This window comes from Haemaphysalis longicornis, unplaced genomic scaffold (genome assembly GCF_048455015.1).
Source record: "Haemaphysalis longicornis isolate Haplotype H1 unplaced genomic scaffold, Haemaphysalis longicornis Haplotype H1 scaffold_13, whole genome shotgun sequence".
NCBI classification, from domain to species: domain Eukaryota; kingdom Metazoa; phylum Arthropoda; class Arachnida; order Ixodida; family Ixodidae; genus Haemaphysalis; species Haemaphysalis longicornis.
Window position 1 is genome coordinate 44,815,590 of NW_027526233.1, and position 60,948 is coordinate 44,876,537.

Here is a 60,948-nt window from a genome sequence, read left to right on the forward strand (position 1 = left end):
CAAATTTAGCGCGTTACACCCCTCACTCAATCAATATCGTCTTGACATCTCTCCTACACAAAGACGAACAGAGTGTTGTGTGCCCACCAGATATTGCAGGTGGCGCCTTTCTCACAGCGGGGAACGAATGCAGCCCACGTGCATGACGAGGCCGCGCGGAGGTTGACATGCACAGAAGCAAGGCATGCGCGAGGATCCTGAAGATAAGCAACAGCGCAGTGTTTACAAGGTGAAACACGTGCTGTTTGGAAGACCTATCACGCGTCATGGACCTCAAACAGACTGATCTGAGCCGCTAAGGTGACACGCTTAGATTCACCTGACTACCGAGGCTCAACGTGACTTGGAAGCGCGAGGTGTTCTATAGCTTAAGGCACTGGGAAACGAACTCCCGTGTGTGTATGCTAGTAGCACACGACCGCCTACTAAGTCACACGTCATTCGAAACACGATTGGGCCCTCAAGCTCATACGCATCATCCCTTAAATACAAATCTCAAGTAGGTAATTCAGTAGTGGGTACAATGTGCAACATCAAAACATGGCTTATACCTGAAGCCTAACTTTCTCATCACATGGATCAGTTTTCGTAGCTTGACTGATCGATGCAAGCCTTTGTTGGAGGAAAGGCGAGGCACGGAAACCGTGCATGGAGAATCCAAAGTGGCAAAACTCTGTGTCAGACAATTCAATGTCTCTTTGAGCACTCATTTGCGTCCATGATATTAAGGCTCTTCTCGGGATGAGTAGTCAACCACACTACACTAATCTCGCAAGCCACTCAGCGTTCTGTAATTGCCTCGTGCTTCAACAAAATCGGTGAGATTTGGATGGTGTAGAGTGTCGCTGTCTGGAGGGACGTACAGCCGTGAGCTGAAGTAAACGGACCACGGGAGCGGTGGCCAAAACTAATCGCTGCGCCGTCTGGTTGCGCGGTGCCTGCAGTCGAGACCGCGCACAGCGCAGGCGCGGCCTAGCAGTACAGCACACATGCCACTATCGCCTGCTTCTTCACGGTTGTCTCACGCTCCGATAAGTTGACGCCAGGGGAACCGTGCTGCCATTTTGCTGTCCGCTGGTCAACACACCCGTGGAAACGGCACGCTGGCGCAATCGGCGGCAACGCGGCTCCGCTGGCAGAGTTGGTGCACTGGTGATTATTTGTGCTTGAAGCTTTCTTTGCACCCCCCCCCGCACCCTCGCGTCGTATATTGAAGCAGAACATGAAGCAAAAAAAAATCACTGTGCAGTCGAACAAAAGACATAACACCATCTTTGTCGGTTTTGAGATAGATGCGAAATTATAGCCTCCCGAGAACATCAGCGAACTCGACATAGTATTGATGCTAACCTTACGTGCTAAGGTTTTGACGAATACTGTGTTTAGGTATGTACTGCATTGCTTTATAAAACTTCGTTTGCCATGTGCGGCATATGTGCCATTTCGCAATTGCTCGAGAAAATCGAGCTTCGCAATTTTTCAACTTCGAGACCCCGACAAATACATTTAATGTTCAAAAAACTATGTTGCGATATTAGATACCATTGAACCACGCATTCAACGTTGCGATATTAGATACCATTGAACCACGCATTGAACGCCCAGAGTGTGTCGAAACGCATGCAAACTACATTTATCGATTATACTTATTTACACTTGAAAACATTATTGACAGTTCTTGGGCACTTCTGTGACACGAGTTGAAATTGAAGGATTTGATCCAAAGGGGGGTCGTTCAGTCGATGATTGAAGATAAAAAGAACAATAGCTTACGGTCGACAGTATGCAGCAAACAAACAACGGTATACTTAAAAACAGCCGAGTTTATTTACATGTATTATTTTACAAGGCATTGCACAGGGCGGTCGTTCTCAGATGGGGGTCCGCAGAGAAAAAGAGAAACGTGAAGACAGTTCGGACTCGGTGGGTCCCTCCTTCACACTCCCAAATTCCTTTTCTGTCCAAACCCAACCGCGAAATAAAAAGGTGGAGTTTACCGCATGACATGTTAGAATAAAGCGGGGGACACATGGGCGGAGAGGGACGCGTCTGTGCACGCGATTCCCCGTTCCGGTAGCCGGAACGGCCCCCGCCCGGCACCCAAAACCGGCTCTCCGCATGCGTCAAACGTGTGGGCAATTAACTGGCCGGGAGCGGCAGCCAATAACAGCACGAGGCGCGGAAGCGTCATTCATGACGTTTCGCGCGTGTTTCAAATTGGAGCCTCCGCTCCAGGATTTCGCGAGGTGGCTGTCTCCTGCGCCGTAGCCACGAGCAGCTCAAGGGCGGCCCGCATCGCCGAAAACGATTTGCTGATATCTCTGGTACGAGCAGAACCAAATATATGGGATCAAAAAACAACTGCGTATCGCTTTCGCTTGCATTGTAACTGCAAAAGACCACGCTGCATAAAGTAAAATTAAGAGCAACATCTCTGAGAAGTGTCGGCATTGCAGTGTTTTTTTTTTCTCCGTGTAGTCAGCGAAGGCTTCCTTTATCGTGGTTGATTCGGTGGCTTTATTAAAGTTCAGGTGAAAAGAACAACCATCGAAACCATATTCTTGCGACATTGAATCAGAAAAGCATTTGCAGAAATCCACATAATTGGCAACAATGCGTAGCATTCTTACGCCGCTAGTATTCATTGAGTTTTTTAGAGACAGATTAGGCTATAAGTAGCCTAATACGTTGGGGTATTTTGTTTTGATTTTTTATTTTGTTTCTTTTCGCCAATGATCTAAATTACACCATTATATCGATTAAGCACTTGACCAACAGTGTGTTTTTCCGCAGACGACAGGCGTAGTGCTGGTTTCGTCCGTTTGCGCGATTATTTATTCATGTTGTCGTTCTTTTCCTGGCTTTTCTAGTTGAGTCTTCGTTTTTCAGAGGACATGTTGAGATGCATTTTTTTAAATTTCGTCCTCATTTTTCCGAAATGGTTATATTGTGTATTTGGGGGAGGATATTGTGTTTTACCATTTACCTTCGTTACGCTATTACAACGATTAAATGCGTTACTTCCGCCAGTTATGCATTGTTGTGGAACTGCAAGGCGTTACATGACTGGCTCGTCTCCGCAATTTTTTTTCGTAATTTCAACGTTCTTTTGTCGGCTTTTTTAAAGTTATGTCTTCGTTTTCGTGCAGATGTAAGACATATTTTTAGTAAGTTCACTGTTGTGATTATTTATTTTTTCTATTTTTGTAGTACATTTTATTTTCTCAAAACTCCGCTTGGGCAATTATATCCATTTACGCTATTAATGGATATAATTGGACCCAATTACTGAAAGCAACAATCTCCTACAAGAGGAAATCATAAGCATCGAGGGGCACCCAGGAGAACTCCGTCAAGCGTCAATGCGACCCTGTGGGGGCTGCCAAAGGCTGCATGCGCGCACGACGGAACGGGGCGGAGCTGAGCGGCCCGACGCGCCGACGGCGCCCGCGCACCATGTGTCTCCAATTCCATCAAACGGCGGCGGGGAGCGGTTTCCGGAACGTTTACCGGGGCCGAAAAGCGGCTGCAAAGACGGACATGTGTCTGGCCCTTAACGCCTCCGCACAGCACCAATTTTAAAGCTCGCTTTTTGCGCAACGTTTCAATTATGCAGAGAAGCCACACTCAAAAGGCGGGCATAGAGATATGTGTATGAGCGACTTTTGCTGCAAGGAGTAATTGTGCGACAATAGGGCAAGTCTCACCATATTTCATTGTGGAGTCCCCCGCCACTTTTGCAAGCACAGAACGAGTCTTTGGCACGCTACCGGCCGAGTACCACTGCCATAAAAATTCAGAGTTCAGGTAAATCCCACTTTCTGCTGGCAGCCTTATTTCCTTGACAACGCAATACACTCAGTTTAATTACAGAAGTCCCGCCTCCCAAAGAGAGTGAGGAGAACCTATCAGTTAGCCAATACTAGCCTGCGGAGTGGCCACAAAGACAGTCAATTGTGTACACAAATAGTCATGGAACCAAACTCTGCCACTCTCACGCGGAAACTCGAAGGTGTTTATCAAAAACACGCTACCGAACAAACAAGACAACCGATCTCAACTGAAAAACGTCATCAGCTAACAAAAAAAACCTCGGATGTTCCATATATACCGCCGCCATGCAATGCACGCCTAAAATAAACCTTCGCGCAGAAGATTCCCTTCTTTGATTGCCGGCGGCGGTATTCTAAAAAGACGGGCTTCGCACGCATTAAAAAAGAGCCATCACTCACTCCTTCCTCAACATATCTCTGCGGTAGTGCCTACAGCCGTAGACCCGTGAGGAATCGTAACGCGGCTGCGTAGTTTTAACAACATAATCCCCATGGACACATTTTCGAGTTCACCCCGTTTAAAACTCCTGACCCCTCGACTGACCTCACAGGTCTCCTATCTTTACTGGCAGCTTCTATCTACCACCATCCTTATAACAGCCACAAAATCAGTTACCGTCGCCTCCCTAACACCACACAAAAATGGTGCCGCTCAAGCGACAACCAAAACACTGGTAAAAACTTTATACTCTTCGCCAGCTCACCTCCGCCCGTATACACGACATCCAAACTTCTCTAGAAACTGCGGAAGACAGAAAACGTTCCCACAAGTGTGCTCCGCCCCCCCCCCCCCCCCAAACACAAATCAGCCCAGCCGGCATGAAAGAAAATAAACAAAAACTAAAGCAGCTAAACGACAGAAATAAGTGAGCTACTGGTAGTTTTCATGATATAAGCGAGGCACTCGCATATAACAGGAGGTTCGTTAAACATTGCATTTGTCTCTGAAAAAAATAAAAATGTGGAGTTAATGATTTTTCTTACTGCATGAAGATAGAAAAATACTGCAGGTAACTTCCGCTTTAAACAAAAAGTAATAGACATAGCTTCCTGCTTAGAAGAAATGAAAGATTTGTGACCAGTGTAGTTCCCGTTAACGGCAATTACGTCGTGAATGCGACCTGGAATGGACTCGTAGAGGGAAGCCATTACATCGGTGCGTCCCTGGAGGCGCTCCCGCTCCTCCTTAACGGCACCCCACAAAGCGTCTGCCGTTGCGTTGGCAATGCTGCTGCGGGCTAGGTTGGGTTTCATGAGACCACAAATATTTTCAATGGGATTCAGGTCAGCGCCGTTCGGTGGACATTCCCGCTGAGGCACTTGTCTATCATCCAAAAGCTGGGTGACACAGCGGGCCTTGTGGATCGGGCTGCGGTCGTGCTGCAGCAGGGAGCAGCCATCCTTGAATGGGCTGTCGTACACATACGGTAAGAGTACGTCGTCGATAATGCCGCAGTAGCCGGACGCATTGAAGCGCACGTTTATGCGGACAAGGGGACCCAGACCATTTTTGCTTATGGCTCCCCAGACGCTCACTGTACACCGACCACTGGAGAGCACCTTTTTGGTGTATTCGGGCAAGTATCTGCGCAGAAAATACGCAGCGCATCTAATACGTAAAACAAAGACATTCAATGGTGCGTGTTAATCACAGCCCCAGAGTAATTACCATTTAAATGCGACTTGTAGAGTATTAAAAAAGCGTGTCATTGTGTAACGTGTAGCAATATGTCCTCACATCACACCCCAACCAATGAAATATAGCGCTGGCACACAAGAAGTCACAATAAATCATTCCCATTATTGATTGCAAGAAACAGCTATGATAACAATAAGTTACTCAACCCAATGGTTAGTTAACAAGCGCAATTGTATCTCTATATGGCGAATTGTAAAATGTTTCAAGCAAAGTACAATTTTAGACGGTAGTGTATTGGAGTTAATTACACGTGTGTTCTTACCTCGAATTAGGAGGACGCCAGACGTGCTGCTTCTGCTCCATTGGGGTAGAAAACGTAGATTCGTCAGTGAAAATAACTTCTTCCCACTCCGCCACAGTCCAGTTTTCTACACGTTTGGCAAACTCAAGTCTCTGTGGGCTCTGGGACTCTGTGAGGTGGGGCTTTTGCGCGGCCACGCAGCCTTTTAGTCCAGCCTCTCGCAATCTCCTTCTAACGGTGGTGCTTGAAATATTTAAGTCTAGCTCGGCCCTTAATACCGTCTTCTTCTTCTCCCGTAGCCCTTGGCCGTCCACTACGATGCGCATCTTCCACCCGTCCGCCTTCATCGCGGAAAGCCTGAATAATTCGGCTCACCGCAGTTCTGGATCTCCGGGTGCGGTGGCAGATTTCGCGTTGCGGAACTCCTTCCGTCGCAAGCTTTATAATATAAAGCCTCTCTTCGTGCGGCACTCTTGACGGCATTTTTGCAGACGACAAAGCAAGAGCAGAGCAGTCCCCTTGTATGCATGTTTCTGTCCAATCATACGACAGAAACCATATCACTGGCTTGCAGGGAGCGTTATACTACTTTAGAAATCACCACCATAAAAAGTACAAAAATACATTACGTGGTGCGTCACTAGCTTTGAGATAATGACCAAAAAAGATCGATAAATTTACACGCTGCATGCGCTTGACCATCGATGGTGTGCTGGGGCATGATAAGACGCTTGTCTGCAAAAAAACTGATCAGAACGGGAAGAATGGCTCTAGTCCCTGCAGCGCATCTTTAAAATAAAATACTATGGGCCTTGATTTAACGAAAAAAACTTACTTTGCAGCAAACCTCTTAGTGGTATTTCGTGGTTACCGAGGTATTTCATGTCGTTAGCGTCTGTCAGACATAACATGCATTGCATCGAAGCCACTTTTAAAGGGGCCCGATAACTCGCGTTCTAATGCGGATATTTAATAAAAGAATGCCCTATATTTGACCTCAAAGACCACTGTGAGGAATGTCGCGTACACCTTCTAGTTAGTTCACGCTGGACTTGCAAATGTTTAGAAATGTCTGCGGCTGCCAATACATCGTTCCAGTGAACAGTTATAGCTCGTAAAGTGTATTATTAAAAAACCATTACAAATAAAATTATAGTATGGTTGACTGCTTCAACGACTACTCAATCGTGGAAAGATTTACCTCCGTCGGCCTAATAGATAATTAGCAGTCGCAGTTTGAATATGATAACATGAAGGTACTGCTTCCGAACCCTTTCGAGCGATCTCGCCAGGTTCTCCGAAACTACTGTGAAAATTGACTTACAGCATCCATATTTCTGCCTGCTAGGGTAATTCTAAGTTTCATTGATCACGCATAAGTAGGTTAATGGCCGACTAGAAATGGTTCCGTTTAATTTCTTGAGCTCCTTTCGTTAATACCTTTGTAAAAATTGGAAAAAAGCATAAGCCGTTTTTGTATATATCCTACATCTTATATATCTTATGTATATATCCTACAACTGCAAAACAAAGCAACGTGGAAACATGAGCTTCGCTGGATGCATTCATGTTATCAATGAATCAGTGGGCCACTATTTTTGCCTTTTGGCTTTGATAACTCCGAAGCATTTAATAAATGCTTCGAAGGAATTTATACTGTGTTTCACCCAACCAATCACCCGTGTGGTAATTCTTTTTCAGCCGTTGAATTTCTGGGGAACATACGAACTGCCCCAAGCACGCTAACACACTGACACATTGGTCACAAAAAAGCTGCTATTCTTGATTCGGTGGGTGTTCTGACGAAAACCTAAGTGCTATAACAAGGTGTGATGTGAACAATTGCGGGATTTGGTGACGGGGCGTAAGGGGTTGTGGCCGCTAAATAGGGTAGGATTTATCGTAATGTAATCTGAAGCCTGTTTCAATTGGGGACACGTTTTCCCTGCATCAGGCTCAAATAATCAAAACAAGGAAAATAGGCCGTACACCATCTTGAGCTAAGAAAAAGCACACACGTTGGTTGGCCATTTATTTATGTATTTACTGCAATGCTTTCGGCTGCGACCATGTGATACCGAAGAATAAAAAAAAAAAAAGGCTATGAGCCCAACGCAGTCACAGCCCGCTATGTGTGGCAGCGTAGCAGCATTGCCGCATATCAGGGTAGTCGCATCGTTTTCAATGATAGAGCGGTGCCCGGCAGTGTTCCTTTAACTGCGCGGTGTGATTCCCCTAGGGCTGCTTTATAGAAGCAAGAAGCAGTCGCGAAGAAGCGAGCGATAGCGGCGTGTGTGCTGTACTGCTAGGCCGCGCCTGCGCTGTGCGCAGTCTCGACAGCAGGCGCCGCGCAACCAGACGGCGCAGCGATTAGTTTTGGCCACCGTTCCCGTGGTCCATTTACTTCAGCTCACGGCTGTACATGATAGAACAAGCGCTGTTGTTAGAACGCGAAGTGATGGCACACCGATGTGAGGTGGGGAAGGCCGACGATACGTTTCATTGGCAATAGGGCAATACAGTGGTGGGTGCCTACTTGGACGCTGTCATTTCATTCTGACAGAGGACCTGTGGTCATTGTTGGCAATGCTTTTGTTTATGGATACCTGAGCTACCCTGGGTATTTTAAGGCTACGCGGAAGATATCCGTTGCATTTTGGCGTAGTTGGGGCATCTTTAGAGGCCAGATTTTTAGGCATAAAAAAAATTGTTTTAGGAGCGAAAAATTGGCATACTTTCCAGGAGTTCCAGGCAACCAACGTCGAAAGTGTAGGCACCACAAATGCTTACATAAATCAAATAAATAACTAAGACGTGCGCGACCTGTACCTACAAAAGGAAAACCCGCCATTTTAATATTTATGATGACACAAACGAGCCAACAGCTGAACATAGCAGTTCAATTCTCCAATAAAACTTCTGGAGTAATGGCAGTCCGTTCGCTTAATTCAGAAATCGCACTGCTCCCTTTCATGTTCAATGGCTACTGTCACGGGCTCGAGCATCGCATATAGTGAGGCAGGCATGCAAAAAAGATTTGAGAGCTGGGAATTATGAAATAAAAAAGCGCTACTTGATGTCAGCCTGACATATTTTAGTTACAGCGCAACGAAAACCATCCTCCAATAATAAGCTTAAGAGAGTCGACACCATAAAAGAAATTATCCTGCGCTTACATGAGGACACTTAGAAACAACTGCAGCAATTTTCTTATGTAAAATGGTATTATCCCCATAGGTTAGGCAAGGCGTCCCAGCACTGCTAAATATACTTATGCAGATTTGAAGAGAATCTCTCAAAATTTTTGTTTTGCACCTGAACAGATTGTAGACGAAAAGCGCGTTTCAGACGCCATCGGAAGTGGGAATTTTAGGGCGTAAGGAACTGCAGCTGCGCAGTCATGTTTCGCCGTTGGCTCTTCAATTTAGGAATGATCTGTTAACAAAGGGGTGTTCCACGTTCAACTATTGCGTTGAAAAGAGAGTTGTATTTGCGTATCCTTCTAAGATGCGACTGCACATGTTTCAAGAAATCTTTTTGTAGAGCACGCAGAACGTAGTTTAAGAACAATAGCAAACAACCACTATCTTCCCATTTCTAGATTCAGAGTTGTGTCTCTTGTCACTGCACCCCATTCCAGTGCCACTGGCGGTGGTTTTCCGGACGTTCGTTGAACTAGAGGAATGGGTCGACCACCGTAGAGTTCCGAACAATCGGTGCTGTCCGGTAACGTGAAAAGCGATCCGAACCTGCATTGAAAAGCGAGAATTTGTGTTAAATCGTGCTCGTATACACGTGCGAATTTCGAAAGTAAGAATTTACATACATTTATAGGAATTTAGGCAGGAACGCCAAAGTTGGCATTTATAGGCACTCTGAAAACGCCATAGAAGCACTTCTTCCCGTCTAATTCATGCTCATATATCAAAGTGTGGTGACAGGAACTCAAGGGACTAAAACGGCGTTTACCTAAAGTCGTGTCTCTAGTCATCTTCCGCAGAACGCGCCGAACACCCAATTCCAGGCTTGTATTCGTACAAGGCACGACGGCAGGGAAGGAGGGAAGTACTGAAGTGCTCTACGTGGCAGCATCATGTGCTGTTTGGTTCCCTGACTGGAAATTGAGCAGTTTCGCGTGGCTTCTGGAGAGCCGTGCAGCGCATGCGCGAGGAGCAGTGACGTCACACGGCGCACAGAACGTTGCACGCTTCCCGGCATCTTTCACTCACCCCACGCAACCAGCGTCTTCGGCGACCTCCGTTCCACACGTGGCGGCCCGGTCCACTTGATGATCATGCGAGGGGTAGCCGGTGTGCAATCGATGGCTCGTGCATCGCAGCAACACCAGCGTGCGCCTGTGGAACCAGTTTAGCTCTGGGGCGACTGGTGACGCTGCGCCCGAGCCGCTTGATAAATACACATGTGTCACATAATGCGTATACCATCTCTGTGTCGTTGGAGCAGCAGTGAGGATGATAATGAGGCCAATCCAAGACAACCAGGAAACCTAAGAATAACCAGCTGTGCCCAAGCTCATGCTCCGTATATCCTGGCATAACTGAGCTAAGCCACTTATAATGTTTTTATTGTTTTGCATCTCTTCTAGTAAATTTTGTTTGGTTTAGACTTGAAACATATTGTAATCACTCTGGGTCGGCGACTTCTGCGAGGAGCGATGGAAACCAGGGGTCCCAGTTCCAATTACCGTTCTGTATAGCAACGCGTTCTAATTATCGGGAGTTTTCCCCCCTTGAAATATACGGGGCTCTCCTTGAACGATGGCGTCAGTTCGAATTAACCGATTTCTAATCAACCAGCTTTCACTGTACTTGCACCGCCGTGGATAGAACCTGGACCTGAAGAGAAGCGGAGTAAGCTACGCTATAACGCTTTCTATTGCCTGTTGCGAGATTTTTACACTACATCACACATCATCTCAAATTGTTAAGATCCGTCTACACGTGGCGATGAAGGGGACATGGTGTTCTTTTGGATTCAGCGTCTGATGAGGGGGAGAGCGCTGATGGGGATGCGAAACATGATACAAGAGTGAGGGGAGGCAGCGAGAGACGGGACGCCATAGTCGCGCATGCCACCCTCTTCCTCGCGCTTCCAAAGACGCTGCCCTTCGTTTTGTTTCTGTCGACACACGGCAATGCTAGAGCGGCGGCGTCCGCCGTTCTCGCCCAGCCGTGGCCGACGTGGCGGCGTTCGGGACACCGACAAGGCGAATTCCAGGTAACGGCTTGCAGAGTCACTGGTTTCGCTTTTTCAGTTTTTCAGTTGAAGTTTCACTTTATTATTTCTTTTTATTTCGCAACCCGCTTCGAACAATTATCAGTTATAACGAAGGGATTTCCTTGGCACTTGGATATTGTTATAAGTGGACTAGACTGTAAATCAGTGCGTGTGAACACCGACCGAAGAGGGGGAAAAGAAATTGAAACAGTAAGGTAGCGTTCAGGAATATGAAGACAGTCGAGTGTCTGAACAAGCACTGAGCACATTGTCGTACGGAGTGAGTGAGTTAGAAAAACGTCTATTTGACCCAAAAAACTAAACAAGAACGGTTGGCCGTGTATATCCTGACTTTGCTGCAACTGCCTTCGAAAGAGGATGGTCGTCTTCTGCCCCTGTTGCGTAACTGCCCATCTTCTCTCCCCGCGTACCTCTCACGCTCTTCCCTTCATCTAGTTCCTACAATGATAAACACGGTGAAGGATTGTTCTAGTCAATTAATCTCCCCAGCATTCCACTTCTCGCGCCTCCTCCACTGAAAGCTTTTGTTACTTTTGAACTTCTTAAAAGCAGCCACGAGGTGTAAAGTTGGGCTCTTGCAGTTATTGTATTTTGGGGTCGAATCATTGTATTGTATTTTGGGGTCGAATATTGTTTTCAGCGCGTGCATCTTTATTTGCTGTCGCAGACGTCGAGAAGCAAGGTTTTTAACTAAAATAGCACTGCAAATGCTTGCTTGATTGATTATGAGGTTTAACGCACCCACGCTACAGAGGCGATGAGGCGCGCGGTAGTGGAGGCCTCTGGATTACTTTTTATCACCTGGGGATCTTTAACGTGCCCAGGAATCTTGAACACACGGGCGTTTTCGCCTTCCGCATCTATCGGAAAAGCGGCCGCCGCGGCTGGTAATCGAAGCCGCGCCTTTCGGCTCAGCCGCACAACGCCGCAGCCACTGAGCCACCGCTGCGGATAGGAGTGGAATTATATCTTATGTATTTGTATTTTGTCTCAAATACAACGAATGTATTTTTTTTTCTCAACAACGCAGACAACCATGACGTGTGTTGAGAAGTTTGGTGTTGCGAGGTTTTGTGCTTTGGCTAAGCTCTGTGTACATAAACTTCTCGTTCAAGAATTCAGTTATGCTTTCGCCGGATGTCTGAATCAATGGACAGATAGATAGACTAAAGGTTTTGTCAGTATTCACGCACGGTCGCTAAATAGGGGCTGACTAAACTTAGTAGCCTCGACTACTTAATCAACACTTACGCAAGTCAGCGCTCACTAAGCCCCGACTAACCGAAACCGCATTCACGACACCATCCAAGTGTGTTGACTAAGTAGTCAAACGGTAGTCGCGACTGTGACGTATTCAGCTAACGCTGCGCATGCGCTTAAGAGATTTCTCCCAACGGAACAGCGGCTGTGTCTGCGGCTAAATATATCCTTAACCATCCAACTTATGTCGTTTCGACTTTTTTTGCCTGTCTTGTCATCTGCTTCCCGTCAACTAAATCGGTGTGCTTGCCTGCCTGTTGCCCTGAGTACCTCTATTGTGTGCACAATCCTTGCTGCTCAGCGACCGTTCGCAGAGTTTTAAACCATTCAAATCGCTCATATATCACTCGACTTTGCAATGAAATGACAAGCGTATGGCGTGTGCTCAGTGCATTACGGAAGCGATCGGCGCCGACACACTACATACAGCTCACAGACAGTCCCACTAAGCCGACGCTTGCGTGGCGCGCGCGGCCACCAAACCGTGTATTTTTATTTTACTTCCCTCTGTCGCCGCGACCAACCGCGCAGTGACTGAGGGCGGGAAAGTAATAATAAACAAAAACAAGGGCAAAGACCCCGTCACCTGCTCCTGTTGCTCCCCCTCTCTCTTTTTGTGTTAACACGACCTAACCGACCTACCCTTCATTCTGTGGAATGAGTCTCCGTTTTTGCTTGTTTTGGCAATCCAAGGGAGAGTCCATATTAGAGCGGAGGGGACGCGCTGCTCGGCCTGCAAGTGTAGCTGACGGAGCTGGATGGGGCGACCGTAAGATACGCGACTCGCGCGCTGTGGCGAAAGGGAGGAAAGTTTTTCTTTGCTGTCCGCTTAGCAGCCGCATTGCCGCTTATATTGCAGTATTGTTAGTTACCATGTTTCTTCGGCGTATGCGTTTTGCTATCAGTTACAAGCAGCAGTTGGATGCAAAGGTCGTTGTTGCTCCTATTGTTATCTCATACCGCGTTCGTCCAACTGAAACCACCGTCATGAGACGATTTCATTGCGGAATAATAAAATTTCTCCTTTAGCAAGTGAAGTGTTCGGATGCAGTGCTGTGTGGGTGGAGCAGGTTGCTGTGCGAATAGCCTGCCCGTGACAGCTAATGCTGGACCCGTCCATGTTTGGAATATTCGGATATTTACGCGAACATTCAGGTTGGTGAAGGGTAACACGGTAGCATTTGTGTGTTTTTCAAGCGTTGGCAATGTTTCTTACCTATCTGGGTCCGTAAATATATAGTTACATTTTATTTGTAACTTATGACGGCAGCGGTCGCCTCTAATCTTTGTTTATGTGTAGTTGCTGTAACGATTAATTTATATGGTAGATGTTGCTGCATTTTTCGCTTTTTTATAGCATTGTGTGTATGTAACGTCAAATATCATCATCATCAGCCTATCTACGCCCACTGCTGGGCAAAGGCCTCTCCCATTATTCTCCAATTACCTCGGTCCTGTGCTAACTGAGACCAATTTATCCCCGCAAACTTCTTGATCTCATCTGCCCATCTAACTTTCTGCCACCCCCTACAACGCTTGCCTTCTCTAGGGATCCACTCTGTAACTCGTAATGACCAGCGGTTATCTTGCCTACGCATTACAAGCCCTGCCCACGTCCATTTCCTTTTCTTCATCTCTACTAATATGTCCTTAACACGTGTTTCTTCCCTGACCCACTCCGCTCTCTTCTTGTCCCTTAATGTTACACCTATCATTTTCCGCTCCATTGCACGCTCAGTCGTCCTCAATTTAAGTTGAACCCTCTTAGTGAGCCTCCAGGTTTCTGCCCCGTAGGTGAGTACCGGTAAGATGCAGCTGTCATACACTTTCTTCTTCAGCGACAATGGTAGGCTGCTATTCATTATCTGAAAATGTCTTCCATATGCACCCCACCCCATTCTTAACCTTCTAATTATCTCTGCCTCATGGTTCGTATCTGAGGACACAACTTGGCCTAAGTAGATATATTCGCTTACCACTTCCACTGTCTCGCCACCTATCTCAAACCGCTGTGCTGTCCTGAGGTTATTGATCATTACTTTAGTTTTCTGCATATTAATTTTCAGGCCCACGGTTATACTCTGTTCGTCCAGTGCGGAAAGCATGCTTTGCTATTTGTCCCCCGAGTTACTTAGCCAGGCAACGTCATCACCAAATCTGAGGTTACTGAGATATTCTCCATTAACTCTTACTCCCACCTGTTCCCAATCCAACGTTCTGAATACTTCTTGTAAACATGATGTGAATAACATTCGAGAGATTGTGTCTCCTTGTCTGAAACCCTTCCTTATAGGTATTTTACTGCTCTCTTTATGGAGGATGATGGTAGCTGTGGGCCCATTGTAGAGAGAGAGAGAGAGAGAGAAACAACTTTTATTGAATCGAGCTACTACGACGTCTTCTTAGACGCCGTCGATGGAAGTGGTTCCCTCTTCACGGGACCCATATGCTTCTCTAGCCGCCTGGCCCCTGGAGATCAGGACGAGCTGGTCTTCCAGGGCGGGGCTGGTTAACAAGGTCTCCCTCTAGTATTTTTACATAATGCTCATCTACCCCCTGGTTCCGTAATGCCTGAACAACTGCTAGGGTTTCCACCGAGTCAAATGCTTTCTCTTAATCTATGAAGGCTATATATAGGGGTTCAGTATACTCAGCGCACTTTTCTATCACCTGATTTAACGTGTGAATATGGTCTATTGTTGAATAACTTTTACGGAACCCTGCTTCTTCTTTGGGCTGGCTGAAATCTAAGGTTGGAGAAATTCTGTTAGCGACTACCTTGGTAAGTACCTTGTAGACGACTGACAGTAAGCTGATCGGCCTGTAATTTTTCAAGTGCTTCATGTCGCCTTTCTTATGCATTAGGATGATGTTCGCGTTCTTCCAAGATTCCAGTACACTGGTGGTCATTAGGCATTACGCATACAGGTTTGGCAGTTTTTTAGGTACAATTTCTCCGCCATCCTTCAAGAGGTCTGCACCTGGTGATCCTGGTGATCCTCACCAAAGCACCTGGTGATCCTCACCAGGTGCTTTGCCCCCTTTCATTTCTTTCAAAGCCTTCCTTACTTCTTCGGTCGTTACTGGTGGGATGTCTATCTTTTCTGAACTACTGTCTCGTTCGGCATTATCCTGGATGTACTGGATACTGTACATGTCCCTATAAAACTCCTCGGCCACTGTGACTATTTTATCCCTATTTGTGATGACATTGCCTTGCTTATCTTTAAGTGCATACATCTGATTTTTCCCCGCGCCAAGACGCCTCTTCACTGCTTTCAGGCTACCTCCGTTCTTTACAGCGTATTCGATCCTCTCCATATTGTACTTCCGTATGTCAGCTGTCTTACACTCATTGATTAACTTCAAAAGCTCCGCTAGTTCTATTCTGTCAGCTGCGGTAGAGATTGTCATGGTTTGCCGTTTGCTAATTAGATATTTCGTCTCCTGTCAAAGTTTACCAGTATCCTGTCTAGCCATAGTGCCCCCAACTTCTACTGCACACTCCGCGATAATGAGTGTAAGGTTGTCGCTGGCTTCCTGTGTCGTAAGCTCGGCTTCATCGTTAAGAGCTGAATATCGGGTCTGCAGCGCGATCCTGAATTCTTCTGCTTTACGCCTTATGTTAGCTCATTTATCGGCTTCTTTCGTACTAGCTTGTTGCGGTCCCTCCTCAAATCGAGCCTAATTCGAGATCTTACCATACGGTGGTCACTACACCTTACCCTTCCGAGCACTTCCACATCATGCACGACGCCAGGGTTATCGCATAATATGAAGTCTATTTCATTTTTATGCTCCCAATTCGGGCTCCTGCAGGTCCACGTCCGACTCTCATGTTTACAGAAGAAGGTATTCGTTATGCGTAGGTTATTCCGTTCTGCAAACTCAACTAGTAGGTCACCCCTGCTATTTCTACAGCCCAGTCCATAGTTTCCAACTGCCATGTCTCCAGCCTGATCGTTGCCTACTTTAGCATTGAAGTCCCCCATAACTACGGTATACTGTGTTTTTACTTTAGCCATTGCCGATTCCACATCTTCATAGAAGTGTTCCACTGCTTGGTCGTCGTGGCTGGATGTGGGCGCGTAGCCCTGCACCATCTTGAGCTTGTACCTCTTATTGAGCCTAATTACAAGACATGCTGCCTTTTCGTTAATGCTATAGTGTTCTTCTATGTTGCCAGCTATGATTTGATTGACTAGAAATCCCACTCCCAGGTCTTTTCTGTCCTCTAGACCCCGGTAACATAGGACGTGTCAATTTTTCAGCACCGTAAATGCTTCGCCTGCCCTCCTAACCTCGCTAAGCCCTATTGCATCCCATTTAATGCCCTCTAATTCCTCTAACAACACCTCTAGGCTCGCTTGGCTAGATAAGGTTCGCGCGTTAAGCGTTGCCAGGTTCAGATTCCATTGGCGACCGGTCCGGATCCAGGGATTCTTAGCACCCTCTGCTGCGTCACAGGTCTGACCACCGCCGTGGTCAGTTGCTTCGCAGCCGATGGGGACTGAGGGCCGAGGGTTAATTGGCGTATTCATGGGAAGTTGTGGCCGTTACTACACCAGGGTGGCCAATCCTGCTCTGGTGAGGGAGTGCATTGCCGGCAATGGTCGCCGGGGTCAGGCCGCACCCCAAGCCCCTTTGTGCAATTCCATCAATTCGCGGATGTTTTTTTAATCCGGTGGGAATTTTCCGGCACCGGGATTCGAACCACGGTCCTTCTACACGAGGAGGCGGATGCTCTACCTCTACGCCATCGCTGCACTAACGTCAAATAGTGTGCACACAAATTTCAGTGGCATCCCCGTGTGCATCGAATTTTCAACAAGCGCGATGGAAAAATTCTTCGCGTTTGACGTAGAATTTTTTTTTTGATTTTATGCGTCTAAATTATCATCCGGTAGGCTGTAACGACGTTCGATTGTTGTCGTCGGCATTCCTAATCACTTAAAAAAAGCAATAAAGACTTTTCGTACCATCAAATAGTGTCGAGTGCATTGTTTTGCAGTGCGATTTTCTTGACTGTTAGCTAAACCGCACCGAGTTTTCTCCCGGTTAGAGTTAAGAAAGCACGGCGTTGATTGTCTGTATTTTTATTGGTGTGTGGGTTGTGGTGCCGTTCCGCCACGCAGACGACACATTCTTTCGAATTCACCGGTCGGTTGAAAGCTGCATTAATGCCGGTACCTTCTTCAACGGGAATTTTCGCGCAATACCAGATTTATTAGGTTGGCTTGCGTGTACACGTCAAGAAATGAGTACCGATGCGGACAGCGCTAGTTGCGTCGGGGGTGCAGCGTTCTCCATCTCTTGCAGCAGCTAGAGCTGCGGCTTGGAAACGTACTCTCGTCGCGTTTTCTTATCCCGGAGACGCGGGCCGTTCCATAATTGAGGTTCCTTGAGACATTCGCGGAGCGTGTCGGGCGCGTTGCGGTGCAGATATTTGCTTAAAACTTGGCCGAGCTAGTTAGCCCTGTAGTACTTACGGCCGCCAGCCATATTAAGTCACTCCCAAAACAAGTCTCGAGCATGACTAATATTTTCTTAGTCGCGCGTTAGTTCGTCACCACTACTAGATTCTAGTCGCTACCTCAGAATACGAGGAACGCTAGTTACGACTACTAAAGGTGATCACGTGTCATACCTAATCAGTGACGTAGGATAGTCGGCCGCTAGTTAGGCAATAGTCAAAGGAACGCGATTAAAGGCCTGTGTGTGTGGGCAGCAGAAGAAATACTATCGCCCTTACAATAAAAGTGGGTGGCGTTTTTTCAGTCCGAAAAACAGTGAGCTTTCGTGCTGAAAGGACTCGTACGATGAATTATTTTAAGGCTGAAGCCCCTTAGGGGCTGGGGCTGTTGCCGTCTCCTGTAGTCGTCCTAATCGTCGTCGCATGTAGTCACGGCACTAAAAAAAACACTAGGACCCTCGTTGACGCCTCGCGCTGGAGCGCTTAGTAACGCGCATTAAAAAAACACTGGGACACTCGTTTACGCCTCGCGCTAAAGAGCTTCGTGCTCCAAAGACGAGAGACTTTTACAGCAAAGCTGTATACCTCGACAGCCAGTGGTTTCATCTCCGTTTGCAAAATCGCCAAAGGCCAAGAATACCCTTATATACTGCATGCTTCGCCCCTCTCCGGGATTTAGGTTAGTGGAGATGGCCCGAAATTTTTTTACGTTTAGGCCGTGAGCTGGTCAGCTCGCACTCCCTCTGCTGCGGGGTTCGATAAGAGAGGGGCGTTGGGTGGTAGGGTCATTCCCTCGCGAGTTGTTATGTGGTGCAGGTAGTTTCACAAGCCGTGTAGTTCTAGGGTATTTTTTGCCTGATAGAGATGTGTTCCAAATTGGGGGTATTAGAAGGTTTGCAGTGTGCCCAAATCACGTGTCGTGAGCGTTCAGAGACGAGTCAGGTGGAAGACAGTGGTGTAAAATATTCTTTAGTTAAAACTGAAGAAATGCTCTGCCTTGCGAACCATGTGGTTGTATGCCTCAGGGGCTTTGGAAACGAATGAGAGGGCGGTGCGAACAAGACCCGATAAGGCTATCGCCTTTCCCACTTAAAGGCGACGCTTCGGCGTCCTCCAAATTTTGCTATCACAATCCTAACGACCCGTTCCCACTCACGATACGCCCGGCATCTGCGAGTGATTTCGGCCGCTTTCGCCGGCCCGTACCGCTCGAGACGGGACATGGGCAGCAAATAGAGCGATTGGCCCGCGTCGTCTTTTGTGCCCACCACCACTTTTGCAGCTGAAGGAGATGCTTCTGCACGCTTTCCAGGCTTCACATCCCGTAAAAGATCCCGCATGTTCGTCTTGGGTGCACGCCAATCATAAAAAATGGACTGGTGGGTTGCGGTTAGCGCAGTTTTGTCTAGTAAAAGCTCGGTTTTCGCACCGAGACCACCCAGTGACCGTTTGGATAGCTGGGGGCAGTGATAGAGATATTTAGGAACGCCTTGTGCAAGCCAACTCATCATCGCCACTTACTATCCAGCTGCTTACGACAATAGTCTGCGCCCTTATTCTACGGCCCGAGCAAGCAGCGTCGCCATCATGAGGCCTGTGCCCCTGTATTAAGGCCACGCTACAAAAATGAAATGACTATTTCCGTAAAGAAGTGCAATTTTATAGAGCATATTTGGAGAGAAAAGTTGCTGGTAGGCAACTTGACTGGCCCGAAAATCCGTGTTGGCAGGCAGCAGCGGAGCAAGAGCACTAATTAACAAAGGGAAAAAATTATTAAAAAACGGGTACAAATACACTGGGGATGACACAGCATAATACCAAAGAAAAAAATTACACCATCTTCTCGAAGGGAACTATGTGGTGATGCAAAGCATCCTAACTGACGCTCATGGACGGAATCTTGCCCGACGCCAACGAGTCCTTGAACGTCGCGCACACCGCTTACTCGCCGTAGTCGTTGCACTCGCCGAACTCTCGCGAAAGAACATCGATGGCGTTAGTGCGTTGACGATCGTTCTGGATGCTGCCGATGCGCGTCAGATTGTTGTCGAACCAAAGTCTGTCGCAGATTTTACAGCTGTGTCCGAAGCTCCCGTCCAGGAACTCGCGCTTGGAGCGTTCGCCGGTGCCTACCGTCGCGCGCGCGGCCGCTTTCGCGGCGCTGTCGCATTGACGAGCGGCATCCGGATCGAATTGGCGACGTTGGCGTGCCGAAGCGGCTTCGCTTTCTCGCAGTGTGGGATCCACTGCTCGACGCTGGCGTTTCGAAGCGGCTCGTCCATTTAGTTCATCGGACAAGCAGCAACTGAGGGAGCTGCGCACGGAGAGGAGGAGCAGCGCGCGCGCTATCGCACAGCTGGCGTGGAGAGAGGGAGAGGAGGAGAGCGGTGTTATCGCTCAGCTGGTGGAGAGAGAGGGAGTGGTGCGGACGGACGCCGACGGCCATAGCCCCGAGCAAGAGATGCTTTGCATCTAAAAAGCAGTCAGAAATAATGTATCTGATAAGTTCTCACACGGGCGAAAAACGACGATCCAATTCTGTTGTGGGAAATGAAATTATATCGATGTTTTCAGAAATAGGGTTTTTTAGTAGCCGCGGTAAGCTGGACCATAACATCTGTAAGCCATAGTTCGTTCTTGGCTGCGGTACATGCCAGTGCTGAGGGGTACGGGTACAAAATGTCACAATTTTATGTTTCATAGCTACAAACAAGGAAAATGGTTCGCAGACCTTTGTTATGTTCAATGCATGGTTGCCAGCCGGTAATTTAGCACGTTGTGAATTTTCATGAACTGACTTATTGTGAAAAAGAGTACGGAATTGGCATTCAAAGGTAGCTCAAAAAGAGCGCGAATGAACGTTTTCTGCAACTGGTACATTAGTTTGATATTGGGGATGGTAGTAATACCCCACACCACACTACAGTAGTTTAGGTGGCTGGCAAACAGAAAAAGTATGTTCAACAGAATAAGTAATGCCAATGATTCGCGGATGTTTACTCACATGGAAGTCAACATGATTGCCCAGGACATGTGTTTATCGAAGCACATTCCTTGTGTTTTCCTAGAATCTAAAAATTCAATGTTTTGGCAACGACTTGTAATATCGCTTTGCCAAAAAACTACTTGTTTGGGTGAGAAAACTGAATTATAACATCCGTTTTTTAGCGTTAATGGTAAGACAGCTTATATCGGACCATTAATGCAATTTCCCAACGTGCCCTCCACGCGCATTTTTGGCCTCTCCATTCAAGAAAATGGGGTCAGCGCCGATACTATCCCCACCCTTGACAACGCAGCCGACCAGATTTGCGGACTTATTGTCCGGATAGCTAACGCCAACCAAGGCCTCCAAGAAGCTAACCACCTTCGTTTGGTGGATGCCTTCACAACTACACGAATGACACACACCACCCCTTTTCTCAAGTTCACCCAGCCTGAAATTATACGCATACAATCCATCAGACGCAATGTGGTAAAAACGCCCATGGGTATGCCCCATGACACTGACAACACTCTTCCAACCGTTACATAAAATACCTTCGAAGAACTGTTTGAAGTGCAACGTATTGTGCAACCCAACCGTCTGTCCTAAACTGCAACGGTTAGGTACATTCTGACTAACGCGCATGTCCTTCGCCATGCCGCACGGATATAAGGTCACTTTTAAAGGGCCCCTTTGATCCCGTTCCGTGAGACCCTAATGCCACGCAAATTGCATCCTACCTTCCATCATGGACGTCGGCTTGCCTAGGAGAAAAACTTGTATGTCGACGCAGCCCTGCATGTCGACGCAGCGGATTACCCCGACCGTGCAGCCTGCGTTGCGGTAGGGGACGCTGTTGCATCATGCTCGGTCTCCGTGCCTCACCCAAAGTGGCTGAAGAATTCGCCATTGTCCTCGCTCTTACCGCTACTCCGTCCACCACAGTAATTACTGACTCACAGACAGCTTATTAGAACTTTGCGACGGGTCGTGTATCCCTCATCACTGCACGCATCCTGCAAATAGAACCAAATCAGCGTGAATACTGACCACGCCTGATATGGACACCAGCCCGTCCGTCCCTTCCAGATTACGAGCTATCTATAGCCTGAAATGTCGGCTGTCGGGATGCCTCAGATACGGCCTCCCAACCTTGGGAGGGAGAAAGGGATCGCCCGCTCAGCTATCGGGACATTAAGCAGCATTACTACCTCAGTCTGTCGTATTTTCCGGGTTGTGCTCCCTCCTTAAAGCAGGCACACTGCTCAGTGGCGTCGGCTGTACACTAACAACTTCCCACATCCTTCATTCTGTCCCCTGCATGTTCCCACGCGATCCTGCCACACGGGCACGTGGTGCGGGCGCCTTTCGATTTTTTTAATACGAAAGTTGGCCTGCGGCATAACGGTACACGAGTTCACAGGTTCCCGAACCAGTTTTTCTCGTGTTAAAGTGTAGAACTTGTCAATGAAATCGTCCATGAACTCAGCGCTACATGTCTGGAGGGTGGCCCAGTGTGAAGGGCGGTTGCACAAAGACGCCGTAGTCGGACCTGCTGCAGTACCAAGCAAGTCGACAGCAGATACCGCACATTCACATTCTGTACGTCGGAGTCGCAGAACGGGAAGGTGGAGTTGTGTGGGCCGCGGTATTGCGATGACCAAGGGGAATTCACGGACGGCGTAAGCGCCACCCAACGCGTATGCTCCGCAGCGCAACCTCCTCTCGGCGAGTTAGGTCACCAGGGAAGTTTGAACCACACGGGTGTATGAGGGTTCGCGTGGTGCGCCAAAAAGTTTCCTTCTGTTCTGCGAGGTTTCCACTAGGATCTTTAAATGTGGTAGTGGTTGCATCAAGGTATACCGGCGAGTAGCCATGCCTGCCTCCCCAGAGCTGGGTACAACTGAACGGGGTACCTACTGTATGCGAATCTGCAGTAGAGTGTTTCGTGCTAAGTGGTGAATGGCATCTGCAAACGACGTGGCTTGTGCCACGCGGCGGATGGCGTGGATGACTCCCGCAGGAACTGTTCGTAAGAATAGTCGGGAGTACGTTCGCTTCCCACCTCCACATAGTGGGCGCTTGCAGTGCCAAACACTACTCCTCTGTCCTACTCGCTTCCTGCTCCTTAATTACGTCAGAAAAAAAGGGAGGCTACGCTGCTCAGCCTGACCCACCTGTGCAAGAGTATGATCCAGCTGGCCGAACCCGCCGCAAGGCCTGGCCTTCTCCTGGCCTTCTACTGGCGAGCTCCTGGGGAGCTCCTGGCCTTCTACTGGGGAATTGCAGTGTGCCGGTGCTCCCAGCCGGCGCGCAATAAAGTTTTTGCTAACCCCACAACCACCACGTGCTGGCTTGACGATGACTGAGCTCGAAGGTGAGATCGGCGGAACTATTGTTTTGTTGTGTTAAGAGCCTTCCTTTTTCTGGGATTACAGCCTGGGTTTACATTGCTAATGACGTCGCTCTAAACAGTCCAAGGTTCAGTTGCCCCTAGCATTCTAACGCTGGCGCAGAGGTATTTTGTTGCGGTGAATAGACATAATAAATAGTCTCCGTTTCGGTTTAACAAATGGCTTTTCCAAGATTGAAGATAGTGTGCAAACGTTGCGAACTTGAAACACAGAGCGCTACGTAAACTTGAATAGTGTTTCTACGAATTCTTCTTTTAAAGTCACTTTTGAGCAACCCTCGCAGCCGCGACTAGTGATGTACGGAAATACAAGGTCCAAATGGCGCGTTCTGCTTACAGCGCGTAAGCAGAAGGTGTCCCCTAATTTCGGTAAAAAACGAGAGCTATACCACTTTCAAGCCTCAACTGGAGTATCATGTCGATGCAATCGAGCACGACACGAAAGCACTCGACATTTATCGCCCCCGTCGCCCGTGCCGAGTACAACATCAAGGGAGCCGTTCCGTTGCTGTCGCTCTGGTTCCACTGCCTCTTTAGCATCTCGCATCATCAAGCAAAGGGAGCGGAAGCACTGGGAGGTTCTACCAAAGATTTTTACGAATTCCTGCTTCTCTCGCCTGCCCTTGTACATAATTCAGTTTATTAGCTGATAATAGTGACACACATATGTAAAAATGTCGATTTCAGAATATCGTCCTCACCGAAACGTTGTCTCATCAGTAAATAAATTAATAACAGTAATATTTACTTATCTTTGAAAATTGCAGATCTATATCCAGCCTGCATAAGCCGCATGGCTTAGGAGCATCTCTGGGCAGTTTCAGAAGTACACGAATTCGGACATCACATGATGAAATCATAAGTCCACATATATCGCCAAACATAACACCGCAAGTGGTGTGCTGAAATATTCAAGTAAAAGAAACAATGCAAATTGCGAAAGGACTTTCTGCCAACATAAACAACACAGACATTGTAGCGTTCACACACGCGCAAATGATTTTTTTAATAGTTCTAGCTACATGCATAACAGCGCCGTACAGTCTTTGAATGTCTGGAATAAATGACCTCAATAATGTTCCTACCTCTTTGTGTTACGTAGTGGCCACTGGCTCCGTTGTAATTCCGTTAGAGGACTGTGGGGCAAAAGGCACGGGTTCAAGGCACGGGTTCTTTTGTAGTAAAAAAGTTTATATGTGCCAACACAAACTTTTCAATGTTTTAGTGGCTACCTTTAGGCTACACAGCTTTAAATTGATTCTGATAGGAGTGTTTACACAAGGCATCCAATGTAAATTGCCTTTGAGTGGGCAGAACGTATAAATGTTTCATAAGAATATTAATATGTTCTCCAGTAAATGAAGATTCCAAAGTACAGTTTTCATGGGTGCTTCACATAGTGAAAGGCTTGTTGAGATATCGAATTGATTTATTTGCAAATATTACCCATGCAAATGCGGAAAAAAATCGCGCAGTTTCCCCAGTGAACCGCTAAAGCAGAGTATCTGTGTTTTTGTACTTCAAATAGTTCCCCGTGGCCCCAAAAGGCACTGAGATCGCTCTTTACATTTCTGTCGGGCGCCGAATATAATAAACGCTTGCAGTGTGGGTTGTGCTTCAGCAGAAAGGCGCCGTGTTAGCTCCACTGACCAATCTATTACGCCGGTGGAAACAGCGCAACGCCCTTCCGCGGCGCATAACTCCCGGAGTGCAACGTCCACGCGAAAAGGATAAGGAAACTCGAGATGCGTCCCGCCGGATTTTCGCAACGAGGCAACAAGATGTGATGAAAGCCACGGAAGGGCAAGGCGTATATATATACTGCACACGACGGCAGTTGTTAGAGCGGCTATTACCTGTCGATATGAAGCGAATTCTTGCGATACTTCAACATACTTTTCATTATCACCATCGTCATCATAATCATAAACATCGGCCTATTTAGGTCCTTTCCCACTGAACTTCAACTCCTCATATCCTGAGCTGCCGGAGTTCAATCTTTTCCTCCAAATTTTCTTATTTCATCCCTTCATATAGTTCATGTCATTCCCTTTTTTCTATTCCCACCTCTTGGTATACACTCTGTAACCTTAATTGTCCACTGGTTGTCGGTTCGCCAAACTACATGCCCTGCCCAAGTACATTTATTTCTCTTTATTTGAACTATGATATCATATACTCGAGTTTGTTCCCCGATCCGGGAAGCTAGTTTCGTGTCCCTGAGTGCCATTCCTAACATTATTCGATTCATGGCCAGTTGAGCCGACCTAAGTTTTTTTTCCAGTTATTTGTGAGGCGCGAAGTTTCCGCCCCATATTTGATCCCCGGCCGCGCGCATTGGTTTTAGATGCGGAGCACCTTAGGATCGCACAATGTCAGTCCGCGTCCATCCGTCCGCACACCAATATCAAGCGAAAATCAAGCGAAATTCTGTTTGAGCCGTGAGTTGCGGTTTCATTTAGGGAACAATCACTCACGGCTCAAATCGAATGACGGTCGGGGCGCGAATTGGATGTCACTCGGGGCACAACTTGGATGTCATTTCGAGTCCCCGTACTCCGCACCCTCGCCATCATCCACGTAGTAAAGATGCTTGCATTTTATATTCTTTTTTTCTGTGATAAAGATAATTTCCTTTTCAGTATTTGCTTGTTCTACCTGAGTGCACCCCAGCTCGTACCTATTCGGCACCGGATTTCTTTCTGGTGGTTTGGATTGGCGACCCGTACAAGGTAGCCATAGTCTTGTACTTGTTCTTGCGCTGAGTTACCTAAGCTGTAGAGGACGCTTTCAGTATGCGTATGCTTTGGATTTGTTCATTTTTACTTGTAGTCCCACGACCAAGGTTTACGTATGTAGTTTCTCGAGCATTTTCTGCAGGCTTTCTGCAGGCTCGCTTTGCCAGAGTATGTCGTCCGCAAACCTCAAGTAGCTTAAGTATTCACCGTTTATCCCTATTCATGCGTTTTCCCAGTAAAGCTTTCTGAATACCCCCTCCAGACATGCTGTGAACAATACAGGCGAGATGGTATCCCCTGTCGTGAATTTTAGCTTTTCTTGTGAAATATTACCTTGCCCGCAGGTCACTTATAAATGCTGTCTAAGAGCCTTATGCAGGTCTTGTCTCTTCTCTGGTCTTTCAATGCTTCCAGCACTATTGCCGTGCTTCCATTTTTTGTAGTCCATAAATGCTATGTAAAGACGCCTAATATACTCTGGCTATGTTTCTATTACTTAATAATATCATGGGTGCGACCAGAGGAGTATTATTCATGGTTCAAAGGATTAAAATTAAACAGCCAATCCGGTCTTAGTCCCCAGCCACGCTCCACGCCCCCCCCCCCCCCCTTTCAAGGGCTGAAAAAAAAACGGCAGACTTCAAAAAAGTTTAAGCTTCCTGGTAATCTCCCTCTCACCTGACTAAGACGAAGATTATCGGTTTCAATAATGAAGTATTAGAAAAGGCTTTTTGTTTCCTAAAGTGCATAACCCCGGATTTGGCACGCAGTTGCTTCAATCTGAGGTGACAACTTTGCACTCGCCCAAAACCATGCATCGGGTAGAGCGACGCAGCGTATCCAGCTGATGAACACAGAGAGGAGCGGGACTGGGATTGCTTCAAGGATCAATGTTTAATATTTGATCAACAAACTGTCCCCGCAAAAGGTAGTAAAACGCTTGAAGAAACCTGCAGGCCTATATTTCTTATCTTAAAGAATAAATAGCAAAAGAAACATGGTAATAGGTATAAGAACCCTATTTAAAGTTTTAATATCTGCCAAACGCATAACCCATTTTCTACTCCGGGCTCAAGTAAAACATTCTGCGAAAATCTGAATTTTTAAGCAATTTATTATATGAAGAGGCATGCGGAATATGGCTGTGTTTTCTGTTTCTATAAAAGTGGATATTGCCTGCAAAAAATGTAAACGTATTACCTGTTAAAATATAAACGATCTGTACATAAACGAAAATATCAGTGACTGTTCATTTGAGACTATTATTAAAGAACATTTTTGTTGACATGGGGCATCGATCTTGTTTTCTATATTCGCCCCCTTTTCGGAAAAAATTAGCTTCCCTCACGATTAAAACATTTCAATATGAAGCCATTTAAAATGTTTGTTGTGTTCAGTCGGCATATACAATGTACATAATATCATTGTATGGAACCTCTGCCTCAGAAGAGCTTAAATTTTTATTGCTAGATGTAATTACAAAGTATCCTGACGATTCACAGCGCACTTACTGTAGGTATGTGCGAACAGTTTCTCAAAAAGGCCCACCTGTACTTATGCAGCGCTGACACGCAGGCAACCAAAGCGTCGCTGCCGAATTAGTGAAGCAGATCGACCTAGCCATTTTTCACTAATGCGCTTTATGATGTTGGAGGAAAGATGTTGTCTGTTGCAATAATGGCAAACTGCACTAAAAGCTTAAGGGATGGAGACAAGAGAGAAAGAGAGAGGGGAGAATTTTATTGAAACGAAGGCACACAGAAAGGTCGCGTGATGGTATTAGTTATGGCCGGCCTTTCTGTGTGTGGGAAGAGAAAGAAAGAACGTGGATAGAGGATGAGAGAGGTCATGATGGTGGAGAAATGATTGCATGGCTATGTAAAAAAGAAGCCTATACTTATGTAGCGGTATTGTAGTTGAGTCTGGATGAACTTTAATATAGTGACCAAATGCTAGTTTGGTTCATTCAAAAGTCTGCCTTGTTAAAATAACAGTGACACCACTTTTAACGCTAACGTCACGTATATAAGCCATATAATTGGGAAAAAAGAATGGGCATGCGCCCGACTGGCTTATTTCCCGCACCAATACATATGACGTATTACGGGCAGCTGTGCGATTCGCTGTGACCGGCAAAATCCAACGCAAATTTAACAGGGGTTATGAGCTTGCAGAACCTGTATGGGCTTAAATTTGTATTATTTTTGTAGCAGTAAAGATGGTGGGGTCAACAATGGAAGTTACGAAAGCAGACGCAAAAAATAGAAGCATGAGTGTGTACTGCGCGCACTATGCCGGTTATAGCTGCACAGCCATCCGGGGCCTTCAGCCTGGTAACTGGCATAAGTGGCATTGTCATCTGTGAATCTGTTTGTCGAGCATACTCAATGTTCCCCGAAATGAGTACCATCAACTGGAACAAATTATTGGTTGATTGTAGGGTTTAACGCGCTGACGCAGCGCAGAGGATGAGGCGCGCCGTAGTGGAGGGCTCCCGATTAATTTGGACAACCTGGGGATCTTTAACGGGCGCCCAAATCTAGTACACACGCGCGTTTTTGCTTTTCGCCTCCATAATAAAAGCGGCCACCGCGGCCGGGAATTGAACCCACGACCTCGTGCTCAGCAGCGCAACGCCTTAGCCACTGAGCCACCGCGGCGGGTAGGAACAAATTATCTAGGCACAAATCAGGCGAAAAACAAAGCGAGGTGGACAGCGGTTTCGAGTGATATGGTGGCTGCATCTAGGAAATTGACAGCAAACAAGGCGTTCCGCCGTTCGCTGCAGCTATATTTAACATAATAACGGTCGCTTAAGTACGTGCCCTATGTTACGAAGCATATGTTACGAAGCAAACGATGGAGTGGGAGAATCAAAATAATGGCTAAAATTGTTTAATTTTTCAGCGAATAAAGCTTCGTTTGGTGACGGGCAAGTGCTGCGGGTACTATAAAACACCAAATCTGTCGAACAAAACAAACTGGTATATTGTCTCCATGGCCCGTTTAAGACGAATTGAAGGAACACATAGGACACTTAGACTGCACTTCTCATTGTCGTATTTCCTATTTTCGTCTGAACTTCTCGCGGAGTTTACCTTTCTTTCAGTGGGCACCAATTATCCCGATAAATCCTCATCATCAGCAGCCTGTCTTCGCCCACTGCAGGGCAAAAGCCTCTCCCATTTATCTCCAATTACCCCGGTCTTGTGCTAACTGCGACCAATTTATCACCGCCAACTTCTTGATCTCAACTTCTTGATCTCATCTTGATCTTGATCCCCGCCTAACCTTCTGCCGACCCTTGCCACGCTTGCCTTCTCTAGGGATCCACTCTGTTACCCTTAATGGCCAACGGTCATCGTACCTTCGCATTGCATGCCCTGCCCACATCCTTTCTTCATTTTAATTTCCACTAATATGTCCTTAACACGCGTTCGTTACCTGACCCCCCCCCACCGCTCTTTTGTTGTCCCTTAATGTTACACCTATCATCTTTCGTTTCATTGCTTGCTGAGTCGTCCTGAAATTAATTTGAACCCTTTTAGTGAGCCTCCAAGTTTCTGCCCCGTAGGTGGGTACCGGAAAGATGCAGCTGTCATACACTTTACTTTTCGGGGACAATGGTAGGCTGCCATTCATTATCTGAGAATGCCTGTCGAATGCACTCCACCCCCTTTTTATCCTTCTATTTATCTCTGCCTCAAGGTTGGGATCCTTGGTCTCTACTCGGCATAAGTAGATACCTAAGTTTCCTAAATACGATAACTCCCAATATTGTCTAAGTTTCTCCCTCTCCTGCTATAGTTCAGTTTCGATGACAACCTTTTCGCGAGCTCTGCGAGCAAGAAGACGCCCAGGCGATGTTCATTAACACTTCAGGTTCTTCGCAGCGAATTTTAAAACCCGTCAAGTCTGAAGAATGTGGAGAAGTCAAGACGTGATTTTCGGGGCACCCCTCGCTTTTTTTCTTTTTAACCGGGCTCTCAGCACTGTTATTCCGGCCCTGGGTGGGATCCATGGTAGAGTATGCTTTACTAAACCCAGCCTGTTACCCGGGTTGTTGGAAATCCTGGCGGCCGCTTGCCGTAAACTATTACTTTGCTAAACAGCTTGTATGCAACTGAGAGTAGGTTGAACGGTCTGTAATTCTTAAGCTCTTTGGTATCTCCCTTCTTGAAAATTGGAATTATTTATTTTTTATTTTGGCGTTATTTCACGCTACGGGCCCATTTACAGGTCTTAGGCATTCTGAAAATACAGCGGCAAGTTTTTCCAGTACAATGCCTTCTCCTTCCTCCAAGAGATTTACGTTTATTTCGTTGCCATCTGCTGCTTTTCCTGTTTCCATGCCGTTAATATCCATTTCTAAAATGGAAGGTTTAGCGCAAAAAAAGATGAGGACGGTGGCAAACGTGACAGGCGCTACTAACAACTCAGTTTATTTCGAAAAGCACAAACATATAAATAGCAGGCATGCACTGAAGAAAAATGCGAGAAGAAGCATGTCACGACGTTTATTAAGTGTGCGATTGGTGTTTGTACGAGATCCCTCTGATTTGTGGTAAAGTGTATATCGGCCAAACCGGCCGATGCATTAATGACCGCCTCAGAGAACATGCCTTGTCGATGAAAAATGGAACTGGATCGCACTTACCACAACATTGTAAAGATTGTGATTCTGTAAACCCAATCTGTAAACCCAATCTGGACAAAACAAAAATAATCGAAAGGAGCAGAGATGCTACTGCACGTGAGGTTGCCGAGGCTTTTTTCATAAAAAGAAAAGGGCCCATGTGCGTAAGTGTACCGTCACTTTCTATTTATGATAAGGAAAGTGCATTTCTACATATTTTTTTCTGATGTTCGCCATATGACCGTGATGTGTGTAATTTTTTTCCCTTTCCTTTCTATTTCTTCAGTGCATGCCTGCTATTGATATGTTTGTGCTTTTCGAAATAAACTCAGTTGTTAGTTGTTGTGAAATCTTTTATTCAAAAAGGGAAGGCCGGAGGCCCTGTGGGGGAGTTGGGAGGAAAGGATCCATGGTTGAAGGGTGCTCGTATGAGTTCGTGGTCTTCGGGAGGCGGCATCAGTTTTTCACAGGACAATTGTTCAGCATTGAATGGTCCATTCACTGGTGTAGGCCATCGCTATATAACTCGCGCTAGACCGCTCTTAGTGGCGAACCGTATTATAAGGTTAAGGGTGTGTTCATCTAATGTGAGGGGATCGATACGGGTTGAGGGATTTGGGTTTGGGGAAGGAAATTCCGGTATCGAGAGAATTTGGGGCATATCCAGACCAGGTGGTGCAAATCAGCTGTGACGGCTTGCTGACAGTATGGACATTTTGGGTTGATGTGGGGGTAGTACCATTTGCGAATTGTTTCCGGTGAAAATGATGCATTAGCGCCTGTCACGTTTGCCACCGTCCTCGTCTTTTTTTGCGCTAAATCTTCCATTTAAGTATGTACCAACTCGCCCAACAGCACGTTCTGTTAAAGCCATTTCTACTTCATCTTTATTACTAATGAGACATCGCAAGCTAAGCTTGTACGCTCAGTAGTTTTCCCTGGTCTCACGTCGCAGGCGGATAGCCTGGTGTAGAACCATTCTGCTACTTTAATGATCACGCCCATATGGTGGGTAATGTCACGCTACTGTTCTCCGAGTGCGTAAATTCTGTCTTTGCCGATAACCTTGGCTCGTCAGCATCCGGCTAACGGTTTTTCCCGCGTAATAGGGGCGTCATTTTAAAAGGTCTCGCAAACAAAAAGGGTAAGAACAAATTAAACCATCTCCCCGTAGAGGAACCCTGAGTAGCATGCGAAGCAGGCACGGGGTCGACTCAAGTGCTTATTAGTTTTCAGTTCGTCGTTTCCGTGTGGTTGAGGTACGTAGCTCCCGTTATATTTACCGTTTGGCTTCCATGGTAACTATCATACTTTTCACTTAGCGTAACTACGAAATGGGAAATTGCGTTTCCGTAAGGTTGAGGTACGTAGCTACCGTTATACTTACCGTTTGGTTTTCATGGTAACTACCGCACTTTTTACTTAGCGTAACTACGAAGTGAGAAATTGCGTTGACCCCATGGATGTTTCGCATACTACTCGGGGTTCCCATACGGGAAGACGGTGGAATTTTATTTGAAGGGGGTGGGGCGTGTTAGAGCGTAGAGGCATTAAAAAGGGAGATAGAGAAAGAGAGAGAGAGAGACACGTTGTACGTGGTATGACTTTGTCTTTATTTAAGAATTATCATCATCATCTTCAACGTAGGTGACGTGGAGCTGTGGTTTGCGTTCCGCTCTAATTATGACCGCCTTATGGTCTGTGAAATGTAAATTAAAGTGATGTTGTACCGGATGAAACCTAGAGTTGCTGAAGTTGAGGTCGATGCACGTTCCCTGGATGGTTGTGGGCTGCTTGTAATCACGGCCCGCCGAGACTCGCCGACGAACGCCGCTGCCGCCGACGATGAAACGTCCAAGGCGCGTGAAGCGTGCTCGTCTCGTGCCGGCCCAGGAAGGCACCGGCAACACTGTCGCTCCAGGAGCCAAAGAAGGGACTGGGCGTTCAGCAAGCCGAGCATGCGCAGTGGAGGTGTGGGGGGGGGGGGGGGGGTGCGGATGGCCGGCGCACATTTAAAAAATTTTGACAAAGAGAGAAGGAAGGCAAGGAGAGGGTGAGGAAAGTGAAATAAGTTTTGTCAACGCAAACCTTCTAAAATATCGGATGTGTGCTCATCGCCCCACATGCAGTGAGGATGATGGGGTTTTGCCCAACATTTACTTCGTTTTCGCAGTTTGTTATTATCAGCATCAGAATCATAAGCCGGCCAAGATATACATACAAATAGATGTCGGGAATGCATCGACAACGCAGGATGAATCGTGTGAGTCAAGGGAACTTATAGATATAAACCAAGAAATGGGGATTCTTAAAATGCCGCCACTGTAACGGTGTTTGTATTCTTAAATATATTTTGCCCTGTTCCCAATTGAATAATGCCTACGCTTCAAAAAGCTGTCTTAATCAGAGAGTTTTAGCATAGCGGTTAGCGTACGCTACGCTACCGGTGGCGGGTACCCGGACCCAATGTGCGCATTCGTTCTGTCGCCCGCATTCATTTCCGAGAGGGGTGGCCCGCATCGCCATGCCCAAGCGCGCATGTACAGTCGGGTCCCGGTACCGCCGTTGGTGTACCGTAGCGTACACTGGCCGCTCTTAATTGTGGCGCTTGCATTCTGACATTTGAATTGGGTTAGCAGTTTTTCACTGCTTTACAAAGCTATTTTTATATCAACGTACGCTGTGCCGTTTCCCCCCGTCGGCTTCTGCCTTACCTCAAATCCGTGGAGCGAGGGGTGGGGAAGGCGTTCGTGCGAAGGGAAATGTAGGGGCGATTGGGCAAGAAAATCGACGTGTGTTGATGGCTGGGAGGGCGGGTGGACGAGAGGGTGTTTGGACAAATGAAGTCAGGTGAGAACCAGAAACGTTGGACAAAATCGGAAGAGTACTCGCAGCATTACAATTATCCCATGTAGTTTCTGTTTGAATTTTTAACAACTGTACCGATTTTTAGAAAGAGTTTGCGTCCATTTCATAACTCGCTGTCTATAGATACCAAATGATTTTTTCTTGCAACTCTGGTTATCATTGATCCTGGCAGCTCTGGCTGTATTGAACTCGCCATCTATCCTGCTTTAAATTCCTGGCTATCGAACGCTAATTCTACTTGTTTAAAACAACTAAATATCACAGTGTCAATGAGTTACAATATATTTATTTAAAAGGTCTAAACAAGTGCTCTGAAAGCACAAACAAAAGTAGTTAAGTGGAAGTGTATGAAGTAGGAACGAACGTTTTGGCAAGGGTTGCAAAGGCGGTGACTGTACCTACCTGTCGGTGAGTTAATTTAAAAGGTAGTAATTTCAATTGGCATAGGGAGCAATAACTGATACCACAAACACCTTGAGCAATATAAGGCACCGCAGTATAAAACGCAGGGATACATTTCATGCACACCATAAAACAGAATATCTACACACCGGGAAGGCAATAGAAACTTAGAAATATGATTTTCAAATGTAATCATTTACAATGATACATATAAAAAGAAGAAATTATAGCTAACGGTGGTAGTAGCAAAGCTCTCTGATGCATGACAGACAAGACATCTACCGATAGAGCAGCGGACAAAGTCGGGCGATAGCTCTGGAGGAAAGGAATTGGAGCGGCACGGGTACGGATGAAGGCAGAAGAAAAGAAAGCTGTGCGAAGGGTGAAATCACCCGAGAGCCACGAGCCACGCTTATCAAAAAGCGGTCACTGGTGTAATTTGGAGGAGTTTCACGTTGCCGCCACCCCTGATATTATTGGCGCTGCAGTCGTACATGGCTCCCACGGTGGCACCGGGCTGCCTGGCTTCGCTTATGCTTCAGCCGTGGCACCGAACGCGGGACGCTTTTCTTAAACTGCGTTCCTTTTGCACGTTCCTCGCATCGAAATGAAGGGCAGCGTTTTACATTTCAGCATTAATAACACCGATGTGTGGCGTTACCAGCTGCACGGATGGCTACCGAGGAATAGTGCAGCAAGACATCCTTGAGCTCCAAGTGATCCGGGTCTTCATGCACCCTAGAACCACGCGGTTTCCGTCTCAACCAGAGTATTTATACAAATCGCGCGAAACCTTCTTTCACCGAAGCTATCTATGATTTCAGATGCGACGCTCAGAGCATCTCTTGTCGGCGGCCCTGTCCTTCCTGTGTGCGTCTGTTGTTGTCCGAAGCCACTCTCCCCCTCTCCTCTCCGATAGCGAACACTCTCCTGCGAGGAGCATTGGATTGCATTGGATTCGATTAGATTGGCTTGGCTTGGCTTGGCTTGACTGGGATTGTATTGGATTTGGATTGGATTGGATTAAAGTGGATTGTGTTGTATTGTGGTTCGTCATAGCCGCGGCACTCTCTCTCTCCGCGGTCTCCTATCCTTTGGGCGCGCTGCGCATATAACCCGTGTTCCGTTCTCCGGCGGCCTCTCGGTCGACGGTTGCTCTCCGCTTGCTCTTGAACCCCCCTCAGCGTCGCATCACACCATGGTTCCCGCGACGGGAGGTGGGCGTAATTTTTTGAAAATGTTCGCGTCTGCGCACAGAGTCGCTTAGACAAAAAATTTTCCACCTTGCGGCAAAGCCACGCTCAGGTAAATTTCCGGTACCTCTCAATCTAATGTAGCCATCTTGCAGAAAATCATGAAATAGCCGCTAGTACGACTGTATGATTACGCCGACGTTCATTAACTTGTCATATGTAGTTCACACTGCAGTTGCAGATTTTCCATAATTCCAGTCAGCTAAGAATACATGGCCGTCTACGCAGGTTAGAGAAAACTGCAGTTACTCCTGTGTATCCCACCTGTCCCGAAACCTAATAAATGGCAATTAGCCGATAAGAGTACTCTACCGCTACGCCGAATCTGATTTACTTCAGCCAATTAGTACACAGTGAAGTTGAAAGTCTTGTGAAATTCCCGTCTCATGTCCAGCATTCCTTTTGGCTGGACACGTAGGGCGCGTAGATTTAAAATTGCGATTTCAAAATTTCCAGAGCCCTATCTGTAATTCAGTTGCGAGTTAAGGTCTTTTAAGTGATGCACTTTTATTTTTAATACAAATATATATCGGTTGTCGTCCTTTTAAACTCGCTTGTTTAAAACTAGCATCACGTAATGGTTACAGGTGTGGTATTGGAGCGGTTTGTTTACCGGGCATCCCACATTCTGTGAACGTTTCATGCGAAGAACAAGATGCCGCAGAACTCTTGGACTGCTCCAGTGCGTCTCCGTTGCAGGGGGGGATCACTGTTACGCGTATCCCTAGATCAAGCGAGGAGTCTCAAGTTGATATCTTCAGTGCAAACACATGGTTATAGTCCAAAATACCAATTTGAAAACGAACATGATGTATAAATTCATACCTATACACTCAAAATGAATAACACACCCACAAGGCCTCGCACTGCCAAGAACTATAGGTAAGTTCTAACTATATGTACACTCATCGTCCCCTCATGCGCGTCAGTAACGGTTAAGGTTCTACAGTACCGGTACGCAAACCTCTGTGATGTGGGCGGCGCTGTACAGTCAGATGGCGGCTGGGTGAAGCGGTGATCATGGCTAGCAGCGCGTCCCAACGGCTCGTGCTCGTTGCTAGCCCCCGATGTCACCTGGCGCCAGAGATGTCACTGCTCGTTCGACTGGCGTGCCGTCTTGACGCTGCCGGAGCCACTGGTGCGTCGGGTGGCACAAAACCAACCAAAGGAGCGAAGCCTCTATAGCATGCGTTGGGGGTACGGAGCAGCAAGACCAACCGTCCTGCTCTGGCCCCATTCCGCTCTGATCGCTTGATCCTCTCGTGCTTCTCCACAGCTGGCTTTTTGCCGTGTCCGGCTCTAATCCATCGACACTTTCATTTCCGTTTCTTTTCTGTTTTAGGGGCGAATCTCCTCCTGCTCGGGCCCTGTCCCGTTCCTCGTTTCTGCCGTGTACATACCGCTGATGATGATTGTGGCAAGATGCCCCTAGAGATTGGCCAACCAAATATTGACGAAGAGGTCAAAACGTTCAACGCGCTCGTTGCTACCCAACAAGGAGGAGAAGAAGAAGAGCTTGTCGTTCGTCGTGTTTGAGCTCAAGACACGTACCGGGGGTCGTCACAAGACGCACTGCAGAAGGCGATGGCCAAGGTGGCTAAAATGTCAAACAGCGAATTTGCCAACTTACCCAGGGAGATTCTCATCGTCCCAAACAAGCCCTACATGATCACCACAAACATCGACGTCGTTGACGGTCTTGTCAACGGAGCGGTGGGAACTCTCAAGCTTTGCGAGCGAGGAGTGGTGGTCTTGACGCGGTGGCGCCCGGTTTCAAACCCACGACTCTCTGGCCGCGAAGGGAGGTACGTGGCGCTCTTCCCACTGCGCTACAAACAGAGACGCGAGCATGGCTCCGAATGCGCCTTATGTCCTTCACTCATTAAGATGGTGCGCGCTGTCAAGAAGACCTATAACAACGTTTAGAGTCTTTATATGATGTGTTGGCGTATGTTTCACGGTTTTACCGATAAGCATTTTAGCTTCGCCCTTCTCATCATCATTCACTTCGTGGAGATGGCGGGATTTTTTTGTTGCCCGTCTTCATTGGTACAACTTCACAATCCATCTAGCTATTCTTCCATTATTATTGTTTTTGTGGTGGTTCCTCAATGTCTTTCTATTAGCTAGTTCCTATTCTTTCTCCTTCTCTTTTCATCATTTACTTCTTTTGGGTGTGGGCAATATTTTTTAGTGTATGGGTGAGCTCTTTTTTCTCTTTGCTTCTCTTCATTCCCCTCTATCCACCACATAACACTTATGTAAATGACGTATATGAAATCGTAAATACTAATACGGCAAATTCAGGCTTAGAGCCTGCTGAACCCTTTAACACGTACTTTATAAATCTTATAAATACCTCACACAACAAGTCTGTTTCTGATTATTTAACTGTGGCTAATAAAAATACTGCTTTTGTGAGTCCAAGAACACCCCACGAAATACACACGCTTTTCTCATCCATAAACAACAGCAATGCGAGAGATATTGATGGTCTTAGGATTAAGCCAACAAAATTTGTTCTATATTTTCTTTTACCTGTACTGAACCATATCTTTAACCTCTCTTTAAGCACCGCTGTGTTCCCAGAAAAGGTGAAACTAGTCAAAGTAATGGTTATACAAAAAGGTGAAGATAAAAATATTTTTTCAAATTATAGCCCGGTTTCCATACTTCGAATAGTTTCAAAAGCGTTAGAAAAGCTCATATCTGCAAGATTAATATCTTTCTGCAAAAAGCATTTCATTTTATCCCCACGTCAGTTTGGCTTCCGTAAGGGAATGTCTACAGAGTTTGCCCTATTAACACAAAATGTTATCATTATGAAATTCTTTCAAGGCAAAAAACTAATTATGGGCATTTTTGTCGATTTCTAAAAAGCATTCGACTGGATAAACCACCGCGCCCTCTCAGAAAAAATGGAGTATTTTGGATTTCGTTGTGTTGCATGGAAACTTTTGAATTCCTATTGAACTGACAGAAAACAGTGTATCGAAACTGCTACTTTCTTCTGTAGTTTCAAAAATATGACTGCTGGAGTCCCTCAAGGGAGCATACTTGGACCAATGTTATTTAATTTATATATTCACGATATTGAAAACATAACAAATCAAACTTCCTTCATAATTTACGCCGATGACACAAGTCTTTTTTTTACAATCTGATAACCCCAAAGAACTGTGTTTTAGTGCAAATACTACGCTACAAAAACTAAACCGCCGGAGAACTGTTAATTCCTTGCAAATGAATAGTATGACAAATAGCTGTTGTAATTACGCCATATCCTAAACCTGTTGACCACAATTTTATCCTTTATATTGGTAATAACAGGATTGAAGTAGTTTCGGAAATTAAAACTTTGGGCGTTATTTTTAGCCTGCATTTACTATAGAATACGCAGGTAAAGCGGGTACTGAGTAGTTTGGCAAAGATTCATGGTATTCTGTGCAAATTTCGTCATATTTCGCCCATAAAAATAAAACTTGTTGTTTATAAAGCGCTTTTCGCTTCCAAAATCTATTACTGTGGTTTGGTTTGGGCACAACATCGAAGAATAATATAGACATCTTCTCTATTCAAAAGAAAGCGCTTCGAAATGTTGCAAATGTTTTATACGATATGTCATTACACGATTACTATAATTCTCTTAATATCATACCCGTCCCAGATTTGTACAATTTTATTTTTCTGGCTTGTTATAAAAGGAACTTAAAAAGAAATATTACCGCATTGCTATCGCTATGCAACCTGAGAAAGGCTGCTGATAGAGGATACACATTTCAAAATGACGCCACTTCGTGGGTTGCTTTCTCTAGAAGCAATCATGGGATAGGTAACATTGATAACCGTATATCTCCACTACTAAATTACATGATTTTAGCAGGTGTTAACATAGAAAGGATTTCTATATCCCAATTAAAGCATTATTTTTTAAATTGCCATTCTTCAATTGTACATAAACGTTGTTATTAAAAGCGTAGTGGCACGTGAATAAATGTATGTGCTGAAGTTTTGTTGCGTTTTTGCTTGATTTTCATTTTCAATTCATAGCTCTATTTCACTGAGTCGTAGACTGCTGTCACCTAATTTCGAGTTGAACACGATACGGTTCGTATTTCGTACATTAATGTGTTGTTTTATGTTTCAATATTTTGGGCTACTTGATTTTCTTTCTTTATTTTCTTGATACTTCATTTCTTTCATTCTCTTATAAGTTGTGTCGCTGCAGTAATTTGGTAGAAATATGTAAGTTAGCAGTTTTTTATTGTGTTTTTTTCTGCATTCCTGTAGCTGATGTTTGCTATTATTGCTGTTTTCGTTAACGTTGCACAATCTGTTACTCTACTGTACAATGTGTATTTCATTTCATTAACAGCTGCACTCAGCCCTAGGTCACTGGCTTGTAAGGGGGCATGGGACCCAGCCAAGCTAATATAGCATCAGCTTTCTGTCCCTCTCCCTGCATTTTTTGCATGTAAGAAATACAAAATACACTGAAATTGAATTTGAGCTGAAAATCACCTGCCACGATAGCTCACTGGCTAGGGCGTTGTGCTCCTGAGCCCGAGGAGCGTTTTGGATTCCCGGTCGCGGCGGCCGCTTTTCTGATGTAGGCGAAAAGCAAAAACGCCTGTGCGTAGGAGATTTAGCGCTCGTTAAAGATCACCAGGCGGTTAAAATTAATCCGGAGCACTCCACTACGGCACCCCTCATCGCCTGCGTTGCGTCGGCGCGTTAAACTGTACAACCAATCACTGTAACCGAAAATATTTCTTTTCCATAAAAAAACACGCGCCCAGACACCAGGCTGAGAGCAAGCGCCCCACTGAAACCAAAATGAAAACGGTGCAAGCGCCGATTGCAATGCATAACTTCCCTAATAATTTTCCTCCTTTTGTTTAACACTTTTATATTAAAAAAATGAAACTAAGGAACATAAAATGCGACAGGTACATGAAAAATTTGAATTTGAAAATTCGAAGTACCTGAAAAAATGGAATAGAGAGGAAGAGAACCGAGTGCTGGCTATTTGCATTTATGTGCTAGTCTGACTTATCCCCATCTTTTATTCTTTGTTTTATCTTTCCCATCTCGATAGCACTCCGTTCTATCCTATAATTACTCCGATATACTCCACCGCCCCGAACTGGCTTGTATGCTAGTGAACTCCCTGCCGAGCTCAAAAATATCCCCAAGGCACTTCCTTCCTTTTTTTCTTTCCCTCGAACCACAACTGCCAGGCAGACGCAACATTGTCACGGGACATAATTGGACAATTTCTCAAGGCGCCATGGCCCACCATCCATAACAACGAGAACAAAGGGTGGTGGGGTGCAGCCTGCGTGAGCTCGATCATGGCTGCCTTGTATATATTGTAAATAGATCGATCATCACCCTGAACCATCGCTCGTCTCATTGCACGGCCGCCACTTAACCCACTAGGGACCGGTTCCAATTTTATGAAATTTTTCAAACCTGAGGTTATTTTGTATCGTGTATTCGTCTAAATAAGTCAGTCTAAAACTATCATTGTCAACGCGCTCTTTGTTTTCAAAATATGGCCCGTGACCATATGGTCACGCTTGGCTGTTGGGGTGCACCAAAAATCACAAAGCGGCAAACTTTATTTGTGGCCTTGACACATCGCAAAAAAAACATGATCAGGAATATTTCGGGCACCTATTTGGTTTGATATGGTATGAAGCACGGAATGCGCATACCGACGTAACATTTAGTGCACCGTGTACGCACCCAACTGATACAGTTGTCTCCAGCGCACCTTCGCCTTTCGCTGTTAGGCACAGTTCCAACGATGAGGGCTGTTTGGTCATACCGTGTACCACAAAGCGCACTGTCGCCAATCGTCGACGTTCTTCTGCGGCCAGACCCTTTGTTTGTTATCCCAGCTTTTGAGGTTTCTTTGAGCGATTTGCCTCCGGAATTTATGTTGAGTAATTTTGGATCCGGTGCTGCGGATAAGCCGCCAACCTTTGCTTATCGCTACGTCGCAAAGCCAAGTGAATAGCGGCTAACACCACTTCTTGCCGCTAATTGCGATTCGGGAGGCCCCTACGTTTTCGTCCATCTGGCCAGTGCCTCCCATAAAGAAGTTATATCGGGTAACGGCATTAGGGCGAGACACTTTGATCCTCTCTTTCTGCGCAAACGACCTCTTTACGGAGGATATGGATTCTACGCCGTGCACGCTGCTTGCGATTGTTACAACAGTGTTGTCCATCCAGCGCACAATGCTTATCCCGTCATCCCAAATCACCTGCTCTTCGTACCCACGGGCCTTGCATTTGATGACATCAGGCCGAGTGATGGGGCAATCCTTCGGCACGCGGTTTTTCCTCACTGTTCTCGTGACTTCGCAGTTCTTTTCGTTCAGGTGCCTCAGAAGGTGAATCCTGCTGAAGAGATTTACAAAATAAAGGTGATACGGCAGATGACGAAATTCGATTGGAAGTTCTTCCACCATTTCAAGAAGTGGTGCTACTGCTTTCCGGAAGTCCTTTTCGTTCTGCGTGCTTGTTCCCGTGTCTTTCGGGTTTCCTTGGTAGACTGGAAAGTTTGCAAAGTAAGGATTTTGCGTATTCAAGCACCATAGCTTGTAGAGAAGCGAATTGGTTTGCCGCGTATGAATTCCTTGCAGCGATGGCGCACATAATATTGTATCATGCTGTCGTCATATCTCAATTAACGCACAGGCTGAAAGTGCTCCACGAACTTTGCATTCAGCAGTTTCATGAGGGGGCGAAACTTTGTGAGAGTAAGTCTCGTATTGTCAGCACAGTGAAGAAATATCATAATTGGTACGAATTGGTTTCATCGCTTTGCTTTGTATACTATTTCATCGTGCATGTCAGTTCCACTGTCCCCGGTCCCTTTAGCATATATTTCCTGCTAAGCGGTTGTCACCGGAGAGAACGAGTACGCCGAAAAAAAACACTTCATCTCTTCCTTTGTGACCACAGGGTCAGGCATATTCATAAATAAAACATAGCTTCTTTTTTTTTCTACCAAGAAAAAACAAGACGCTATGTTTGATTTATGAATATTTTATTTTTTTTACTACCAAGACGGCCGCGGCGGCCGCTTTTCTGATGGAGGCAAAAAAAAGCCAAAACGCCCGTGTGTACGAGATTTCGGCGCACGTTAAAGATTCCCAGGTGGTCAAAATTAATCCGGAGCCCTCCACTACGGCGCGCCTCATCGCCTGCGTTGCGTCGGCGCGTTAAACCCTACAATCAATCAATCAATTTTTCTACCAAGAGATCTATGGCGCTTTCGTCAAAAAAGAGCTCACACAATTCCACCGGCGCAAGGTCCTTATAAGCGCCGATGTTTGCGCCTGGAAATATTGCGTAACTTTTCACCGGGTCAGTGTCGGGTGTTTCGAAGCACTAACTGGCGCGGTCCCTTGGAAGAGCAGCGCGGAAATGGAAAGAGCGTACTGCGCGGCGCTTTCAAACGCCGCGCATTCCGAGAAAGGCAGGGCCTGCTCTCACTGGATGTCCTAACGGCCACTACACGGGGATGGACCCCGACGAAGACGACTCGCTTTCCCCCCTTCCCCCGGTCCTCAGCGGCAAGAGGAGCGGAAGATGAAGACGGACAGACGCGGTCCGGGTGCCGGAGCTCTCGACCCGTCTTCTTCGGGTTCCGCCCGAGCACTGTTTTTTAGCCGCCCGCTGGACTGTAAATAAATGCACAGTTTTTGTACCGGAAGCTCAGTTTGTCGGTTGAGGATACCCGGAGTGAGATCCTCAGCGTTGCTGCGGCTTGGAAGAGAAGCCCCGGGGAAAATAACATCGCGAAGATAACTGTCAGTATTCTTCCACTTGGTACTTGAAGATAACTTCGCGTCGGCGCTTTTCTCTTCTACACATGAGGAGCCATTTGGTGATTCATCACTTTGTTCATAACGCACTGCATCATCTTCATCAGAATCGCATCCACCCATATGACGGCCGTCGGCAAGAACCGTTTCAGCACCTGCTCTAAGCTGCCCACTACAGAGGTTGCCTATACCACAAGAATCCTCATCTGTAGAATCTTCGTCTGAGTAAATGGTAGCTTCCAGTGGCTCAATGTATATAGCTCACGCATCGTCATCTTCATCTTCGAGTGTTCTGCCTATTTATTTTAAAGTCAACCTAAAAAGACAAGACATCAACGCATGAGTGCCGCGGAATTACCTTACGAGGAGCGTTAATTGAATCACCAAATGAGGCGAAATGCGAAGCCTAAGGGGCCAGCGTGACCATCTGGCAACACGTAAAAGAACACGCTTTTACGGGCGAAGCACCTTAGGACCTCGCTTTGTCCCGGGCTTGGCGTCTGTGTGCACAGTGTGGCGCATGCGCGAGGAGCATTGGATTGGATTGGATTGAAATGGATTGGATTGGAATAAATTGAATTATACCGGATTGAATTAGATTGGAATTGTATATACCGTATACATGCGTTGTCATTCATTTACAAGCTCGAGTAATAACGATCCCCAGGGATTCACCCCCTCGTCACGATTCACTTCGTGGAGACGCGTGAACAAGGGAAACTGAGGCCGCGTCTCCTTGGGAGTGGGGCCGTCACCTCTCAAGTAGCTCAACGTCCTTCACGTACCCGACAAACCGACTTAAAACCCGCCTCGACCTCAACGACCCGGTCCGACGACTTTACCGGGCCAACACCGCCGAAACGCCATCCTCACAGTAAGAATATTTCGTCCTCAACTCCGATAACTGTCAATAACCATCCCTTGACAGCTATGGTGAATACCGGCCCTGATATTTCGGTGATGAATAGCCTGCTAGCCAGCACGTTGAAGAATGTTACCACACTATGGCATGGACCACAGGTACGCACGGCTGGTGGTCATTCTGTGGGGCCCATCGGTGCATGCACGGCCAGGATCTAGATACGCGGCGAGGATTTCCCTGGATGCCTCCTAGTCCTACGGGAGTGTTCCTAGCAACTAATCTTCAGATTAGACTTCCTTGAGGAGTACGCCGCAAAAACTGAACTTCGATAGTTACTCGTGACGTTTTCGAAGGAGGAAGCTGCTGTAAACAAGGAAGCGCCCACGGTAGCGCTCGGCATTTGTGACGCGTGCGTAACAGTACCGCCCGAGCCAGCATGTTTGTCCCGGTAGTAGAAAAGGGGACGCCACCTACGGGATTGCCGAACGTAACCTGTTGCTAGGCTGCCCAGTGGGGGCAGCCCGAGGGGTGGCTGAGCTTTGCAACCCACGGACATAAATACTGATAACCGATTTCCCTAATAAACAACAACGCCTGGTGAAGAAGACTGGCGTAGACCACCTAGTCGATGTGTACGAGTGTGCCTAGCAACTTTCCTTGTTTGAGAAGCAGACCAATGGTAAGCAGTACGCCTCGACTGCAGCCGCTTCTCAAGACGCTTCCAACAAAGGCATGATTGTTTAGGTTAACCCTGAAGTAACGGCCGAGCAATGAGACTAACGATGGTGCAGGATGACAGGCTATCTATTTTGTATATGTACAAGGCAGCCATGGTCGAGCTTACGCAGGCTGCGCCCCGCCACCCCTTCGTTGTCTTCGTTGTCGATGGTGAGCCATGGCACCTTCGGGGATTGTCCAATTACTTTTTGCGACAAGATTACGTAGTCATAACCACTGGCAGCCGCACTAAAAAATGCCCACACCGTTTAAGAAAAAGTGAACTTAAATTTGTAAATTTATAGACTGTGGTACCGGGGTTCTTGCACCCGGCCGCGGTTCCCAAGAAAGGACACTGAGCCCCCTCGAACACACCTTTACTTGGTCCACTGCTCAGCCGATCCGGCTGCACACACGTCGCCCAGCCGAGTCCGCCATGTTCCCTCCACGCTCGTCCCGCGCCACCTCGTCATACTTCGCCGGCACATGTTGTGGTGTGGGTCATACTCCGACGATCCTCCGCACGCGGCTGCCGTGTAGACGGCGCCGGCGTGAGAGGCAGGCAAGACACAAAGGCAACCGACGCCAACCTCCAAGGGGGGGTTTATTCCCAAAGCCTCCCTTAGCTGGCTCCGTCTTCTCGGATCCCGTGTTGCTCGTGCGGCCGGAGTCGTTCGACTCCGCCGCTACCGTTGGACGATGGTCGGTCCAGGCTCGAAGGGGAAGTCGCCAGGTCGCTCCGCCGCCGCCGTCTCGCTCTCTCGTCCTCGCTCGGAGCGGCCGCCCGCTGCCGCCGTGCTCGCCGAGCGCCGCAGACCAAGTCCCCCGCTCTCCGCAGCCGCCTCTCCGCCGAAGCCACTCCGCGCGCGCCGGTGGCGCCATCTCGCGACGCGCAAGCGAACCCCTCTATTCTTGCCGTGGCCGTGCCGAGCATAGAGGTGCCGAGGCCACGTTCTTGCCGTCTTGTTGCGCAATCCCGCGCAAGCCGCGCGGCCCTTCGAGCGCTGCCGCGTACCGAGTCGGGATCGCGGGCAGCCACAATCCCCACACTCCTCCTCCCTAAATACTCGACGCCACCCGCATTGAAACGGCGCCGCGAAGCACAAGAGTCAATCCCAAAACCTCAAGTTACGAAATACGCCAACAAACGTCACCCCCATGCCAGTTCACCCCCAATGTTCGCCATATGATGCCGTAACCGCGAAGCTCGGCCTGATGAGCGTGCCACGCGTTGCACTGGTCCGAGTCTCTCACGGTTGGGAAGCACAGCAGGTTGGCAGGTCCAGAAGAAACCAGCAGCCGCAGCCGAAGAATGCGGAGGTCGCTTGCTGACGCGACCTCTGCTCCCAGTGCAAGGCGTTCTCCCCAATGGCGGGTCCCTCGGCCTCCTGGGTTCCGTGGCTGCTTCGGCGGCTGGTCCTCCCGAACGGCTGAATGGTTGCCCCGCAGGGCGCTCGCCCGGGGGGGCCGGAGCAGCAACTGGCGACAGCTCAACACGCTGCGCTCGGTGCCACCTTCACTGGCCGGCCCCGCCGGGTGGTTCAGCTGGTCCGCCCTCGCTGTCCATGGCGGTGGCGACTGGCAACTGGCGTGACTCCCGCTGCCGTCCGTGTGCCGAGGGCTCCGCTCTCACCCCTCAATGCGAGCGATTCCGACTACCAAGGAAGGGAGCAGTGGATTTCCGCCAACTCCTGTCACTGGCGAGACAGCCTACTCGGATGCAGCTCGTCTGACATAACAGGGGTGGTGGCTTCGAAATACCCGTTCAAGTTTTCTTTGCCCGGGGTGCGTTACTCGGCAAAGCTGCGTTAGCGTCAAGCAGGCAGGGCTCCTACAACTCACTTGCAGCAATATCAGCTGCCGGCGCCAACCGCCATATTAGAGGCTTACAGGCGCGCACTCCCGCACGCATTCTCAAACACCCTAGGTCGCAACATCACCAGCTGCACTAGACCCAGCGCCCGCCGCAATCTGAGCGGCTTACGGGTGGCCGCACACACACACACGCACACACACTCCCAAAGTAACGCTCGCCCGCACACACACTCCCAGAGTAACGCTCGCCCGCACACACGAACTATCCGCGATCGCAGCATACAGGCTGCCGTAACGCCAGCGCCCACCGCGTTACAAGCGGCTTACGGGCGCGGCTCTGCGGTGATAGTCGCCTGAGGTCCGTCTCTTCAGACACTGACGATCACCTCCCGAAAAATAACGAGCCCCCTGCCGAGCCACGCGAAGCTCTTACTGCCTGAATGCAATCTCGGGCGGCACCTTCTCCACCTTTCCGACGAGACGCAAGCACCCACTAGCGTGGAGACGGTTTCGTCTCCCTTCGCACCACCCGTACCAAAAGGAAAAGACTGACCTTCAACGTCCTCCTCGCTCTTTGTCAACGTCGCATCGGCCAAGTCGAAGAAGCTGTAGTCACTGTAGTCGCGGGTTTATGGTGCGCATTTGCGTACTCCCAACCGCTGCATCCTTGTAGGCTTAGTCCGCCGCACTATTCGGTGCTTGGGGGGTCAATTCATCGCTGCCGCCGGCGCGTGTGCGCGGGAACGGCGCGGCGGGGGAGCCAACCCGCCGCCATGTTGCCAGTAGGCCTACGTGCCTCCAGCCTCTTCCCGTCGCTCCGCTCGTTGCGTTGCTTGCCATCTTGCCTGCATGCGCCTCAACTGCGTTTGCAATCGAGGCCCCACGTTGGTGCGCCAATTTGTGGTGTGGGTCATACTCCGACGATCCTCCCCACGCGGCTGCCGTGTAGACGGCGCCGGCGTGAGAGGCAGGCAAGACACAAAGGCAACCGACGACAGCCTCCAAGGGGGGGTTTATTCCCAAAGCCTCCCTTAGCTGGCTCCGTCTTCTCGGATCCCGCGTTGCTCGTGCGGCCGGAGTCGTTCGACTCCGCCGCTACCGTTGGACGATGGTCGGTCCAGGCTCGAAGGGGAAGTCGCCAGGTCGCTCCGCCGCCGCCGTCTCGCTCTCTCGTCCTCGCTCGGAGCGGCCGCCCGCCGCCGCCGTGCTCGCCGAGCGCCGCAGACCAAGTCCCCCGCTCTCCGCAGCCGCCTCTCCGCCGAAGCCACTCCGCGCGCACCGGTGGCGCCATCTCGCGACGCGCAAGCGAACCCCTCTATTCTTGCCGTGGCCGTGCCGAGCATAGAGGTGCCGAGGCCACGTTCTTGCCGTCTTGTTGCGCAATCCCGCGCAAGCCGCGCGGCCCTTCGAGCGCTGCCGCGTACCGAGTCGGGATCGCGGGCAGCCACAATCCCCACAATGTCCATCACGTGGGATTGTCCACCGCCACTACTGCCGGATTCCCACACTCTCCCCCCCTCCGAAGAAAAGGCCGACGCTGGCTGCCCTCGGCTGCAGTCGCCGGCACTCTCGAGGGACTCCCACGGCTCAGCCCGGATGGCAGTAGACCGGTGCCACAGGTGGCCTCCTAAGACCCGGGGGTCCTTGCAGAAGGTCCAAACGTGGCAAGGTCCTGCCCGCGGGCCTCGCTCCGCGGGGGTGGTGTCCGGCGCAGGAGGGACTCCCACGGCTCAGCCCGGATGGCAGTAGACCGGTGCCACAAGTGGCCTCCTAAGACCCGGGGGTCCTTGCAGAAGGTCCAAACGTGGCAAGGTCCTGCCCGCGGGCCTTGCTCCGCGGGGGTGGTGTCCGCCGCAGCCGTCAGCAGCTGTCCGCCTCGAGCTCCTGCTTCATCTTGGCGAACTCCTCCTTGGTCATGGAGCCCTCGCCCTCGCCGAGCTTCTGGAGCTTCTCCCGCGAGGCGTCGAAGTCCGGCCGCGGAGGGGCCGGGGGAATGATCATCCCGGCGTAGTCCTCGCTCTCCTCCAGGGCGTCATGGAGCCAGATGAACTCCTCGCCAAGGACCTGAAGGTACCGGACAACACGTCACTCGCGAGCGACGTAATCGTCATCAACTTCGCTGAGGACACGACCACGCTCAGGGAGCACCTCGAGGGTCTCGCAGCTGACTACAATGCCAAGCAAGAGGAAACCACCGGTGCGGACGGAGCCGACGCTGAAGAAAGTGACCCTGAACTGCTCGCGATCAACACCAGTGGCCACAGCAACGTTCTGGAGAGACACACTGGGTCCTCCCCGACCGGCTCGATAGCCCCGGGTCTCCAGCCAACCCACGTCTCTCCGGGTGAGGCTTCAAAGATCGCGCAAGAGACTCGCTCTGCTGGTGGAGACTTCTGCGGTGGAGCGAGAGGACGCGGCGATTCGTTTAACCAAGAGCAGCCGCAAGACCAGCGGCGCCAACGTGGAGGAGCGCTGTCCGAGAGGGGCGACGATCCTTTCACCGCTTCGCACAAAGGGGCCGTGGCCGACACGCGAGGCGCCGACTGCACGGGAAGCTACCAACGCCAAGACGCCTTCTGCAGCAAGTGCGGCGATTGCTGCGGCAGCCCGGGCTCGGGAGACAGCCAGGGCGTCGTGCGTGTCTGCTCGTGCAAGATGCGCCGCGGTGGGCTCCGCTCCATGGCCGTAGCCGAGGGAATGGAAGAGGCCCTGAAGGAAGAGTACCGAGACCCACAACTTGTACCTTACTTCGTCGAAGAGACCGTTGAGTACCTGCTTTTGGATAGCGACAGCGAAGAGTACGAAGAATCAAAGCGCCGCGCTTCGGTACGCTTCTCGGAGAGTCGGGGCCAAGCTGGCTTCGAATAGCGCTCAGCTGCATCGGAGCGATGTCCAGAGAACAGCAGCAGCTGGAACAAGCTGAAAGAGGGCTCCGAGGCCTCGGCGGTCAGCCCTGCGCGCTGCTCCAGCGATGCGACGACGGCGGCATCGCGGGCGCTGATGTACGATTGTCCGTGGTGGACGTACGACCAAGGCAGCGATGGCGCTAGTGACCTCAAGGGCTCAAGCAACAAGGCTCTGGCGAGCTGTGACCGGATTACTACTTCGTCCCCCGCTATCCCAGAAATGGGCCCCATGGCAGCTGGAACCCTGCACCCTTGGTCCACCCCACTCGGCGCGGCTGCAAGCTGCGACGGAGGTGCGGAGGCTGCTGGAGCGACGGCAGCTGTTGGCAACAACCCTTGGGGACCTTTCTTGGCGACCGCCGAAGCCATGGTTGGACCCCGGATGGAGGCTGCATCGGGTGACCACGAGTCTTCGGAGCAGGTTGCCTGCCGGATGGTCCGGTCGGACGCCGACTTCAGCACCCTCTACATGGAAGGGCAGCCACGGAAGCCGTCGCTCAAGCAGCGCTGGGATTCTGTCGACGTGGTTGCTACCGCCGGGGTCGGAGAAACTGGTTCCAGCGGAGTGACTGCCGCCTTGGGCACTGATCGTGACTCGCTGTCCTACGAGTTTCCGATGAACGAGCACCCCGAGGTGATTCCGCCGCAGCGCCACTCGCTCAGCATGGAGACGCTCGTCGGGTCCAACATGATTGAAGCCGCCTCAACGTCGTCTACCGGTGGCGGGGGAGAACCGCCCCTCACCGAGGTCAGCGTCGGAGCTCAGTCTGCAGAGGCTATCGAGAACAAGGATTCCGGAACCCATAGCCCCAATGCTCAGTGCTGCGAGTTGGAGCTGTACGGTCCCGGCAACAAGGGTGATGCAGCTGCTTGCACGGTGGCGGTTCCTCCGCAGGCCCTGGCCGAGGATGGAGCCAAGGGAGATGCTTCGCTTGACGGTGAAGTGATGCCGGGGACCCCGCCGGATGACCTGAATTCCTGCGGCGACAAGAAGACTCCCGAGGGCCCCAAGCCGATGAGGCCGACGACGAGCCAGGCGCACGGAGCGTGCTGCCTCGAGCCGGCATTCGGTTCGAGCCGCCTCCGCAGAAGGGACGTAGCGCGCCCAGCTGGTGTAGTTCCCTTTGGCCTGACGGCGACCCGAGAGGAGAGAGGTCCGATGCGCTTCAGCGGTCCCGCCAAGAGGCGCCGGGAGAACGCCGGCGGCCAAGTGCCGCCTGTGTGGGCCGCCCGGCCCAGCGCGCCCATGTGGCCGCCCCGCTACGGACCCCTGGGGTCGCCATTCTTGGTGCCCTTCTTTCCAGGAGGGCCCCCGCCCCCCGACGTCCAGCTCTGCGCGGCCGGTGGAGTACCGGGAGTCTTCAAGAAGGAGAAGGCCAAGATCGTCCAGCTCGAGTGGAACGGGTGCACGTTCTACCGCTACATCCCGGACAAGGTGAACGCGGCTGGGGGCGCCGGCAGACTCGAACCAACTCCGCCCCCGCCGCCGTTGCCGCCCTTCGGAAGGCCTCCTCGCTCGTTCGAGTGGCACCAGCGGGCACAGAGCCGGCGCCGCAAGCAGATGTTCCCGCCCAGGACGCCCGCGCCGGCCTGGGTTCCAGGACCGAACCTGCCACCTGAGAGGTCCAACGCCGGAGGCAGCAAGCAGTTTGGCGGCGCCACGGCCGCCGTGGGGGGCAACCCATCTGGAGGAGGACAGTTCCGGGCGAGGGACAACCCGCGGATCCCGCGCAAGGAGAGCAAGACTCCAGCCAGTCACATGCACCTGCTGCCGTTCCTGGCGGCGACTTCGAGCAAGTCGGGCACCGCGACCAAGACTCCGTCTCCTCCCACGCACCAGCAGGGGCCTCCCCGGGGCGCCTCGTTCCGGAACAAAGACGCGGCCAGCGCGCCGCTCCCCTACTCCGTAAGGGCTGCCTTCGGAGCCGAGGGCGCGTCGCCCCCGCTGCCGAAGAAGCCCGAGCAGCACAGCGCCCCCAGCATTCCGACGTCGTCGGCGAACCAGCAGGCCACGGGAGGCGGCGCAAAGTCCAAGTTTGGAGGAGGAGGAAGAGGAGAAGGTGGAGGAGCCGTGACAGCCCGCCGGAGCCAGGACAGTGGCATTCCGGAATCGGACATCCTCGGGGCCAAGCCCAAGAAGCGCATGGGGAACATGACGTTCAACAAGTCCACGGCTGAACGGCCGGTGAGCGGGCCCGCGGGTAACAACGCCAAGACATACACTCGCGCACCACCCTTCCGTAACAGCCCGCGCGTTTACAGCTCCACGGTGCTCAAGGACGCCGGCGGAAAGCAGGAGTGCCGAGGTGCGGCGGGTGAAGGCAGCAAGCCTGTCTCGTCCACGCCAAAAGTGTCACCGCCCAAGGAACAGAGGCCGAGCCGCCACGAGCGCCGTATGCGCTACAAAGCCGAGGTGGTTGGCTCTAACGTCGTCGTGACGCAGGAAGAGAACAGCACTGACAAGAAGGGCGACGGCGACAAGGCTGCCACGGCCGCACCGCCGAAGGCTTCAACGACTGCAGCGCGCCCCCCTGGCGGAGGGAAAAAAGGCCACGACGAGAAAAGTTCGGCCCACAAGGGTCAGGCGGCCGCGCCTAAAACCAAAACTCCCCAGTGGAGCGACTTTGACGTATCGGTCTTCCGGAGCCAGGTTGCTACGCTGGCTGCTGGAACGGGCCCGACCAACACCGGGAGGTCGTCTGCTGACGCTTCAACCCAAGTGGCAGAAAACTTCTCATTCAACGAGCAGATGGACCGATACCTGACCCCTGGCCCGTGAAGCTCAATGAGCGCGGGCAGCGACTACTCTGCGGGAGAACTAACATCGCCTTCTGGAGATGAGTGGCCAGACGGCAACTCTCGAAGCGTGTCCATTCAGACGCATGAAAATGAAGAGCCCTCCCGACCGCAAGAAAAGCAAGGAAGCAAGAGTGGGTGTCAGGCATCGGTGCACGCTCAAGTGAAAAAAACGCAGTCAGCCTACCGAAAGACAGACGAGTCGAAACGAGACGTCATAGTCTGCAACGGCGCAGCGGGGCCAAACTTCGGGAAAGTTGAAATGAACGGAGTGTTAGACGAGGCTCTGTCCGACGGTGAGCACATTTCCCTGGCGTCCTATCTCGATGAACCGCCCACCAGTCCGAAATATACCTGGATAGTCTGGTATCGAACGGAACATCTACGTCCTCGCCCCGGGAGAACACCTACCGCAAGTCGATCTGCGGAGCCAACAGAATGCCCAATCAAGATGGTCCGGCAATGGTTTTCGAGGAAATGAACGTCTTTCTCAAAGAATGCAGTCCTATAAAGACAGCCGCTAAGAGAGCGGAGGCGGCGGCACAGGCGCAGGCCCTGAGTGACGCTTGCGGGGCTTCATCGTCCGGCCCCTCGTCGAATGCGCCCTCGAGGAGCCCCGAAGGTGATTCTGCGCATCCCGAAACATCGTCTTCAGCACTGACCTCGACCTCGTGTTCCTCGTTGTCCAAAGGGGACGGCTTCTCGGACATCTCGGAGCCCCAGTCGCCGGCACTCTCGAGGGACTCCCACGGCTCAGCCCGGATGGCAGTAGACCGGTGCCACAGGTGGCCTCCTAAGACCCGGGGGTCCTTGCAGAAGGTCCAAACGTGGCAAGGTCCTGCCCGCGGGCCTCGCTCCGCGGGGGTGGTGTCCGGCGCAGGAGGGACTCCCACGGCTCAGCCCGGATGGCAGTAGACCGGTGCCACAAGTGGCCTCCTAAGACCCGGGGGTCCTTGCAGAAGGTCCAAACGTGGCAAGGTCCTGCCCGCGGGCCTTGCTCCGCGGGGGTGGTGTCCGGCGCAGCCGTCAGCAGCTGTCCGCCTCGAGCTCCTGCTTCATCTTGGCGAACTCCTCCTTGGTCATGGAGCCCTCGCCCTCGCCGAGCTTCTGGAGCTTCTCCCGCGAGGCGTCGAAGTCCGGCCGCGGAGGGGCCGGGGGAATGATCATCCCGGCGTAGTCCTCGCTCTCCTCCAGGGCGTCATGGAGCCAGATGAACTCCTCGTGCTGCCGAAGCACAGAGAACTCCGGCTTCTGGAAGTCCGACAGCGTCGTCTTGGTGTGGACAGTGAACTTGACCTTGCCCCTCTCGCTGAGGGCATCCGAGATGTCCACCACCAGAGACTGGTCCGCCAGGTCGATCGTGCCTGACCGCATCCTCAGCGAGCTGTCGGTCGCGTTTGCCGTGTCATCGCTGCCGTCCTGAAGAGTCATCATCACTGGGGGCTGGCCGGCACAGCGACGACGCAGTCCACCGAAATCACGCACGACCCAAAGCAGCGACCGCTCCGAGCCGGTCTCGCTGCTTCCTCCGTTCGAAATCGCCCACTCACTATGTCCTGTGCCACTGCATTCTGAGCGGGAAGAAGACCACAGTGCCCTTCCCAGGAACCACGGCCGGCCCCACGTTCAGGGCGCCAAATGTGGTACCGGGGTTCTTGCACCCGGCCGCGGTTCCCAAGAAAGGACACTGAGCCCCCTCGAACACACCTTTACTTGGTCCACTGCTCAGCCGATCCGGCTGCACACACGTCGCCCAGCCGAGTCCGCCATGTTCCCTCCACGCTCGCCCCGCGCCACCTCGTCGTACTTTGCCGGCACATGTCCATCACGTGGGATTGTCCACCGCCACTACTGCCGGATTCCCACAAGACAAAGAAAGCACATACCCAAAGTTAGCAGTGTTTTTTTAATTAAAATTACGCATTCTTTTAAACTTTGCTATGACGCGTTTTTAAAATTTTACTCTCAAAATTTTAAATGATAAAGGAAATTATTTCTAAATTCTTAAATAATTATTCTTTGAATTTTGACAATATATTTATTTTCTTTACTTCAAAGTTTGAGGCACCGCTATGTTAACCAAAACCGGCATCCCCAACGCCTGTACTTGCTGTTATCACTAGTCGCTGCGCCCTGATATGTGGGTTATAATAAATTCTCTTTACCACCACTTGATGTCGTTAACTCCCCATTTGTGTTTTTATGGGTAGCGTTTCGTTGTTTTCTCAATATCTTCATTTTGACGATACCAACCAGCGCATCCGGATTAGAAATGTGTTAAGGAGGGGTGATTTATTTGCGCAAAAAACTAAACGTTGCGGCGCCACGCGGAATCTGAACAGTAACGCTTCCAGAATAACCGCTTAGCCTCCGCGAACGCGGTCCAGGTTACTGGCGTCTAAAAATTTTTTTTAATGTTTCTCCAGCGCCTCTTGCAAGAGCCGTGCACCTGGATTACTATTCGAGTGCTTAGCCCAAGGCACAGCGGCCGATAACTGCGGTTTCGGTCCGCATAGCTTCCCTTTAGTTTGCCCGGTTAATTTTCGGTGCGCGCAAATTCGCTTGAAACGAGGATTGCTGTTCGTGGATATACGTTTGCACAAGCCATGCCGGTGGAATTCACATTTAAGAGCAGAGCTGTTTTAGCTTGAGCTTTGTCTCTTGGCGTTTGTCAAAAAATTGCAAGAACAAAAAGTGCGTAAACGCGTGCTCCAAGGTTGGGTGGAACAAAAGGTTAACATTTCCGTGCTGCTAAACGTGTCGGTCGCCTCTTTCGTGGGCTCCGAACAGGCGCAGTGCCTTAACCAAAAAAAAACAGAAAAAAACCTCCTGCGCAAGGCGCTCCCTGCGACGCCGCGGAGATGTCACTGCACGGTAACTCCGCTGATTACCCCGAAGCAGTGCACATTGCTGCGCCGACTGCGCCGACATCAATGCGCCGGCGACTCACAGTGACTCGTGACTCTGCGACGAGCTCATCGTCTACACTTCCACAAAATATTGGTCGGCCGAATAAGTATTGAACCCCCGAGAAAGAATCGCAGCGCGAACGCGATCGTGTCGCTGCAACACATCAAACAGCTACAATCCAAATCCGAGTATCGCGACGAAGCCGCCGTGACTACCCGGCAGTGAAAATCACAGCTTCTAATCATAGAGCCACGAAGAAAGAAAGGAGAGCAACAGAATGTGCGTATTACCATAGACGGGACGAACATAACGCCGCCCACGCAAGCCCGAATCCTGGGAGTGGTCTTACAGGACAACGGCAAGGCGGCTGCGGCGCTAAGCAAGATCAAGACCACCACGGAACAGATCACGATCCCAAGGGTCCCAAGCAGGCGAAGAGGACTGAAGGAAGACGACGCCCTCACGCTGGTCCAAGCCTTTGTGACGTCGCGCATCGTATAGGTGGCGCCGTACCTACAGCTACTCAAGAAAAACAGACATCAACTCAGCGCGATCCTACGCAAAGCAACAAAGGTGGCGCTAGGTACCCCGCGCCACTCGTCCTCCGAGAAGCTGCTAGGCATTGTCAAACACAATGCGGTGGAAGAATTGGTAGAAGCCCACCTGTCTACCCAGAGAGTGCGGCCAAGCCAAACCTCGGGAATGCTGAATAGTACTGGCCAAGCTGGGCTGGCAAGAGGCCGACCACAAAGAAACAGGAGGTTATCCCAAGCTTTGGGTGCATAAAATCCAAAGAAAACTTCCGCCCCGAAACCGGAGACCAGGGTCAAGGCCCTGATCGAAAGGCTAAGACAAGCGGAAGAACACAAGACGCAACGGGGGTCACCGTCTAAACGGACGCCTCTCTACCCAAGTTTTCGACGCCAGCCGCAATCTCGGTCACAATGCATAACGCGCTGATGACGTGCGCCTCTGTCAAAACAGCTTTCCCGGGAGAAGCGGAAGAGGCGGCAATAGCCTTGGTGCTCACGCTGCCTAACTTGGGCAAAATAATCACGGACTCGCAGAAAGCGTATGGTAACTATAGAAAATAGCAGGTGTCTGTGACGGCACTCAGAATACTAGAGGGTGAAAAATGCCGCATACCCGAGTCGAACTGATATGGACACCGGCTCCCTCAGGGCTGTACGGCAACTAACTCGCCGACCACTTCGCCCGAGAACTTGAACACCGGGCAGACGAGCACAAGCCTCAGGCCACAACGACTTACGAGGACATCACGAGCCTCTACAGGGAAGGCAGACGGCGGCACCCTGAACCTCACAAATCGCTCAGCAGAGCGCAGCAAACTATCTATAGGCAAATACAAGCAGGATCCTTCCCACACCCTTATCTCCAAAGCAGTATGTACCCCGGGAGATGCGATAAAGAGCGTAGCTTTTGTGGCCAGTTGGGCACGCTCCAGCACGTCCTCGGAGAGCGCGATTTCCCCGAGAGCATCACCGCACCCTTTATCCAACCGTCCACTACCCTTTCCACACGCCTTAACGAGCGATGGGAGACCTTGCTAACCAGCCCCGCCTACGAAGACCAGCTCTTCGTGATTTCCAGGGGCAGGCAGCCACGGGAGCATATGAGTTCGTGAGGAGGGAACCACCCTATCCGGCACGTAGTCGCCACAATTTTGTTTGGCTCAATAAACTTGTTCTTGGGAAGACCGGCAGACCCCGAGTACCGCGCTCGTGATGTGGGTCCGCTCTCCTGGGATCCTCTTTCAGGGTGGGTGTAAGCTGAGTCAACCCCATGCTTTCATGTTTTTCCCGCCTTGCACAACTAGTGCAAGGTGCACCATTTTTTCTTAGAGAATACAGATGATCGCCCGATGTCAGAATCTGTGCGGCATAGAGTCAATACACCGCCTCGCATTTTCTGAGCAAGGCTCAGACATACTTGTAACATTATTTCTAAGCGTTTAGGATCGGTATGCTTTCAAAGGACATTGCAGATGTGTAGTACGATAATAGTGGGAGTGTTGCGCGGAAGCCAGAGATTGGTATTTTCGCCGGCGGCACTGTACCTTTCTTGCGTATACCCTTACGTTTATATAAGCGCAGCCCGCCCTCGTAGCACCCCTGTCAAAGTCAAACTGGTGGTGTGTGTGTCGGGCGGAGGAAGCTTAATTTGTGGGAGTGTTAAAAAAGCACGGCGAATTCGTACCCGAATACATCCTTGGCCAATGACCGTAACAGAGGCTCCTCACCATGAGTATTGGTAGTATGGTAGAGATGCGGCAGACAACATACGTTCATCTAAGCGCCAAAGCCGCTTTTACAGTACAAGGAAGAGTACAGTCGAACCTCGTAAAAACGAAGTAGTATCGCGACATTAAATCAGTTTGTTTTATCCACTATTCGTTATAACAGTAGAGGAGAAAATCGGGTGTAACAAATCGACAATCCGGCTAGGCGTCCCAGCCACTACAAACAAGGTAACCCTTACCTTTGTCCTTGTTGCATTTCAAGCTCATTGAACTGGAACATGAGTATGTGAAATTACACACAAAACAAGGTTAACTTGAGAGAATAGGCCTGCATGCTTAATTATTTAATAAAGGATGTGATATTCATATGGTAGCAACTCACAGCAATGAGCAGGGTGGAATTTTCTACAGTGTCCACGAACAAAAGGGCCTTTGTACTTCTGCAGTTTCGGATGCCAAAGGATTTTCCAGTAGCTTCTCAGCCTCCTGGTTAAATATTTCTTCGTTATATCCGACGTTGAGCGGGGCTCGCGGTTTCAGTTTCGTTATAAAACAGTAACTGCCATTAAAATAACGGGTGACCAACCAAAGTTAGTATATTGTTCGTTATAGCAGATAATGCGATATATCAGTGTTCGTTATAACGAGTTTTAACTGTATCTGTTTGCCATTTAGGTGCCCTATTAAGGTTTGCGCCACATGAAATTGCATTGTTTTGGGGGAAAACCTGTACAGGGTCAATCCGTACGAGTTTTGTTTTATTTTAAATCTCCCCGGAGGGGAATAATAATCTGCCTGACCCATGTTTGAGGAAATCTCTCTCTCTTAAACTCTGGGGAAGAACGTATGCTTTGCACCGGAAGAAAAGCTTAAGCAATGTCCTTTACAACACCAATAATTGACGTCTGGAGTGCATTCCCGTGTTCAGCAAAATCGGGAAATCAAGACGGCCTACATGTGCACCCCAAAGATTGTCGGCGTCCAGATTGAGAAATAGCGAAAGCTCACAGTCGCTACAAGAACCTCTCGCTCGGCGAGACGCACGTGCTATCTAAATGGAACGCCTTCCTCAAGTCGGCCAAAGCCCGTCCTTCACAACGAGACCGCCCGCGAGTGCTGCGTGATAGCAGAGCCACTTGCGTAACGAACGGCAAGGGGGCCATCCAGTCAACACAACGCGACGAAAATACACGCCGCCTTCTAAAACTAGCCAAGCCTCCGCACGCGACTCTGCGAGGGCGACAGACAGGACCCTCTCACGTGCGCCTATCTTATCGCTGGAGAGCGCGGAGAAGTCACGGGCCAACGGCGACAACGCTGAAGCGCCAGTAGACTTCCACCGAGCGCACGGCGCGATGTTCCTCGTGTGGGTACTCGTGGCCTGCCTGAACGACAGCTGCTCGGATCCTCCGAGAACGGGGGAAGTGGCATGGCACCAGGCTGTCGCGGAGGTGCAGCGTCCAGTCGGAGAGTGTCTGCCGGGAAGCGGTCTGCAAGCCTTGTGCCAGAGGTGCGCCAAGGTGATGAAGAGCGCCAAGGCGCACCGGATGTGCTGCACCAATGATCCCGGAAACAGCACGGAGTCCGGACGCGCCTACTGCAAACGCCTCCTGGAGCACACCGTGGACAGCGTAGGGGAAGATTTCCTGGACCGTGAGCGAGAAGTGACCGTGATGCCTGTTGTCTAAAATACGTACAACGGAGGATGCCGAGAAGCTACTACCATTCGAACTGTGCCCCGCGTACTCTCGCAGCGAGTTGCATTCTTTGCACATCAATGTAGGGCGAGTGCGGTTGGGGTTCACCACATTTGGTCTGCTCTCGACCTTCACTGTTGATCTCTCCTGATCTAGAAAAGATGTTTCGTGCTGCAAGTGTGGCCCCCGCCTTTTTGATGATTTGATTTTAAAGTTTTTTTGGCTGTAGGACTCCTGCCTCCATGATTAAACGCAGTGTTCACTTTTTTTTTATTTCGGCGGACAAAATATCTGTAGCATGGAATTTATCTCTATGTGGTCTGTCACTGTGGTTTGAGAATGTACTGCTACTTACTCGGCGTAATGCGTTACGTTTTATTTTCCTTTGGCTACGCGTCACCTCATTTAGCTCACATTACGAGGATGAGCAAATATGAGCAAACCGGAAAATTCTCTGAGGTGTAACTGTAGTTGGTTTTCCCTCTTCACATCGGGCCTGTTAACAGGATTTCATCGACTGGGTGGTTGGGGCACACACAACTTGAGCAAGACGCTATCCTCGCGTTAGCTTCTGCTTGAGAAGAGAGACGGTTCGTTCCTCTGCAACTAGTTGTCTTGGTTGGGGGCCGTACAAACATTTCAGTTTAAATTAATTGTGACAATGGAATTAAAAAGACAGTGTCTAAAAAAACATAGACAGGAAGAGGTTCACAGTTGTAAACTGTAATAGGACCCCTTATTATTTATTGTACACAGCTAAGCAATTAGTAGCAGTTATGAACACAAGTAATAACCACTACATCATAAACACAGGAATTCAAGGTTAACATAGCATTGAATTACGACATCGAGAAAACTCGCGTTTGAAACAGTTACAAAATAAACACCACTAATAAAAAAGTACATGTCTCTAAAAACAAGGAAAGGGAAGCAATACAATACCTATATAAGCAGAAATGGTTAGAAAAGCTGGTTTCTTTATGAGTATTACCCTAACCACTACTCCGGATGATGTAGTTTTTATATTGAAAGGTAATTTATTGCACGCCTCTACAATAGTAACGCCGATGGTTTTTTTGTCATAGTTAGATGCCATGCAGGCAGTAAAAATTATATAACAAGGAAAATCTAGTTTTATTTGGATTTATAGGTTGTGGTGGCCAATTATGTAAAGAATGCCTGGATAATGGAGAAGGCGAAGGTTATAAGGCACAAATTGTGTCTGATAAGCTATGTAATTGAGTACACATTAGGTTCACAGAAAAGACGTGCGACGAGCGCGTTTTAGAGGCTGCGCATGAGTATTCGAATAGCTCGTTTTTTTATTGTGTAAGCTGTGAAATTGAGTGCCCATTGTGTTCACGGAAAAGACGTGTGAAGTGCGCGCTGTAACTGTTCACATGAGTGTTCAACTAGCTGGTTTTTTAATGTGTTGCACTGCAGCGATATCGGTGTTGTATGTATGTCCCCAGCGGGTTCTAGGGTAATTATTATCATAGTATCATAGTATGTTGGTAGAGGTGCTGATAAGGGGTGATATTAACGTGCTTTAATATCACTCTCAATCCAAATGCGGTTGTTTCTTCGGGAAATTACTACGCAAATAGCCTTTCAGAAATCGGAAAAGTAAATACCACACCATGAGGGCCATCTGTCGAAAATATTGCCTGACAATTAGCGTACAGTGGTTGAATATTACTCCAGTCCCTGTTTTTTGTCTGTGTACACTGAAAACCATCACTTTAGTCAAGCTTGGATTTATCGGCAGGTGGTTTTTGCTGAACCATCTGTTAAGGTAGCTAATGTCACAGTTCAGACAACGTGTTCGTGATCAATGCATTTATGCGATGAATGCAGACCAATCTAATGAGAATATAGACTACAATCCAATGCTCATTTAAGACACTTATGCAGGTCATTATTTTAAGGTAGTGTCTATTATCACGGCAACCGTGAGAATTACCGTCAGGCATTTCTCGCGGCAGTCGCTTCTCATTGGCTAAGCCCGCTACGCGGAGATTGTCTGGGGAAAATATTTCCTAAAAACCCATGTTTGGAGATGCCTCTGCAGCGCTGTGTTA

At 49.3% G+C, this 60,948-nt stretch overlaps 1 protein-coding gene across 1 annotated transcript; it reads left to right on the forward strand.

Moving 5' to 3' along the window:
• The first annotated feature begins 50,363 nt into the window (after window positions 1-50,363).
• LOC144163805 (uncharacterized) lies at window positions 50,364-51,983 on the forward strand. The gene has a single exon (XM_077694514.1). The coding sequence runs from the start codon at window positions 50,364-50,366 to the stop codon at window positions 51,981-51,983; it is 1,620 nt and encodes a 539-aa protein (XP_077550640.1).
• The last annotated feature ends 8,965 nt before the right edge of the window (window positions 51,984-60,948 follow it).

Coding starts and splice junctions, on each gene's coding strand:
- LOC144163805 (XM_077694514.1), top strand. CDS start 50,364: ATGCGCTTCAGCGGTCCCGCCAAGAGGCGCCGGGAGAACGCCGGCGGC.